The sequence below is a fragment of the Mustela lutreola genome, chromosome 2, assembly GCF_030435805.1.
Source record: "Mustela lutreola isolate mMusLut2 chromosome 2, mMusLut2.pri, whole genome shotgun sequence".
Classification (NCBI taxonomy): domain Eukaryota; kingdom Metazoa; phylum Chordata; class Mammalia; order Carnivora; family Mustelidae; genus Mustela; species Mustela lutreola.
Window position 1 is genome coordinate 168,844,187 of NC_081291.1, and position 65,780 is coordinate 168,909,966.

Sequence of the window (65,780 nt, forward strand, 5' to 3'; positions counted from 1 at the left end):
AATTGCATTAAATGTGTAGATTGCTTTAAGTAGCATAGACATTTTCACAATATTTATTCTTCCAATCCAGGAGCATGGAACATTTTTCCATTTCTTTGTGTCTTCCTCAATTTCTTTCATGAGTACTTTATAGTTTTCTGAGTATAGATTCTGTGCCTCTTTGGTTAGGTTTATTCCTAGGTATCTTATGGTTTTGGGTGCAATTGTAAATGGGATTGACTCCTTAATTTCTCTTTCTTCTGTCTTGCTGTTGGTGTAGAGAAATGCAACTGATTTCCGTGCATTGATTTTATATCCTGACACTTTACTGAATTCCTGTACAAGTTCTAGCAGTTTTGGAGTGGAGTCTTTTGGGTTTTCCACATATAGTATCATATCATCTGCGAAGAGTGATAATTTGACTTCTTCTTTGCCGATTTGGATGCCTTTAATTTCCTTTTGTTGTCTAATTGCTGAGGCTAGGACCTCTAGTACTATGTTGAATAGCAGTGGTGATAATGGACATCCCTGCCGTGTTCCTGACCTTAGCAGAAAAGCTCTCAGTTTTTCTCCATTGAGAATGATATTTGCGGTGGGTTTTTCATAGATGGCTTTGATGATATTGAGGTATGTGCCCTCTATCCCTATACTTTGAAGAGTTTTGATCAGGAAGGGATGCTGTACTTTGTCAAATGCTTTTTGAGCATCTATTGAGAGTATCATATGGTTCTTGTTCTTTCTTTTATTGATGTGTTGTATCACATTGACTGATTTGTGGATGTTGAACCAACCTTGCAGCCCTGGAATAAATCCCACTTGGTTGCGGTGAATAATCCTTTTAATGTACTGTTGAATCCTATTGGCTAGTATTTTGTTGAGTATTTTCGCATCTGTGTTCATCAAGGATATTGGTCTATAGCTCTCTTTTTTGATGGGATCCTTGTCTGGTTTTGTGATCAAGGTGATGCTGGCCTCATAAAATGAGTTTGGAAGTTTTCCTTCCATTTCTATTTTTTGGAACAGTTTCAGGAGAATAGGAATTAGTTCTTTAAATGTTTGGTAGAATTCCCCCGGGAAGCCGTCTGGCCCTGGGCTTTTGTTTGTTTGGAGATTTTTAATGACTGTTTCAATCTGCTTACTGGTTATGGGTCTGTTCAGGCTTTCTATTTCTTCTGGTTCAGTTGTGGTAGTTTATATGTTTCTAGGAATGCATCCATTTCTTCCAGATTGTCAAATTTGTTGGCGTAGAGTTGCTCATAGTATGTTCTTATAATAGTTTGTATTTCTTTGGTGTTAGTTGTGATCTCTCCTCTTTCATTCATGATTTTATTTATTTGGGTCCTTTCTTTTTTCTTTTTGATATGTCGGGCCAGGGGTTTATCAATTTTATTAATTCTTTCAAAGAACCAGCTCCTAGTTTCGTTGATTTGCTCTATTGTCTTTTTGGTTTCTATTTCATTGATTTCTGCTCTGATCTTTATGATTTCTCTTCTCCTCCTTGGCTTAGGGTTTCTTTCTTGTTCTTTCTCCAGCTCCTTTAGGTGTAGGGTTAAGTTGTGTACCTGAGACCTTTCTTGTTTCTTGAGAAAGGCTTGTACCGCTATATATTTTCCTCTCAGGACTGCCTTTGTTGTGTCCCACAGATTTTGAACCGTTGTATTTTCATTATCATTTGTTTCCATGATTTTTTTCAATTCTTCTTTAATTTACCGGTTGACCCATTCATTCTTTAGAAGGATGCTGTTTAGTCTCCATGTATTTGGGTTCTTTTCAAACTTCCTTTTGTGGTTGAGTTCTAGCTTTAGAGCATTGTGGTCTGAAAATATGCAGGGAATGATCCCAATCTTTTGATACCGGTTGAGTCCTGAGTTAGGACCGAGGATGTGATCTATTCTGGAGAATGTTCCATGTGCATTAGAGAAGAATGTGTATTCTGTTGCTTTGGGATGAAATGTTCTGTATATATCTGTGATGTCCATCTGGTCCAGTGTGTCATTTAAGGCCTTTATTTCCTTGCTGATCTTTTGCTTGGATGATCTGTCCATTTCAGTGAGGGGAGTGTTAAAGTCCCCTACTATTATTGTATTATTGTTGATGTGTTTCTTTGATTTTGTTATTAATTGGTTTATATAGTTGGCTGCTCCCACGTTGGGGGCATAGATATTTAAAATTTTAAATCTTCTTGTTGGACAGACCCTTTGAGTATGATATAGTGTCCTTCCTCACTCTTATTATAGTCTTTGGCTTAAAATCTAATTGATCTGATATAAGGATTGCCACTCCTGCTTGCTTCTGATGTCCATTAGCATGGTAAATTCTTTTCCACCTCATCACTTTAAATCTGGAGGTGTCTTCGGGCTTAAAATGAGTTTCTTGGAGGCAACATATAGATGGGTTTTGTTTTTTTATCCATTCTGATACCCTGTGTCTTTTGACAGAGGCATTTAGCCCATTAACATTCAGGGTAACTATTGAGAGATATGGATTTAGTGCCATTGTATTGCCTGTAAGGTGACTGTTACTGTATATGGTCTCTGTTCCTTTCTGATCTACCACTTGTAGGCTCTCTCTTTGCTTAGAGGACCCCTTTCAATATTTCCTATAGAGCTGGTTTGGTGTTTGCAAATTCTTTCAGTTTTTGTTTGTCCTGGAAGCTTTTAATCTCTCCTTCTATTTTCAATGATAGCCTAGCTGGATATAGTATTCTTGGCTGCATGTTTTTCTCGTTTAGTGCTCTGAAAATATCATGCCAGCTTTTTCTGGCCTGCCAGGTGTCTGTGGATAAGTCAGCTGCCAATCTAATATTTTTGCCATTGTTTGTTACAGACTTCTTTTCCCGGGCTGCTTTCAGGATTTTCTCTTTGTCACTGAGACTTGTAAATTTTACTATAGGTGACGGGGTGTGGGCCTATTCTTATTGATTTTGAGGGGCGTTCTCTGAACCTCCTGAATTTTGATGCTCGTTCCCTTTGCCATATTGGGGAAATTCTCCCCAATAATTCTCTCTAGTATACCTTCTGCTCCCCTCTCTCTTTCTTCTTCTTCTGGAATCCCAATTATTCTAATGTTGTTTCATCTTATGGTGTCACTTATCTCTCGAATTCTCCCCTCGTGGTCCAGTAGCTGTTTGTCCCTCTTTTGCTCAGCTTCTTTATTCTCTGTCATTTGGTCTTCTATATCACTAATTCTTTCTTCTGCCTCATTTATCCTAGCAGTGAGAGCCTCCATTTTTGATTACACCTCATTAATAGCTTTTTTGATTTCAACTTGGTTAGATTTTAGTTCTTTTATTTCTCCAGAAAGGGCTTTTATATCTCTCGAGAGGGTTTCTCTAATATCTTCCATGCCTTTTTCCAGCCCGGCTAGAACCTTGAGAATTGTCATTCTGAACTCTAGATCTGACATTATACCAATGTCTGTATTGATTAGGTCCTTAGCCTTCGGTACTGCCTCTTGTTCTTTTTTTTGTGGTGAATTTTTCCGTCTTGTCATTTTGTCCAGATAAGGGTATATGAAGGAGCAAGTAAAATACTAAAAAGGGTGGCAACAACCCCAGGAAAATATGCTTTAACCAAATTAGAAGAGATCCTAAATCGTGAGGGGGGAAAAAGGGGATAAAAAGAGGTTCAAAAAGGAAGAAAGGGAAAAAAAAAGAAAAAAGAAAAGAATTTAAAAAAAGAAAACAAATAAGAAAAATATTAAAAAGAAAATATATATATATTGGATAAACTAGTTAAAAAATGTTAAAAAAGAAAAAGGTAAAAGTTAAAAAAAAATTTACCAGAAGGCGAGAAAAAAAACAAAAAATGAAAAAGAAAAAAATTCAATTAACTGCAAGACTAAAAAAAATCACAGGGAAAAAGCCATGAGGTCCGTGCTTTGCTTTCTCCTCCTCTGGAATTCTGCTGCTCTCCTTGGTATTGAAACCGCACTCCTTGGTAGGTGAACTTGGTCTTGGCTGGATTTCTTGTTGATCTTCTGGGGGAGGGGCCTGTTGTAGTGATTCTCAAGTGTCTTTGCCCCAGGTGGAATTGCACCGTCCTTAGCAGGGGCCGGGCTGAGTAATCCGCTCGGGTTTGCTTTCAGGAGCTTTTGTTCCCTGAGCGCTTTTCTTAGAGTTCCGGAGGATGGGAATACAAATGGTGGCCTCCTGGTCTCCGGCCTGGAGGAGCCGAGAGCCCAGGGCTCCACTCCTCAGTGCACCCTCAGAGAACAGCGCCCAGTTACTCCCGTCTGCCTGACCTCCGGCCGCGCTCCGAGCTCACTGAGCCTGCAACCGGTTCAAGGTCACCCCGAGCTGTGAGCTTACTGTCGGCTCTGTCTCTGCAGCCGGCTTTCCCGTTCCAATACCCGCAAGCTCTGCAACACTCAGACACCCCTGATCCTTCTGTGACCCTGCGGGACCTGAGGTCACGCTGACCCCGCGTGGGCTTCGCCCCGGTTTACCTCTGGAGCGATGTCCCTCAGCGGAACAGACTTTTTAAAGTCCTGATTTTGTGCGCCATTGCTACGCTGCTTGCCGGTAGCCGGCCCCTCCCCCCGGAGTCTATCTTCCCATCGCTTTGGATTCACTTCTCCGCCGGTCCTACCTTTCAGAAAGTGGTTGTTTTTCTGTTTCCAGAATTGCTGTTCTTCTTCTCTTCGATCTGCCGATGGATTTTCAGGTGTTTGCAATCTTTAGATAAGCTATCTAGCTGATCTCCGGCTAGCTGAAGTAGTCTCAGCCTGCTACTTCTCCGCCATCTTGACTCCTCCCTAAAGGTGTTTTTCATAGGGGTGCCTGGTGTGGCTCAGTCAGTTTAGACTCTGCCTTTGGTTCATGATCCCAGAGTCCTCGGATGGAGCACCATGTGGGTCTCCCTCTCCAATGAGGAGCCTACTTTTCCTTCTCCTCCCTGCTCTCTCTTGCTATCTCTTTCTCTCTCCATAATGAAATAAAATCTTTTTGAAAAAGATGTTTATTATAAACCCCAAGCAATCAGTAAAATGACACAACAAACTTCTAACTAATAATCTATCAATGGAGATAAAATAGAGTCATAAAAATATACCAATGTATAGTTGGCCCTTGAACTGCATGGGTTTGGTTATATGACTTTTTTTTTTTTTTTATAAAGTATAGTATTGTAACTATATTTTCTCTTTCTTGCAATTTTCTTAATATTTTCTTGGGTTTATTTTATTGTAAGAATCTAGTATGTAATACACACAACATACAAAATACATGTTAATAGACTGTTTAAATTTATTGGTAAAGCTTTCAGTCAATAGGAGGCTATTAGTGGTTAAGTTTTGGGGGCGTCAAAAGTTTTATGTTGGTTTTTCACTGTGTTGGGGGTTGTGCCTCTAACTTTTGTATTGTTCATGTATCAATATATAGATATATAGAGAAGATATAGAAGAAGTCATAAAAAGATAGAAAGGATGAATGAAAAATAGAAGACAAATAGAAAAGAGAGATCAAGAGTATTGCTTTGAACCCAACCGTATCAATAACTGAATTAAAGGAGAGTGGTCTAAACAGTCCAATTAAATGTCATAGATTATCAGATTGGATTAAAAAAATCAAAATAAACTATATGCTGCCTATAAAAATGCCTTTTAAATAGCATATAGAAGACTTGAAAAGCTTTATCAACCAAGTTAACCTAATTGACATTTATAGAATATTCTATCTAATAAAAATAGACTATGCATTCTTTTCAAGTGCGTATCATCATTCACCAAGATAGACTGTATTCTGGGTATTAAAGGAAGGCTCAATAAATTTAGGATTCAAATCATATGCTTTCTTATCACAATGGAATTAAATTCAAAATCAATAACAAAAAAGATCTGGAAACTCTTCAAATACTTGGAAATTAAATAACACACTTCTAAACAACCAATAGGCCAAAGAAGGAACCAAAGGGAAATTACAAATACTTGAAATTAAAATAACAACACAATATATCAAAATTTGTGGAAGATTTGTGAAACCAGATGTCCATTTTAGACAAGAAGAAAAGTCTCATTACCGACCTCAGCTTCTACCTTGAGAAGCTAAAAAAGAACAGATGAAAACACAATAAACAGAAGAAATAATATAGATCAGAGGGCAAATTGGTGAAACAGAAAATATAAAAACAATAGATTATATGAATGGTGACTGGTTCTTTGAGTAAGGAAAAAAGTTGATAAATCTCTAACTAGACAGATGGGTGGCGGGGAGAAGCAAATCCCCAGTATCAAAGAGAAGTTAAATCACCAGATTCTATAGATATTAAAAGGACAGTATGGGAATATTTTTAACAATTTCATGCTAATAAATTAAACAACTTAGATGAGAGGGACACACTCCCCCAAAGATACAAACTAACACATTCACTCAACAGGAAATAGATGACTTGAATAGTCTTTTATTTATTAAGGAATATAGATTTCCCATTAGAAACCTTCCAAATTATCAGTCGTCAAGTACATTTGAAACATAAAACTCAAAATATTGAGTGGAATTCAAATGATATAAACCAGAGGCAAAAATTCAAATATCTTTAGGTGCTAGGTAAATAATGCAAGTGAAGGATGAGATTAGTTATGGGAAAAAGTAACTGCCAAATATAGTCAAACTTTATTTTTACTAAATCATGGTATGTATAAAAATGTAACACAAATGTATAATAGCAAATATTTTGAAAATTTAAAGTTGATATATACTTATTATTTCTTATGTTTTTATGCTTTTCTAAAATTGGAAACCCAATTCTTTTCTTGTGCTCTTAGACATTAAGAGTTTTTAGATTTTTTTTTCATGGCATTGTGGAAAACTTCAGAGATTTTACTTTAGCACTGGCATTTAATTTTATGTCAGTTCATAACGGAAAACAATTACTGACAGAAGTTGGTACTTCCAAGTATGGACAGAGTTCTTCCACAACATGCTCTTCCTTCCTCTCTCTCTTTCCATGGGTGGCTCCTCATTGTTCAGTTCTCAGAATTAGAATTTTCTCTTTAGAGAGGCCCTTCTCTCCATCATTATTTCTCATTCTTGTATTTTCTTAGTTATATATTTTTTTACTAGTACTGATACTTTATTAACCTGATACTCATCTTTTCTACCCATTTATAACTCCATCGGAGCAAGGCCTACCTTGTTTTACTTCTGTTTCCCTCACTGTACATGACTTCTAACTTAGTGCCTCTGCTACACTAGGAACTCAACAAAGAACTGAAGAAAGAATGAATAAAATCCACTAGGCTGTGGTTAGAGGGCAGGACAGCTCACATGTGTACTTCCCTTGGTCAGTGATGACTTGAGACCCAATTAAACTCCTATTCCAAATAGAAAAATAACAGAGAGGTGTTTTTTTTTTTTTTTTAATTTTGGGGGGCAGTTTAGGAATTTAAATTGGACACATAACTTGACCAAACTCTTGGCCTTTTAGAAATATATTCAATGGAGACTCACTATGTACACCTTTTAAAGCAACAGTTCTTTTTCTAGGCATTTAGCCTTGAGAAGTCAGGTAAGTGTGTAAGCACCGGTGGGGATGCATTCTCACTGCAATATTATTTGTAAAAGTGAAAAACAACTTGGAAATGAGCTAAATGTACTTTCAAATTATTTGAATAAATTCTAATGTAGTCATCAATGAGATGCTATGCAGGCATTAAAATGATAATGTATAACTGTATTTAGTTATAGTAAAAAAAAAAACAAAATAAATCTCCAATATATTAAGTGGAAAAAGTTTAAATAATATGTATAAAATAATCACTCCCTTTTCTTGGTAAAAAAGAAAAAAAGAAAGAAAACTGATGTATGCATGTATATATGGATAGTTGCTCATTGTAATTATCTCTGGCTAGTGTGATATCCAACTTCTTTTGTATATTTGTTTATTGTTATAGGGAGCATGCACTAACTTTATAATAATTTTTAAAAGCAATAAAGATACTTCCATTTTGGAACAATTCTTCTTAAGAAGATTCTTGCACTTCTTGTAGGAATGTATTTAATGTCCCAGGTCTTTGAATCAGAAATTTCTTTCAATTAAGTGATGTTACATGGATGAAAATGGATGAAATATTTTTTTAAAAGGTGGCTTTTATTTTTCTTTCAATGTGTTCTAGAATATACTTGTGCTTAAAACATTTGTTTTTGTTTGTTTTATTTCTCTGAGTATTCAGTGTTGTTGGTGAAGTTATAACTCCATAATTGGGCTCCATGTGCAGACTTGACTTTTACATTATACGACTTAGGCATTCGTTAAGCAAATTCAAATAACTGATTTTCATGGCATTACATTTGGTGTGTAAGAACATAAACTCTGGATAAGAGGTCATCCACCATCTCACTAACAAATGATGTAGATCGACACCCTTCCAAATCATGTCGTGTCGTATACGGATTTTGTTGGCTTTCACATCTCCAGTGAGAGCTGGATTATTGAGCTCGATCACAGTCCATCTAGTTTATAGATTCTTTCTTCGCACGGATCAATCCAAACAATCGGATGGGATCATCATGAACATTTTCCTCTATTTCCTGGCTCTCAAGTGGGAAATTGTCTACCGAAGTGATCTTGGAAAGGCTGGCATCCCCTGCGTGTAACTGCCCATCTTCATCTCTGTCTAACAAATTCCTGTTCTCCTTCTTGGGCATCCCGCTCTTCCCCCCACAGCTGTGATCCAGTGAGGCATAGAGCATCTGTCCTTCCTCGGTTGCCTAAAAAGAAAGTCATGTTCATTTTTTAATGTTATCTTGTTCTTGGACGACTGCTGGGAATTTCTAAGATCTGTGAAAAACAAGCAGCTGTGTTCTGGGCTTTGACTACCTTGTTTTGCCAAATTGGTCAGGTAGGATGACAACAAAAAACAATAGTCCACCAAGACTTTTGAGTATAAAAATGCTTAGATTAAACTTTTGTTGTGTATTTTTATTTGTTTCTTATACACAAAATATACATGAATATTTGATTTTTTAAACAATTTTATTTATGTATTTACTTATTTGTCAGAGAGAGTGTGCACACACAGCAGATTCCCTCCTTGTGCATCAGGCAGGAGCCCGACGTAGGACTTGATCCCAGGGCCCCGGGATCATGACCTGAGCTAAAGGTAGACACTTAACCAACTGAGCCACCCAGGCTTCCCATGCACAAGCATTTAGATGGACTCTCACAAGACTCTCCCCCTGCCTTCACCTTAGGTACCTCTTGCCCTGTGTTGCTTTCATCAAGTGACAATACTAAATTTGTTAAACCAGAACAAGCATAATAGGAAGGAATTAAATGAATCTCAAAATCTACTTTGCATATGTTTAATAACTGGTAATTTGATGATACCCACAAGAGTCCCCACTTTTTCTACATTTCTTGAGATTTAGAAGTATAAAGTACAAAGATTCAGAAGTATCAAGATGACAATATCCATCTCTGTGACTGGCATCTGGCAAGAATTATAGTTTTCCATCTTCCCCCATTATTTTCTTCTTGCCTGCCAGACTACAGGTTCCCTTTGAGGTCATTTTAGGCTGGACTTAGAGATCTTTATTTCTGTACTTATAACTAAAAGCATTTCCAATAATGTATGTTTGGTCAACAGTTGGTCAACTTTATCAAGTGCTGCAGAATTCAAAGAATGTGAGTCCTGGGAAAGGATCACAGATTGTACACAAGTCACTTGTGACTTCCAGAGTGTGGTTTCAGCTGAGTGTATGGGTGGAAAAAATATAGCCAGGAGTAAAAGAATGTGTATCTATGAAAACAGTTAAGGAAAGTAAGAATCAGCTTAAGAATCAGAGAGAAACACAGGTAGAAGTCAAATTTTGTTGTTTTTGTTTTTGTTTTTGTTTTTAAGTATTGGGATGATTTGTGCAGATTGGTAGGTAAATAGTAATGATTCTTTAAAGAAAAGATTGAAAATGGAGACAATTAATTGAAGGTGCAAGATCTTGAAAGCAGTAGAGGAAATGATCAAAAGCATAAGTTGTTATTGGCTTGGAAAAGGAGAGTGGGTACTTCTGACATAGGAGGGAAAGGTTAAGATTGGTGGGAGAGGGGCGCCTGGGTGGCTCAGTGGGTGAAGCCTCTGCCTTCAGCTCAGGTCATGATCTCAGGGTCCTGGGATTGAGTCCTGTATGGGGCTCTCTGCTGAGCGGGGAGTCTGCTTCCCGCCCCCCTCCGCCTGCCTCTCTGCCTACTTGTGATCTCTCTCTCTCACTGTCAAATAAATAAATAAAATCTTAAAAAAAAAAAAAAAGATTGGTGGGAGACTGGGACATGAAGAGGAGAGGAATAAGCTCACAATTGTGCCCCTCACTTTGTCTTATGATACAGGAACTCTATGGACTCATTTTCTTAATCAGGTTTCCTGATGAACTCTTCCTAGTTGATGGTAGACGTAGATATTGAAATTACAGCTTCTGAACTGTGCCTATCATTTTTAAAGGGCAAGGAGCTGATTTCTTTTTCCAACAAACAGACATTTTACCCACAAAGTTCTCTGCATAATATAGAGCGCTCTTGTAATTGACCAAAGTAAGTCTTGTAGTAGCAAACTGGGTAGTGATTTTGAAGATCATGATCATTCTAATAAAATGGAATTGAACAAATATAAAGAAATTATGTTTAATTTGTGAAACTAAATTTGTGAGAAGGATGTAATAGAATAAAAAGTAATATCCTTAGAAGTATCTTTAAATACATAATTTATAAAATAGCAGACTTTTAAGACATTTTAAGCTTTGCAAATTTCCACTTGAGTAAAAACCAGATGCACCACAATTCATATGTAATAAGTAGCAACTTTTATTATGAATTTTCAGCTCTTTTAAAATTAAGGTGCTGTGAATCTCTACATTTCAGATGGTGTGGTTATATTTTAGCTTTCTCTAAGAGGTTTTCTCTTTATTATATTGGATTTAGCACGTTGTATTAGAAGGCTTTTATACGTTTTATCTAAAATTTTTTTTGCCATTAATGGGCCATCAGATGACAGATTTGTGCATCAGAAAGTGACTTCATAGTCTGTTTAAACCTTACCACATCTTGGTTTCTTAAAAACTTCAAGAATTCTGATTTCTTGGTGGATTCATATAGAGGAAAAGAGACAAATTCTATCTTAGTGGGAAGTTTTCAAGATGTGGCCCATCTTATGGAGGAGAATTTTTTCTGTTAGGCAGGACTAAGTTTAGATTCTCTATCTACTTAGTACCTGAGTTCTTTAGGGTAAGTTTTTCACCCTTCTCAAGCCTCTGTCAAATGGGAGAAATAATGCTGTTTCCCTTATAAAACTCAAGGCGATAATACATGTAAAACACATATGACAAGGCCTGACACATAATGACCATGTAGGAAATGCTGGCGGGCCCTCTGACTATTTCTAGGGAGTAGCAAGAGAACACATAACTGAGGGGACAAGCTCCAGAAGGGAAAGAAAAAAGAACTCTTTTAACAGAAATTTGTAACATGTCAACAGCATGCATATGAAAAATTATGAATGGTTTCTGGTAAAATCAGTGCTCTGTCTAAGGAAGTTGAACTGATTGTGGTAGGAAAAGGAAAAACTATCCATTTCTTCTAGAGTATTCATATATTTCTGCTTACATGTATGTCCTCCCTAACCCTACATAAGATATGTGAAAATCTCTTGCCATTAGCCCATAGCCATGGAGCTTGTGTTAAAGTTTATACTCAGTTGCCTTATAAAATAGGAATATGGTCTTTTATATCTAGTTAATTTATCTTTTAACTAAAGCACTGTCTCTGTCTCTGCCTCCCTCTTCCTCACTCCCTCCCATTCCCTCTCTCTTTTTTTCTCTCTCCCTCCCTCTCCCCTTCTTCCCCTGCCCCCATAAATTCCAATACCTAGGTCTTATGAGCATTATATAAGTGTAAAATTTCATGTTTATCTTTGTGATATACCCAATTTTTTTTTTCAATCTGAAAGAAAACGCTTAGTTGATTAAGAAGAAAATCTACTTTTTCCCTTTAACCTATTGCCTTTGTGATGGTATACACTTTGGACTTTTTGAGTGTGGTTCTGAGTACTCTTTATTTGCCTTTGAGGTTCCCTTTAGAGCTTGGGTCCCAGAACTTGACACTGAATTGGTCTGTAAAATCACAGACAGCTTCAGATACAAATCACAATGTGCTGCTCTTAGATTCTTGAAATATGCAGCCACACTGTGATCTAGGCTGAGCTTGACCCTTAATACAGAAAACAAAACTCACCTGTGCAGGCGGGGTCACTTCTTGCAGTTTATTTGTACATCTCTCTGGTCGAGCCTTCATTTGTTCATAACAATTTTCATCCACTGGTTCTTGGGGGTTTAAAAGATCATGATTTACAATGGAAAAATAAAAAAATGCTGGCACAAATAAAAATACATGACCCAAACCATACTTAGCTGTACATGTGAAACCCCCAAGAATCATTCGACTTGTCTTTTTTTGTGGAGATGCAAAAAAGTGAAGAAGCACAAACCATTTTCTGCAGATCAGAATGTGAAGAAGTCTTTTACCCCAGAGAGTTAATAATAAGACAAAAGAAGGTCACTAGGGATAAAGACTATTATCATATTAATTTATGCCATTGTAGGACATGATGGGCTCAACTTTAGTTTCCATTTGAATGATATAGAGATCCCATGTGTTTGCTTATATTTGTGTGTGATTGCAAAAGGTCATGGCGGCCGAGTGCAGTGCACATGCACAGATGATTGCAATTTGGTTATTTTCCCCATGAGCAAGAGGTTTTACTCAGAGACATTTAAACATCTCTCTTTTTTAAAAAGAATGTTTAGATCCTGTTTTTTTGTTTCATAAATCAGTGACAGCACAGACAGGCTGTTTTGGGGGGTCTGGAGCTCTGTAATGCTGGTCCTAAGTATTTATGGTTTTTGTGCAGTGTCCAATAGCCAGCAGACCTGAAGTCATTTCATCCTGTGGGAACATGCTTATTAAACCATCCATCCCTTTCTTCCTCCACATATGTGTGTTTGAAAGGGAGAAGATAGAGAGAAAGTGACTTGTAGGATGGCCATGGATTGGCCATTCTGCCAGTGACCTGGCAGAAATGTGGATTGCACTGATTTGATCCTATAGGAAAAAAGATATATTCACTATAGTGCAAGTTATCTTATAATCAATCATTCAACCCCTTCTGAAAATTAATGCAGAGTGATGTTTCTCAAAGTATGGTCCATGGAAAATGTGCATTACACTTGCCTGGAAGTTTGTCAACTAGTAAATTCCTAAACCCTATTCCTAAACATTACTGAATCAGAATGTGTGGGGTGGCACCAATACCCCTTTAGATACTGAAATTGTAGATATGGTGGGCTTTGCACCACCAGAGTAGAGAAGAATTGAAATCTCAGATATTACAGGTGGGGACAATGATTCTGCAGGGTGAAGCGGGAGGGCAAAATATTTTTAACAAGATAGTCCTAAAAAATAGTTCTGATTTCTCAGAGCACAGAGATTAGAAGATACTTTAAAAGAAAGGGGAAGGGCGCCTGGGTGGCTCAGTGGGTTAAGCCACTGCCTTCGGCTCAGGTCATGATCTCAGGGTCCTGGGATCGAGTCCCGCATTGGGCTCTCTGCTCAGCAGGGAGCCTGCTTCCTCTTCTCTCTCTTTCTCTCTGCCTGCCTCTCTGCCTACTTGTAATCTCTGTCAAATAAAATAAATAAAATCTTTAAAAAAAATAAATAAAAGGAAGGGGAAGACAAAGATTAAATACATTTTTAAAAATTAAATAAAATTTTGAATCCTTTAGTTATTCCTAACTTTAGGAGAATTGCATATTCAGAGATTTATATAGCTTGGATTTGCTATACAGAGTTTCAGATAGTTTAGTCCGTTTCTGGAAATCTCGGTTAACCCCCAATTCATGAATGAATTGAAGGGCTTGAGAGTGCAAGGCTGAATGGGGTTAAATGTTAGCATTTAGCCTCATGGCTTCTCTCATCAGAGCTCTGGGATCAGATCATGATTGTCTGCCTTAAGGAATTGAGTGGCATTTTGTTTGGGGTGGTTGGGATGTTTCAAGTAATCAGGGATGCTGGGAATTGAAAAGTACTTGTTACCTAAGAATAAAAAAATGTATAACCTAGTCAGTGGTGATTTAGCTCTTCTCTTTACCCACTTGCCATCAATGTAGCCCTAGGTTCTTTGCTTAACAGGAGCAGTTAAAACAAGGGGAACCAGAGAACATGCTCCTTGTTCCAGATTATTCATTATAGATTTGCTTTTGTAGACAGCGCACAGGACTCTGTTTCCCTGAGCCATTTTCTATTCTAGAAATAGCTTTATTTCATAGAATTGTGTGTGTCAAAATTCATGGTGATAGTCTTCTGTATTCACATTTCTACTACAGTAAAATCAGGAGACTATAGAAAGACAGGATGTTGCAATACAATTTATAATATGCAGTTTTGGAAGTGTATACTAAATAATATACTAAACATTATTGAATCTATGATTGCCATTGGGATATTTAAATGTGATTACAACCAGAAATAAGCTATCTCAAATGATGTGGAATTAAGGGGAGGGATATTAATTTATAGATAAATATAATTTCGGGAAAAATAAAACTTACCTGGGACTATGTCATCTAAGTTACCATAAATTGGTGTGTCTTCAATATAATATTCATCCTCCCTATAACAATGAAAGATAATTTATCTTATTATAATCCTCTTTACACATAGTTCTTAACTAATTTCTCAGCTAAATTCAATATATGATTGCATGTTCTTGTTTATCCTCAGCCAACCAAGGTAGATATGTTCATGTACAAGTGAATGGATGAAAAAGTGCATGAATTCCTACGTGCATGTGTGTGTGTGCATACATTTGAACAGGTGTTTTTGGATTTTTCAGGAAATAACAATAGCAAATACTTATTTAGCATTTATGTTTGTCAGATGCTACTTGACCTTCATTTTCTATATTCATTTATACCATTCTAGCAACAATCTGACCAGACAGGCACTATCACATTCTCATTATATACATATAAATTTGAGGCACAGAGAAGTCATATAATTTGAAGGTCGGAAGGCTAGTAAGCCGCAGAAGTGGGACTAGAACTGAGGTTATCTGTACTCTCAACCGTACATTGTGCTGTGCTGCCAGTTTACTTGCCCAGAGTATCGTTCCAAATAATCCCCTAAAACTATGTTTCCTATCTAAATACTAACTGACAATGATGCTTAAAAAATACAAGGCCAGAGAGATACTATAGACTCAGCTTGGCAGACGTCCAGATGTTGTAAAATGATTGATCACCTATTACACCCAGATACTATGCTAAATGTTTCATATACATTATACCAAAGTCCTAGGGAAATTCCGCAAAAATATTATTTCCCACTTCATAGGTGGGAAGTCTGAGAGTCAGATAGATTAACATATTTTCCCCGGCATTATGTGTAACGCCAGCAATAAGTAACAATTCTGAAAGCTCTACTTTATGCCAGTGCTCATTCAGCACACAGAACAACTCTGAGATACTTTGTTTTTAAATTCCCACTGTGCCTGTAAAGAATCTGCAGCTCCTAGAGTTAAACTGTCCAAAGACAAAGACAGTGACTATCAGAGCTAGGATTATAATGCAAGTCTAGTCCAAAAGCCCTGAATACTATTTGCTCTTGATGTTTGATTAAATTTCCTTACACCTTCATCTGAGAAATTCATTTAGGATTAGAGTGGACATCCTATCATAGCCACCACACAATGGCAATGGCCCTGGTGACCAGCCTTCACAATGGCAGGCTGGGAACAGAGGAACATATGAGGCAGTGAGAGTAGCATTTCATAAAATAGTAGCAACTGCTTTAACTTTGAGATTACAGATCATCAAGAGCTGGAGGGAATTGCATGAAAAGAAAAAAGAACACTGATCTCAAGGCATAACACCTATCGTACTCCCTATGCTTCTGAAAGAGGACAAAGTATATGTAAATAGTAAGTAGGTGTCCTTAAAAAAACAGATCAAATGATACTTGTATGAAATGGCTTGAAAAGTCCAGATGCTGGCATGTATTTCTCTTATCTGATAACAAAGGAACTCATCTGTAACCTTTCCTTTCATCAGTAATTCAGTACAGCTTAATATTGGAATATGGAATGGTCCCTGTTCATGGTTTTTCTCTGGCTATGCTGAGAATATAAGAGCAAAATGTGAAGAATTTTTAATAAGACAATCCATCCATTTTCCTAGCTCACATAGATAGCAGATACAACCTGCAAATGATAAATCATGTCCAAAAAATGAATATCACTTCATTCCCTATGAATGAAAATAAGATGTGATTTATAATGCAGTGCCCTGTGTCTACAGACAGGTCTCAAAAATGATTAATCATCCCAAATAAAGTATTATAAAAGAACAGTTGCCTAACCAACAAATTAAAAAATATATTTTTACTTAGCAATGCCAAATAGCTCCAGCCTATTGCAAATATCTAATAAACTTTAAGCACAATGTTTGGTAGTGTTTTATGTAGAAGATTAGTTACTATCAAAAATAGATTAATAAATAAGCCCACATCCCAGAGGTGAGTGCATTGCTCTGAACATGTCTGAAATGGCCCTCTGACCAATAAGCACAATTGCTGACACTCCAAAACTTAAAATAATATTAACTGTATCTTTTACTATTTTCTACTTTTATGTATATTTTCCTTAGTCCCTATTTTTAAAGTTTTTAATTCATCATTATTTTATTGTGAACTCTTAAATACTTCATTATCTAAGTAGATTAAATAGGTTTAAATAGGTAAATTCATTTTTTAAAAAAATCATTACTTCTATCTGATTGACTTTGGACATAAATTGTGAGTTTCAATTTCCTTATTTATAAAACAATTTTATTAAACTATTTAATCACTTTTGTTCCTTTCAATTCTGAAATTCTATATTATAAATGTAGGGTTCCAATATTCAAAGAAAAATGAAAGACATTTCTATAAAATAAAACTATTTTAAGGGGCTGGAAAGCTGTAAGATTGAAGAAAAATCAAGCTGAGGGGTCTGTTAAAAATTGATTTTGATGTTACCTTGATTTTCTTAATAGGTATTTCTTTAAATTGGCAGATATATGTGTTTGGGCTCCATTGGCATATAAGTGCTAGTTAAAGCCATAGGGAAAGACAAAACTACATTCTGGAATGAGTATATATAGAGAAGAGGTTCTTTAGGTGAGCCCTGGGCACTCTGATGTCAAAGGTTCAGAAATCAGCAAAGGGCAAGGAACCACTGTTGAGGAGGAAAACTAGAGATGAGAGGACCCAGAGCCTGGAGAAGTGTTTCAAGAAGAGAGTGTCGATGTGTCAAATGCTACAGATGGACTGCATAGGAAAACACTAAGATTTGGCCATGTGGATTTCACTGGTGACCTTGACAAGAGCTGAGCTGGCAGATTAATGAAGGCACAAAATTTTATAGAGTAGGTTCAAGAAAAAAGAGAAGAGAAGAAGCCAGCAAATATGGACAGAATGTAGATGGAACTTTCATGTTTTACTATAAAGGGTACAGAGCAAAGGAGAGGTAGGTGTAGGAAATCTAATATCAAGAAAGCTTTCTTTTTTCCTTTCTTTCCTCTCCTTTTCCTTCTCTCCTTCTTTCTTTAAGGTGTGAAACGACACTCTTACATATTGATGAGAATAATAAAAAAGGGACAATAGCAATAATGCAGGAGAGAAAAGGGAAGGTTGCTGGTGGGACGTGTCACTGAGTACATGCTCACTGAATTTTTGCTTTCTTTGGCAGGGACCATACCATGGGTATAGGTGTCTTGAACCTGGGGTGAGAGGGCCAAATACAGACCTCTGGTCCTGGGAAAGAGTATAAACCTCAGCACTGGCTTTGTATGGTTGGAAACTAAGAAGTGAACCCAGTGGTGTTCCCTGTGAGGGATGCTTAATGGACTCTCAGAGCCATGATACCAAATACTACTTAATACTAAATCTTTATTCTCTTTATCAGTGTTCCAGTTTTCTTCTAGTATATCCACTTCTTTATAAAGTCTATAAAACACAAGGCACTTATATTGCCAGTGCTTTGGAGTACTTAAAAAGAAGAGTTTTTTCCAAGGTTTTGTGGAAAGGAGACTAGCAATATCTCCCAGCACGAAGAATTCTAAAGACAAAGGCAAAGACGCTGAGAGCAGTGAAACAGAACTAGGAGCAACAAAAAGACAACTGAAACCTATCAGTTTGGAACAATTGGGCAATTTGGACAATTTAGAACCTATCTGTACTTCTCAAGGTTTCTTAAGAAACAATACTTAAGAAGGGACTGGACATCTTGCAGTCACACGGGGATGGAGCTTGTACATTAAAAAAAAGAGAAGGCTGGAAAACTTGGAGCTATTTTGATCATAAGCATGGCAGTGACAACAGTGAGGGCTTCATCCGTGCACCCACTTGGAAGTCTCAGAAGTCTGGGAAGGCTACACAGTAGTTCTTTCGTTGGGACGCCTGGGTGGCTCAGTTGGTTAAGCGTCTGCATTCTGCTCAGGTCATGATCCCAGGGGCCTGGGATTAAGCTCCGAGTAGGGCTTCCTGCTCAGTAGGGAGTCTGCTTCTCCTTTTCCCTCTGTCCATCCCCTTGCTTGTGCTCTCTCTCTCTCAAATAAAGAAATAAAATCTTTTTTTTTTTTCCTTCAAAAAAGTTCTCTTGTCATAAACAACCTCAGGTGAGGAGGACAATTGAGACCCTGGCAATCTGGGCCAGGGCACTAGCGTAGGATATTAGTAAAGAGGGGAAGTGAAAGGAGCTTGCAGAGCTGCGGAAATCCAAGAAATCATCTTAAGGTAGAAGAATGGCTGAGCTATGCCTTGCCATGAAAGCACCTTTCAGTGCCACCCAGGAACAGAGCAAGTAAAGACTGCTGGGAATCTGTCCTAAGGTTTTTGAGAGCAACTCTGAGGAATCGTGATAAATTCAAAGTAGTCGTAAACCTGAACTGATTTCCTAAATATACAACAAATGGGCAGGAATTTTCTTAGACTTTAATTTTCATCTGATAAAGCAGTATCTTTTTTTTTTTTTTAAATCAATTATGCTTTGTAAGGGAAGTATTACATTATAATCTGTATTTTTCAGATGATACAACTTAAATTCAGCAATGCTCATTTAGCTATGATTACAAGCCTAGTAATTACAAGAGTTTAATTAAAACCTAGAATTGTCTAGATCTCAAATCCATGATATTCCCATTGTATTATCCTCCTAACACAGATCAAAAGACCAGCATTGTGCACACTTATCTTTTAAAAAATTTAAATAATTTTTTAAAAGATTTTATTTATTTGACAGAGAGAGCACAAGCAGGGGCAGAGGGAGGGGGAGAAGCAGGCTCCCCGCTGAGCAGGGAGCCCTACTTGGAGCTTGATCCCAGGACCCTGGGATCATGATCTGAGAAGGCAGACGCTTAACCACCTGAGCTACCCAGGCACCCCTAGAATTTTCTTTTAAAGGAAAAATAAAGTGGTCCAGGGGTAAATCCCAGGGAATATGTATCTGATTTTCTGTTACATATAGATGCTACATTGTCCTTCAAGTGATCACATTTTTTGACCTACAGCACAGGAAGGGCAGGGTTTTGGGAAAACAGGAAGATAAGGTCAGAGAAGCATGGGTTCCTACCTAAACCAATGTTGAGTAGGGGCAGAGAGATGGTTCAGTGGGGAGCCATAGCCTCAAACCACCTAAGAACTGAGGGGCATCACTAATTTTACTTCTACTTCTACCTTCTACTTAAGAAATAGCCTTTATTTCCACTTGCTGTTTTAATGTTGAAGTTTTAATAGCTGGAAATAGTTTCACCTTTGTTATCTCCTAGAGTCTCCATGTCCTTCCTACAAAGGTGATTTTAGATCTCTAAATACATAATCAGAAATAGACAAGCTGTGAAGTACATACATAATTAACATGCCAGCCTCTTGTTAAAGATAAAATCTGCATTTTATATTCAAATTATGCCTAAATTGAGGTTACAATAGATAACAGATCGCTAAATCCACGATTTAGTAATCTGCATCTTTCCATCTTTGCATCTCTTGTCTAGCACAACTCCTATTTGTTGAACAAATACTTATTGAATGAATGAATGTTATAGAAGAACCAATTTCTTTTTCATACTTGCCCTATAGGTAAGAGCCTGCTTACTATGAGATGGGTATTTTACCAATTTTCCCTCCTGACTCTTGCCATTCCAACCCAAGAGTACCAACCCAATCTTTAGCAGATTGATCAAATCACTAGACTTTCTATCACATTGCATCTTAATTGCCTTTCAAATAACAAGTATCAAATCAATTGTCCAAGAGATTAACTTCTACATGGAAAATCCATAGAGGATTTTCTTTGTCATGTTGTTTGTTTTAACCAAATCAGCAAATCTCTCTTGATATGAGATAATGCATTGAAGATTATCTTGTTATAGAATGCAATGATACATCGCAAAAATAAAGATTTTCTTTTTTGTGTGAATCTGCCTGAAGCCTACATCCTGAATCTGTCAGAGATATTTCCACATGGAGAAAAATTTTAAAAAGACCTTTTAGAGGCTAACAGAAAGCTTATAATCTTATCCTACCCAGTGAGAAAGCTCTGTGTTTGTGAAAGACCTTTCTGCCTTTTAGCCTACCATTTCAGAAAGGTCTTGAAGAGTCCTCTAGGAAATTCTCTATATTTAGATGTGTTTTCATCCTAAAGGAGAAATCTCAAATCTAATAACACATTTGGGTCAGAATATACTGTGAAATAAAATGAAAATTCTTTGCTATGATTTATGCCATAAACCTTCTTTTGTTAAAAAAAAAAGTCATATAAATTTCTCTGTAATTCAGTTAACAGGTATTAAAGAGAATACACTATATCTGTATCCATATATTATTTTAGGGTTGATTAATTACATTTCCCCATTGGTTGACATTAATCTTAACAGCAGCATAGCACAAAGCATCCTTATCTAAGTATGTATGTATATATATATCTTAAATTTCATTAGGTTTTGCCACACTTCTTTTCTAATCTGGCTTCTTAAGGGCCCCACAATTCCATGTATAATTAGACTACATTCTTACAATTTGATCTGATTCATAATCTAGGATATATCCATCTGGTATTGACAAGAATTCTGTAGATACTAGGTTAGAGTCTCATTTTGTCCCTTAACCAGCTCTCTTACTGACTCAGGATTAGTAAGTCACTAAGGAAGATAATAACATTATAGCTTTTGATCTTCAGAGAGAAATAACAGAAATTAAAGCTCACTTTTAATTTTATTTTTACCCAAACGTGACATCCCTGAGCCAAACTTATAAGTAATATAACATTTGTTATGCCCCCTTATTACTTGGGAATCATAATACATAACTTATTTCTACATACCTGGGAATGTAGTCTTCAGGGTACCTGTACATGTTATCTGAAAGATATTGAAAATAGTCAAGTTAAAAGAAATATTGCCATACATTTAAATCTTTTAGAGAATGTTGTGAGGAGAGCTTAGCTTCAGAGTCAGCTGATATCTCAAATCAAGGCACTTAGCCACCACCACCAGACATAAATATCTTCTTTGATTTGGCCCGATCATATATATTCTCTCTTGGTAATTTGAGATGGAAACACAAACGCAGCTTAGAGGTGACGTAGGGCCTGGATGTGTGGCCATTTTGTGGGAGGAAAAAACCAAGCTATAAACATGGGGAACTCTACTAGTGCCTTTTCTGTGGGACGGTCCATCATGAGTGGGGCATACTGTCCTTTCTGCCTTCACACTTCATGGAACACCTCTGTTTCCTTCAGTCAGATTTCCCTCTCTGCTCTTGCTGATTTGAATAAGCTTTTCTTCCTTACCCAAAACAAACAGATGAATGAAAACAAAAACACAAAATGAAACAAATCCTAAAAGGCTTACTTATTTATATTTGAAGTGTCTGTTAACACTTCTTGTCATGTGAACAACAACATGAAAATTATGTTCGGGATGTTTCTCTGGTTGTGATTTTATCTCATCTACATGGCAAATAGAGGTAAGAAGAGTTGACCCCAAAGATACAGATGTCGTGAAAAGAAGGGCCATCTGTACCCCAATGTTTATAGCAGCAATGGCCACGGTCGCCAAACTGTGGAAAGAATGAAGATGCCCTTCAACAGACGAATGGATAAGGAAGATGTGGTCCATATACACTATGGAGTATTATGCCTCCATCAGAAAGGATGAATACCCAACTTTTGTAGCAACATGGACGGGACTGGAAGAGATTATGCTGAGTGAAATAAGTCAAGCAGAGAGAGTCAATTATCATATGGTTTCACTTATTTGTGGAGCATAACAAATAGCATGGAGGACATGGGGAGTTAGAGAGGAGAAAGGAGTTGGAGGAAATTGGAAGGGGAGGTGAACCATGAGAGACTATGGACTCTGGAAAACAATCTGAGGGGTTTGAAGTGGCAGGGGGGTGGGAGGTTGGGGTACCAGGTGGTGGGTATTATAGAGGGCACAGATTGCATGGAGCACTGGGTGTGGTGAAAAAATAATGAATACTGTTATGCTGAAAATAAATAAAAATTAAAAAATAAAAAATAAAAATAAATAAATTAAAAAAGAAGAGATGACAATTCTAGGGAGAAGAGATCTGGAAAAAGTTGGGAACACAGTCTAAAAATAATCAAAACATTGAGTGGCTTTTAAAAGAAACTGTATGCTGGGGCGCCTGGGTGGCTCAGTGGGTTAAGCTGCTGCCTTCGGTTCAGGTCGTGATCTCAGGGTCCTGGGATTGGGCCCTACATCGGGCTTTCTGCTAAGCCAGTAGCCTGCTTCCCTTCCTCTCTCTGCCCGCCTCTCTGCCTACTTGTGATCTCTCACTGTCAAATAAATAAATAAAATATTTTAAAAAAAAGAAAGAAACTGTATGCTGATATGAAGTAACCATACTGACCAGAGATCTGATGTAGGATCATAAAACCATAAAAAAATTCTGTACCAAGTCTCAGAAAGTAACCCACTGCTGAACCTTGAAACTGGTGGTTCAAAGGCAAGTAAAAGAAAGTATTCTGGGGCACCTGGGTGGCTCAGTGGGTTAAGCCTCTGCCTTTGGCTCAGGTCATGATCTCAGGGTCCTGGGATCGAGCCCCACATGGGGCTCTCTGCTCAGCAGGGAGCCTGCTTCCCCCCTCTCTCTGCCTGGCTCTCTACTTGTGATCTCTCTCTCTCTGTCAAATTAAAAAAAAAAAAAAGAAAGAAAGTATTCTTCCTTCAAATTAAATATTTTTATTCATTTTTGATGTTATTATCTGCTTTGTGCATGTTGAGTTGGAGGAGTTCTTTATAGATCTTGGATATCAGCCCTTTGTCTGTACTGTCATTTGCAAATATTTTCTCCCATTCCATGGGTTGCCTCTTTGTTTTGTTGACTGTTTCCTTTGCTGTGCAAAAACTTTTGATCTTGATGAAGTCCCAAAAGTTCATTTTCGCTTTTGTTTCCTTTGCCTTTGGAGACATGTCTTAAAGTGGCCGATGTTGAAGAGGTTACTGCCTATGTTCTCCTCTAGGATTTTGATAGATTCCTGCCTCACATTGAGGTCTTTTATCCATTTTGAGTTTATCTTTGTGTATGGTGTAAGAGAATGGCTGAGTTTCATTCTTCTACACATAGCTGTCCAATTTTCCCAGCAGCATTTATCAAAGAGACTGTCTTCTTTCCACTGGATAGTTTTTCCTGCTTTGTCAAAGATTATTTGACCATAGAGTTGAGGGTCCATATCTTGGCTGTCTACTCTGTTCCACTGATCTATGTGTCTGTTTCTCTGCCAGTACCATGTTGTCTTGGTGATCATAGTTTTGTAGTAAGGCTTGAAATCAGGCAACGTGATGCCCCCAGCTTTGTTTTTCTTTTGCAACATTCCCTTAGCAATTCATGGTCTCTTCTGGTTCCACAAAAATTTTAGGATTGTTTGTTTCAGGACTTTGAAAAATGCCAGTGGAATTTTGATTGGGATGGCATTGAAAGTATAGGTGGCTCTAGTCAGTATAGTCATTTTAACAATGTTTATTCTTTTGATCCATGAGCATGGAATGTTTTCCATCTTTTTGTATCTTCTTCAATTTCTTTCATGAGTGTTCTATAGTTCCTCCAGTACAGATCCTTTACCTCTTTGGTTAGGTGTATTCCCAGGTATCTTCTCAGGTATCTTATGGTTTTTGGTGCTATAGTAAATGGAATCTATTTTCTAACTTCCCTTTCTATATTTTCATCGTTGGTGTGTAAGAAAGCAACTGATTTCTGTACATTGATTTTTGTATCCTGCCACATTACTGAATTACTGTATGAGTTCTAGTAGTTTGGGGGTGGGGTCTTCTGGGTTTTCCATATAAAGTATCATGTCATCTGCGAAGAGAGAGAGTTTGACTTCTTCTTTGCCAATTAGAATACCTTTTCTTTTCTTTTTGTTGTCTGATTCCTGTTGCTAGGATTCTAATACATGTCAAATAACAGTGGTGAGAGTGGACATCCCTGTTGTATTCCTGATCTCAAAGGGAAGGCTGTCTGTTTTTCTCCATTAAGGATGATATTTGCTGTAGGTTTCTCATAGATAGATTTTATGGATGAATGGATAAAGAAGATACGGTCCATATATATAATGGAGTATTATGCCTCCATCAGAAAGGATGAATACCCAAATTTTATATCAACATGGACGGGACTGGAAGAGATTATGCTGAATGAAATAAGTCAAGCAAAGAGAATCAATTATCATATGGTTTTACTTACTTGTGGAGCATAAGGAATAACACAGAGGACACTGGGAGAGGGAGAGAAGTGAGGTGGGGGAAATCGGAGAGGGAGACAAACAATGAGAGACTGTGGACTGAGAAACAGGGTTTTGGAGGAGAGAGGTGTTGGGGGTTGGGTGAGCCTGGTGGTGGTATTAAGGAGGGCACATATTACATGGAGCACTGGGTGAGGTGCATAAACAGTGAATTTTGGAACACTGAAAAAAAATAAAATTAAATTTAAAAAAATTAAATATTTACATTCAAACTTGAAAAAAATAGTTTTAAGAATCTTTTTAATGAAAAGCAATAGATTCCTAATGAATTATTGAGAGAAAATAGGGGGAATTTAGAGCACAATTTTAATAATTAAGATCAATATTATGAAGAAGTCTGTATCTGTTCATTAATAAATTTTCTTAGATATTGAAATCAATGGATGTGTATATTATGATAATTATTATATTTTGACTGTGTATTATTCAACGTGACATTGAATAGCAAAATCTTGCAAAAGATATTTCTGTAAAAATGGAGCCCATTATTATCTAAGTCTCTGGCAATAACACAGAGAAAATAGTAACCAAAGGGTGACCTTTCAGTTTTCACATATAAAAAATATTGTGTTGGTAAGGAATTAGCAAAAATATCTCAAATGACTGAATTAGTCACCAAACAACTAGAAAGTTATTTTTAGTGAAATTTATATGTGACCAAGTTGAAGTATTCTCCAGAAGGGTCACTAGCAGAGAAATATTATTGGAACAAATTATTAAAATCATTATGTTGGAGGATAAAATAGACATGTCATATGTCAGTGTATTCAGAAGAATTAAAATATATATACAAGAATTTAGTCAAACTGTAACCTAATGTATTATGGAAAAGATTCCAGTTGAGATACTGCAAGATTTTGATTTGGGTAGCAGATCTTCAATGCATTTTACATGTGACAATATGCAAATCATTTTTAAAACTCTGATTCTCGCTTTACCTATAAAGTAGAGATAATAATGCCTATAGCATGTGAGTAGATACGGAAGATGAATGAAATAATTTTTGTTAAAAACACTTTGGAAAATGACAAAGCTGGTTTTCAATATTATACATTCTAAATTAAATCACATTTTCAGCCACAATTTAATTGTGCTGATTGGAATAGAATCTCTTCATTAAATGGAGTAGCTGAAAACAAGCTGATATAATTAAAATGCTATTTACAAGATTTATAAGTAAAGCTGGATTTTTAGTGCAATGACCAAATCTCATTTCTGGCAAGAGGATTGTCACCAAGTGAGTATTAAATGAAAAGATAAAAAATAAAGAATTTGAAAACAAAAATAATGATATTACTTATAGAGAATAAGAAAAAAAAATAGGCATAGGGTCAAATGTTTCCATATACAGACTAATATTTTCTAAAGACAATGTGGATTTTCCAGCTGGAAGTGCTTGGAGTGTGAATGTTGGTGTCTGGAAGGTACACAAATGTGATACGTAAAAGGATAGTTTTTATTTTTTTTTAAGATTTTATTTATTTATTTGACAGAGAGGGATCACAAGTAGATAGAGAGGCAGGCAGGGGGTGGGGGTGTAGGAAGCAGGCTCCCTGCTGAGCAGAGAGCCCGATGCGGGGCTCAATCCCAGGACTCTGAGATCAGGACCTAAGCCGAAGGCAGAGGCTTTAACTCAATGAGCCCCCCAGGCACCTCTAAAAAGATAGCTTTATGGAAAGAAAGTTTTGTTGGATGTGTTATCAGTAGAGAGAAGGAAAACAAGGCTTGGACCAAAAAGCTTTGTGGGGGAAAAACGAAGAAGAAGCAACTCTATGAAGGATATGATTTAATGATGTGATGCTTACATGGAAGAAAAAAAACTAAAACAGTGTGAGGAAGAAAATAAGTATTGGGAAAAGGACATTATGCATCAAGACCAATCAACATTCTTAAAACTGTAGCCTGAAAGTGTTCTTAAAATGTTCAAGGTCACCACCTTCTGTACTCCTCTTAGAATTTAAATGTATAATCTGAAGCTGGACAGTCTGTACTCATATGGTTTCAGTAAGTTCCTTCTTATGGTAAGAAGTGTGGTAGCATATGATTTCTTTAAAAAGGAGTGGTAATCAAAAGTTTAGAGGTTTGGACCAAGGAGAAAGGGCAGCAGGCTCAGTCTCCTGAAGAGCATTGGCTCGTTCATGAAGGCTTATAAGTTTATTTAAAAATAAATGGCATAATTTAGAAGCTATCTAATCAACTCAATGATATTTTTAAATATTTTTTATTAACATATAATGTCTTATTAGCCCCAGGGGTACAGGTCTGTGAATCGCCAGGTTTACACACTTCATAGCACTCACCATAGCACATACCTTCCCCAATGTCCATAACCTCAATGATATTTAGTAAAACTAAAAGCAGTTTTTACGTTGCTATGAAGCAGTTACATTTGCAAGATTCTGTCTGAGAAGAGGTGGGTGAGTTTTCACAATCCTCTCTGTGATTCAGATACAGACAACTTGCGGTCAGGTTCATGGTTGAGAGCAGGTAAACAAACATTTGCTTTTATGTTTTCTCCTTTATAGTGTTTACTCTTCCATGTGCAATACATAACAAGAAAAACAGCACATGGTCCAAACTCCATAATAACATTTTTTGATACATTCTTAATGTGAAAATGTGAAAAATGTGCCATAATTTTCTAGTGAATAGGAGATGTACTGATAAGACTTTGATGTATGAGCAAACCATACACTTACTTATCCTTCTTCTCAAAACAGAGAAGAAAGGTTGGATAAAGAAAATTTTTTGGATTTAAAGGAGGACAAAGCTAATACCTTCCTAGCAGGAAAAGAAATAAATATAATCTTCCTAAAGAACAGACAAAGAATCACCTAAAAATGTAAGGTTTATTTTGGGGGAAGGGAGAACTTCATTACAAAGCTTTTACCTAGCTAGCACTGCTGCAGAAAACATCAAGGAGAGGCTTATCATGTCTATCTGATTGAATGTGGAGATACTGCGTTGTTGCTGGGATGGAGATTTTCTTTCGTAAGCCATTTAATACACCAGCACAACTTATTCACTCACTGTTGGCCAAAGGTGGAGTCCTATCTTTCAAGTTTCTTAGCCACAAATAATAGCACAGAGATGCAAAAATAAAAAGTTCCATCAGGTCAGATAACGGGGGGCATTGTGTTTGCAGACAGAGTGGCAGAAAAGCTGACTAATGTCATCGAATCTCCTCTGCCTATGACAAACAAAGCCGGGAGGAGGCTTTAGCAGGACGGGACAGAAGTCAGTTTGCAGAGCTAATCCCAGAGCCACCTGTAGCCTTCGAGAAAGACAGACAGTGCAATACTTGCTCATGTGGTCTAGCCAAGGGTGACATTTATTACTGATGCTAGCGGAAAGACGTCAGGAAAACCTGGGGCAGTTAGGAGAAGGTTGCAGTGAGAAAATGGTGAGGTGGGATGAGAATGAAGGGTATTTTGGCATCCATGAGCTCTGCTGCAAGGCTAATCTGAGGTTTGCACCTTAATAAAATGCAAGACCCAGGCATGTTATTGCTTAAAAAAAATAATTTGCAGTAGACTAATGGTTAGAACCGTTTATGAAAGCCTATGGAAAACGCTCTAAAAGGCATCTGTGCAGGACTTCAATGGACACAACATCATTGCTAAAGCTCAGGTTATTACATAGACATGTTAAATGATATAGACATGGGGCAGGAAGTGACATAGGGCCTGGAGAGGACCTAGAGGATACAGAGGTGTATCCTCTAGGTCCTCTAGGGAGATCACTCCTCTCTCTAAGAGTGAGGAGTCAGAGGAACTAACGTTCCCTGAACCTGACACTAAAATTAAATGGGGAAAGATGTAGTTAGGGCAAGCCCTTCACAAATGCCAGTGGATGAAGGGAAGGAGGCACTGGGGCCACCGAGAGTGGTGTTGTGGGCTGTGCCCTGAGCAAGACTGACCTCCTCTGTCCCCAGCACGATGCTGAGGGATCTCTAGAAGTCTCATAACCCTTGGTCTGAACAGTGTTTTCCACATTTTGTAGGCAAGGAAACTATGAGAAACTATGTTTCTGGTACAAGAGGTCTCCCAGGTAAATATTGAAAGCAGCATTCTAATTAATGGCAGTTGACTTCAAAAGCCATGATGTTAAGAACAAATTGAAAGAATCGAAATTAATTTTTAAAAATAGAACAATGAATATAATTGACTATTTCCTGTTTTTTTAAAATGGTATTTCCCACCATACTGTTTTTAGACGAAGTAATTTGTGACACACCTGAGACATGGTTTGTACAATTGAAATGAAAAAAAAAAAATTATTTATTTTTTTTAAGAAAAAGCCTTTCTCTTTCCCTTCCTCCCTTCCTCCTTTCCTTTTGTCCTTGTTTTCTATCTTAAAAAGTCTACTGTCTTTTGGTAGTGGTCAACTAACCATTATAAGAGAACAACTTCCAAAAGGAGCCCATATGGTGGCAAATGGTATGAATATGTATAAATAAATTCCAAAGCACAAACTACCAAAAAATGAGAACTGAGGAGGACACTTGTTCCTTGGTCCCACAAAGGGACTGGAGACTCCAGAGACCTGCACCGAAATCAACAGAGCGTGAAGTATTAGTTCACATGGTTATTCTTGTCCTGGCTTCCGTCCTAAATTATTTCAACTCTATAGCTCTCAATTCACCTTTTTCTTTTTTAAAGGGTTTTATTTATTTATTTGAGAGAGAGAGAACACAAGCAAGGGGAGGGACACAGGGGGAGGGAAAAAGGAGGTTCCCCACTAAGCAGGGAGCCTGAGGTGGGACTTGATCCCAGGACCCTGGGATCATGTCCTGAGCTGAAGTCAGATGTTTAACTGATGGAGCCATCCAGCCATCCAGGTCCCCCTCAATTCACCTTTTTTTTTTTTTTTTTTTTTAAAAGATTTTATTTACTTATTTGACAGACAGAGTTCACAAGTACACAAGTAGGCAGAGAGGCAGGCAGAGAGAGGAGGAAGCAGGCTCCCTGCTGAGCAGAGAGCCCAATGCGGGACTTCATCCCAGGACCCTGAGATCATGACCTGAGCCAAAGGCAGAGGCTTAACTCACTGAGCCACCCAGGTGCCCCTCATCTTTTTCTAATACAAGTGACAGTATTATCTGCATTCATAAAATATCTTAGTGGAGAAATTAAAATATAGTCATTTTAAGCGAAAAGTGTTGCTCTTAGCTCATTTTTTTCTATGACGGAAGCCTTTTTCAAAAATGTTAGAGGATGGGTCATTCATGCATCTGATTTATGAAATTTGTTTCAAAAAACATTTGATTTAAAAAAGAATTATTAATTGGGTTATGGACATTGGTAAATGTATGTGCTATGGTGAATGCTGTGAAGTGTGTAAACCTGGCAATTCATAGACCTGTACCCCTGGGGCTAGTAATACATTATATGTTAATAAAAAATAAAAAATTTTAAAAAAAGAATTATTGAAATCATTGCTAATGAAAAAGCATTGCCTGCCTGGCATTTTAGGCTTAGAAATGATGTAATAGAGATCCTAAAGGAGTGTTGGGTTTCTGGCCAAGGATAGTTGGTACACAATGTAAAAGCAACGTGTGCTGGTGGGAACCACTTTGAACAGAGAATTAGACAGGACCCTTATCCTTGACTTTGTTATTGAGTAGACGTGTGACCTCAGCTATACCGCTTGACTTTCTAGTGCCTTTTGTCTTTTTTTGAGAGGCGTGACAGTAACATGTCTTCATATTTTATATTTGTGTTATCCCAAGAGGATCAAGGACTCTCCCAGATTCTAACCATTGTCTAAATTAGCTTCATGCAGTTTTTCTTGGTCATGTGTCTAATGCAATTTTATTAACTTTGTTTTACTTCTTCTCTGTTAAATGTACTGTTAAAATGTACTGACATTTTTTTTCTATTCATTATAACCACTGAAATGTCCTGCTCCCAGAAATAGCTGGATTTTCGTATTCATCCATCCATCCATCCATCCATCTACCCAACACACTTGTATTGAATGCCATTGGTGTGCAAAGATTGTGCCATCGCTGGGCGTTGAGCTATTTCAGTCATGTTCATGAGGGTGAGTCACATGGCTAAAACTTCTGACCAGCTTGTTTAAAGGAACAGCTAGCTAACCCCAGGAGTGTTAGAAAATAAGCTTGTGGATCAGCCTGTTGTTTTGCCATTTTTCTTCTGATCCCAGGCCAGCTACCTGTATTTCAGAGGTTCTGACTGATGCTGAGGGGTTTGAGTAGGCTTGAGTGGAAGCTTGAGGATTTGGGTAGCCACTCTTTCCATCAGCTATCAGTGAGAACTTTTATAGCTGCTGCAGAAGAGGCTACAATTTCACGAGCTGTTGAGTTGGAAAAGGAAAACTACATTTTACCAGGACAATTCCTTCCTACTCTGTATTTGTTAAGGCAGAGATAAAGCCAAGATTGGGAGTCTGTTTATATTCTAATATGATGGCATTTTTAAATTAAGAGAAACCTAAGGGTAGAAAAAAAGTATCATATAGGAGTCCTACAGATGAAAATACCCTACTTCATGACATTTCATAAAATTGTCTTCTTCTGTAGGTTTTCCAGGGACTTGTTTCTATTCAAGTTGGTACTATCTGGCTATTTTTCAAAATGTCTTACCTTGTCGCTGCTTTTCCACATAGTGGGAAATATTGAAGATCAGTGATACAACCAGAGCTAACCCCAAAAAGGCTACAATTATCCAGGCATAAAACTGGCATTCAGAGTTTCCTGGAAAAAAACAAACAAACAAAAAATACCTATATCAACATCATAGGTGCTCACCAATTTGTTTTGAATTGAATATTCCCACAATTAAAACCATAGTTTTTATTCATAATGAAGAACAAATCCTCTGCCAAGAAATTAATTACCATTGACAGACAAAGCTGCCTTACAGATTTCAAATGGGTATTGCTATTATGTCCCTGTATTCAGCATGGACAAAAGGAAGCAAGTTTCCCTCATTCTCAGTGTTGATTAAATGAAAGATGTTTTTAGTCTAGCTGCTAATATTTGACAACTGGTGACAGATTATTAAGACTTTGATTCAAAATGAAAATCATCCAGATTATCCAGAATGATAATTTGCCCTACTTTTTCCCTTTCTTTAATCTTCAGATATAGTCATATATACTTTTATTTATGGAAAACCACTTATCCCCTTCTATAAATAGTTATGCTTCTCTTTACCCTTGTGTAGAGATTCTTTTTTCATTCCTGAGCCATAGGGGGCTTGTGGGCTATTGCCTATCAGTTGTCCTTGGTTATTTATGGTAATCTTTACATGTATATGAGTGTTTTATAAGATAATTACCCTGATTTTATGTATTTAGATATATGTATTATGTGTATATTTATGTATAATGCGTATATAAAATACATTATATTTACATATAAATATATTGATTTTATATGTAATACATATATAATATGCATATGTGTATACATATAGTCTATACCATATATCATATACTATATAAACATTATATATTAATTATAAATGTATATTTATTACATAATTTATATTTTATTAATATGTATTATATATATTTTTATATATGTATATATTATAATTTTATATATTTATATATATACATATATGTGTATAAAAATTAGACAATTATCTTAGTAGCCAAATAGTCATGTGAATACTGACCCCAGAAAAGTAGCTTATGATTCTCTAACACTGTATATTTATGTGTTCAACCGACATCAGACATCTCTTCTGTGTCAGGACCTGTGCCTTATATTTGGGAATCAAAGGTAAAGAAAACAGAATCTTGGACCTCAAGGCACTGTTTAGCTGGTGACACAGATGTGTAAAGACAAGCAGAAATGGCATGTGACAGTAGCTACAACAGAGCTTATGTTCCTTCCCAGCCTCGGCTCCCTCTATGACTTCCCCGAATCAGACACCATGCTCGGCCCTTTCAAAGAACTCTAAATAGCATGATGTTAGATGCAGAACAGGCAAACCCCTCACAGGCGGGAAATCAGTCTTGCTTCCCTCTCCTGTCTTTAAACCAGCAAATAATCCTTAGACCAAAATGTCCTTTGTGCTGCTCTCTTATACTTATTTTCTATATCTCAAATTTGATGTTTGAATTGTTCTTTGTTTTTTGTTTTTTGAGTACATATTGACATTGCAGTGTGGTTGTTGAGTCGCTGTCAGTGGACCTGTTTGAGAGGTCGTCTGGTTTCCTTCCTTCCTGCCTGCCTTCAGCCCGCCCTCCCTTACTTCCCTTCCTCCTTCCATTCCCCCATCCCTGCCTTCTTTCTTTCCTTCGCATCATTTATTTTTAAATGAACATTTGTGATATAGATGTACATCTACATATTTGCATATAATTTGCATATTGCTTATTTATATATACTTTGCTTTTGTTTGAAATAGTCTGTGGCTCTTTAAACATAAATCTGTCTACTAATGTCTGCAACCTCCTTTTTAATTTCATACTATGTTATTTAGGTGTTCGAAATACCATGAAGTCCACAAAGGATAGAACCATCTCTGCCTTCTGCTCTGCAGTGCGAGGCATAATATACATGATTTATAAAGATTTTTTAAAGAATTTGTTAATAAATGGGAAAAGGTCGCTGATAATGATAGTGAAATGTGTGGTTTTGTTTTCTTTCTTTTTTTAAGATTTTATTTCTTTATCTGACAGAGAGAGAGACAGCAAGAGAGGGAACACAAGCAGGGGGAGTAGGAGAGGGAGAACAAGCTTCCCACTGCACAGGGAGCCTGAAGCAGGGCTCAATCCCTAGACTCTGGGATCATGACCTAAGCTGAAGGCAGATGCTTAATGACGAGCCACCCAGGAGCCCCTGGTTTTATTTTCTTTAAGGGACTTTTTATGTTTCATAAAATTAAAGAAAAATGAGAAGACTTGAATAGTTTTTAATTCTCCAATAGACCTATCAATTCATTTGGTTAAAAACACTAAGGTTTAAAAAGGCCTTATTTATTCATCATGAACATCATCCCATAAATATTTATGAGAATTCTACAACATAGTAATCATTAACTACTTAAAATATACCAGAAATTCTAGGTTTTGCATGGTACCGTCTATATTCCTAGAAATATTTCTTTGACTTTTATGTTTATGAAAAGAACACATGTGCCTGCTGAGTATATATTTAAAAAATCCTAGCAATATAAAAAATCTAAGCAATTCCTAGAATAACATGTAAGATTCTCTATTAGAGCATAAATGGGTCACAAATTTTATACTAATTAGCCTTTTTTAAAAAAGTTACCAATGTGTCTGGGGGATGTTTGCCATGTTATTATGTTATTTTTAGTGGCTACATGGAATTATACAGTATTGCTGTACTATAATTCACCTACCCACTTCTCTAAGATGGACATTCTGATTTTTTAAAATGGTTTCTCTTATAAACAATAATGCAGTGAACTTCACTGTACAGGCCTTTTGTACAGGCCTCTGTAGAAAGAGGCTCCTGAGAATATAATTGCTGGGTCTCAGGGAATTTTTAAGACATGCTTTCAAAGAGAGCTTGTTCCCCATTGCGCATTGATAATAGTCCTTCTCAGGTGGTTAATGGGACTATAATTGTGAACAAATGGGACCAGCAAGCTGTCTCAATGGCCAGATGGGTCTCAGTTTCTCTCTCTGCTATCACAATACAAAGGTATTAGTTTATGTTTTCTATTATCAAACTAATGGTTAAATCAATGAATTATGTTATTAAGGACTTCTTGTATTTGTCACTTACTGACCCACAGTCTAGATGCAGTTCTAGGTTCTTTCACATCTTAAATCTTAAGGCAATTTGAGGGCACATACTATATTTTCTATCGAGATAGATCACAATTATCAATTCAGGATATTCGGTCTGTCAAGTAGACTCAAATCACTCACCCTCTACAGTCACTGTATTTGGTAACAAATAAATGAACTTCAGTTGCTACACAGAGGCCAGATTTGCTGTATGTATCATTCTTGTTCACAATTAAAAACAATTAGTAAACTGAGACAAGCAAAAACAGAAAGCTAAGAATCAACCACAATCCTGTTTTCAAGAGATGACCCCTGTGAACACCTTGGTTCATATACTTTCAGTTATTTTTCTCCGTATAGAAATTGTTATAGACAAAGACATATGATTCATTTATACTGACTATACAATTATCTACTTTCATTCCAATAATCTATAGTGTGTTTCTTTTCCTATAAATAAAATATATGTTCATTTCTTTTAGCTGCCCTATATTCCATTGAGCGAATTTTCCATAATTTAAACAATCCCTTATCATTAGATATTTAAGTTGCTCGTGATTTTTAGTTATATAAGCAATGTGATGAATATCTGTAGCTATAACTATATATCCAATCTTAATTTTTTCCCATGTTAGAAATTCTTGATTTTCTAGATCAAAGGATATACACATCTTATAGGATTTTAATATTAATGATGGCTCAGGTTTTAGAACACAATATTAAGCAGACCCTTTCCAGGTTGATCTGGCCTCTGTTCCTATTATTGCAATTAGTCCGGATTTTAGGTTTACGGCTCTTTTGGTTCATTGAACACCATTCCTGGTAGCTACTATCTTTCCACACACTGTCTCATATGGTCCCCTCCTTTGTGGTTTTTGGAGGAAATTGTTCACTTGTCTTTTCTCCCAGGAGAAGGAACTTGCTCCTCTCTCTGCCCTAAGCATAGAGAACATCACACTTTTCTTTCCTCACCATGAACTATTTCCACAAAATATTACTTTAGGTTTCTTATCTTTTAGGACTTATTTGCTATGCCTGCCCAATAATACACCATGCTCCAGTCATTCTGAGACACTTAAGATTCTCAGTAGATACCATACTTACCATTTCATGTCCTTATGTCTCTGTATATTTGCCCCTTTGCCCGAAATGCCTTCCCTCTTAACTATTTAACAAGTTCCTAGTCATCCTTCAAGACTGCATTTTCTTTGAAGCGTTCACTCTACGCTGCCTGTCCCCCACCAAGTGATATCTTTTATATCCCTGTAATTCAACAAATATTGAGGTAATATTTGTTGAGGTAATCATTTTGTGTAAAATTCTCTCCCTACTTAACTGAACTTCTTGAAGGACTGAAAGGTCATATTCATTGTGGTCTTCATGCTTCAATTTCCTCATTGTACCTATTTTTGTGGAGATTGAGATTTATAGAAGAGTGTTCCTCATTAATAAGATGCTCAATAAATGTTAGTTATTATTCTTTAAAAAAATTTTATTTGAGTATGGCTGACACACAATGTTACATTCGTTTCAGAGGTACAACATTTCTATATGTTATGCTAGGCTCATCGCAAGTGTAGTTAGCTTCTGCTGTCATACAACACTATTACAATACCATTGACTGTGTTCTCTTTGCTATACCTTTTATTCTCATGATTTCTTCAATATATAACTGAGAATTATTGTTATTCTCATCTTAATACCAGTAAGATTCCAATTTTTATTTCTGCAACCTACTTCTGCAACCTATTCAGAGAGCAAAGTAGGTTCTCACTAAGCATGTATCAACTAACTAAATAGAAAATGAGTGGCATGAAGATGGATAATGTAATGACTAGGGCCAACAGAAACATTCTGATCAAGTATGAGGTCTAAACACACCCACAACTTTGGGAAGACAAGCTGAAGATTCTATTACATTTTTCTCTAGTACTGTTGAGAAAGTACCTACCTTCCAGCAGCTAGGGACCAGATCCTTGTGAGAAGGAGAATAGCACATTAGGCCACTGTAATCTTGGTGTAAGTGCTCATCTACAACAGTCTAATTCTCTCTGCCCTGAATATGTATTTACTGAAAAACCTACAGATTATTTTTTTTCCAGGAAGTTTAGAACAAGTGGTTTGCATTAACAGCTACTGATATGATTAAATTTATGGGGTGTCCACCACTCTAAACATAAAATTTTCTTTTCTTGTTTAAAAATAAGTCTTTGCGGCACCTGATAGTTCAGTGGGCTGAGCCTCTGCCTTTGGCTCAGGTCATGATCTCAGGGTCCTAGTTTCGAGCCCCGCATTGGGCTGTCCGCTCAGTGTCCCCTGTCACTCTCTGCCTGCCTCTCTGTCTACTTGTGATCTCTGTCTGTAAAATAAGTAAATAAAAGCTTTTTTAAAAGTTTAAAAAGTAAAAATAAGTCTTTAAGGAGTTTGGTTGGGGGTCAGTGAAATCTCTGGGGAAAGGAATTTAGAAAAGACCACTAGTTGAGGTAAGCCGTATGAGCTAGATGCAACCTTAGGAAATTTACACCTGCATAATGCTGGGATGGTAATGGCCCAAGAGTCAGAGTGAGGAGAAGTAATCTGCTCAGAGAATACACAATAACTTCCAGAGACATGAAACGAGATGTGCTTTCACTCTCTTCAACCTTTACCTTAAAGATCAATGTCTTTATGTTCACTTATTAAATGCATACTCTTCCAGTATGAGAATAGAAAAATAAGTGTTTTTCTAGGTACTGATAACATGGTTATCATAAATCAAGAGTGGCCTCATGAAATAGTTGTTCTGTCTGGTTATTGTTAGAGAAAGAATGGACAATCTTTAATCTTTAAGTAACTACTTAAAGATCAAATTATTGTTTTAGGCAAATACCCATTTTTTTCAGCCTAGTAATTATATATACCACAATATAGTATAGGTTACTTAAGAACACTTATAACAGCTAATATTTTATAGAGTTGGCCAGAAAGTTCCTTTGTTTCTAATGAAGCATTTGATAGATTTATTAATGATTTACTGGTAAGCAAATTGGGTAATTTATAATCTTATGTTAGAAGTAGTCAAATCTAATTTTTACAGATGGCTAACAGACATGAAAAGATTCTCAACATCATTCATCATCAGGGAAATACAAATCAATACCACAATGAGATACCACTTCACACCTGTCAGAATAGCTAAAATTAACAACACAGGAAAAACCACAGATGTTGGTGAGGATGTGGAGAAAAGGGAACCCTTTCACACTGTTGGTAGGAATGCAAATTTGTGGAGCCACTCTGGAAAATAGTATGGAGGTTCCTCAAAAAGTTAAAAATGGAACTACCCTATGACCCAGCAATCACACTCCTGGGTATTTACTCACAAGATACAAAAATATTAATTCAAAGGGTAGGTGTACCCCAGTATTTATAGCAGCAGCATCAACAGTAGCCAAATTATGGAAAGAGCCCAAATGTCCATCAACTGATGAATGAATAAAGAAGAAGTGGTGTATATATATATATACAAAGGAATATTACTCAGCCATCAAAAAGAATGAAATCTTGCCATTCTCAACAATGTAGATGGAGCCAGCAAGTATTATGCTAAGTGAACTAAGTCAGAGAAAGAAAATACCATATGATTTCACTCATATGTGGAATTTGAGAACATAAGGGCAAAAAAGAGAGAGGCAAGCTGAAGAAAACAAACTGCTGGCAGGGAGGTGGGTAGGGGATGGGCTAGATAGTTGATGGGTGTTAAGTAGGGCACTTGTGCTGAGCACTGGATATTGTATGTAAGTGAGGAATCACTAAATTCTACTCCTGAAACTAATATTCCACTGTATGTTAACTAACTGGAATTTAAATAAAAACTTGGGAAAAAAAGAAAAAAACGTATGTTTACTTTAGAAAATTTGTAATTAAAAAAAAAAGTTCAGTCTAGAATTATTGCTTCAAATCCTATAACATATACTTTGGGACCTTGATCATTCACTCATGCACATGCTGAAAGGATGCAAAACTGTTTTGGGAAGGAAATTTTCACCTTGTCTTAAGTTCTCCCTGGATCTGCCTCTGAATGGATGTAGAATGGGCTTCGATGGCTTTCTAAACTGGGACATATACCAGTTATGTTCCTAAAATGCTTTAAGAGAATATCAAAGCTGTTTCCATTTCAGCTGACAATCTGCCTTCAAATGGCAACAGAATCCTGAACTGCAGGTTACAATCAGAAAATAAAAATTAAGAGCGCTTTGTCGCTCTTTTTGTTTTCTTCCATTTTATACAATTTCTGCCTATGTTATCAGGGCAAAATGAATCTCGTTTTAGAGAAAAGAACCAGCTGGATGAAATGTGCTATTGAATTCATTAATTATAAGGAGTCTATGGACTAGAAGACATCGTTGAATATATCACTTGGCATCTCTGGTAGAAGAAGCTGGGATCTCCCCAAGAACTGGCACGTTTTCACCCTTATGGTTCATGTGACTATTACCGTCAGCCATCTGGCTGCAATTATGTATCATTTGATAAACAATCTATCTTAAGCAAATCTCTGTGATTATATGATACTCATTTTTGTGACCTAATTGTACCCACTTCTCCTTAATTTTCCTTTGTCTTGATCTATTTGGTTAACCCTTATACAGGACTATATGCTTTATGTACTTCAAATACCTCTCTTTCTGAGGTAAGAGTAGAAAAGCAAAGAAAGAAAGAAAGAAGGAATAATAGATGGCTAGAACTTATCCTTGAGAGAACTAACGATTTACTTCGTACTTAGTTTTTTCTTTTTCTTTCAGTTCTCATAGTATCTAGTATTTAGTCTATATTTAATAAATAGTTGTAGTTTGGGCAAATAGAATGAAGTGCTGTATAAAAAAGCATACTTCAAGGCAAAGCCCCTCATCTTATTTTTATAATTACACTGATTCTAGCTATAAAATATCCTATCCTTTGCACAAAATTATATTTCAATTAGAAGTTCCCCTTTAGCTTCTTTAACTAAAAAGAACACAAAAAAGTTGTATCAGTCCATTAATTGGGACAAGAAAATAATTTGCTCTCAACTACAAAGAAACAACCAGGTCATGGTCATGAGCCTACTTATTTTATGTAAAGGCTTTAATAAAAATCCTAGTAATTTTCAGGAAATACGTTAGCAACAGTAAGACAAGAACTTAGACCACACCATACATTCTTCTAGGGCTCAGTTTTGTCATTTACTGTAACAATTAATTTGTTTCACATAACCAACTGGAGGCCTTTGAAAACTTAGGCCAAATTCTAAAGCATGGGGTTGGTTTAGCATGGTCTCTGTTTTTTTCTGATTTCGGGAGTTTCCAGCTCCTACTTAACCTTCTGTTTTCCAAGATTTTTTCCTTGTGTAATGTGATATGAGTTTTAAACAGGCAGATTTTAATTTAGAAACTTTGTATTTTGTGACATTCTTGATAGCCTTCATAATTTTTTTTTTAAAAAGATGTGAAGTAATCTCTACACCCAACGTGGGGTTCAGAGTCACAAGTCTGAGATCAAGACTGAGCCAGTCAGGTGCCTCAGCTTTCTTAATTTTTTGATTGCCAACAATAAATGCCCCCATTTTGAAAACAAAGAAAACTTACACAGATGAGAAAAACAAAACAAAACAAAATACACATTTAGCTATTGAGTAGCTAAATGGTGGGGATTTTCAACCTGAATGACAGATTTATGTAAGAGTTCGCACATACTTTCATACCTCCCTTGACCCAGTTATTTCCCAAGTGCAATATGAGTATCTCCAAACCCATGTGGGTGTCTATTCAGTACAGATAATGTTGCTTATACTATTAGATGCACAAAGTGCTCAAAAGTTCTTGCCCAACAAATGCAATCTTCAGTATCATTATTCCATAATTGTAATTACTTTCGTTTAAAAAGCTTTTATCAATTTAAAAAGAACTCCCACACAATTTGAATTTAGCTCTTCACACTGTTAAAAAGCCAAAGGCCTCAAGAAGTTATTAGTGAGGCAATGACAGCTAGGAAAAGCATGATTTAAGTTTCTATCTAGCTTTCAACTGCCAGGGGCTAATCGTAGTCTCTCTAATTATAAGACCTCTGACTCCTTTAATGCCAACAGTACTTGGCAGGAACTGTAGCTGGAATTCACATTTGCTTGTGCTCTGGAGGGAAACCCAGCAAATGTATCATTTTTCTGCTGGCAGGTTTGATTCATACAGAAGACTTCACTTAACTAACAATAGAAAAGCAATACATATGATGCCTTAATTGTTTTCCTTCAGGGAGTCTGTAACTGACACAATTGCATGAGTTTATAGTTTATAGGATATGGCTTTTCAACATGGTTTCTTTCCCTTGGCTTGCAGATTCTGTCAGAGCAGTGACCATCTCCTTGTTGCATTCCATGAGTAGGTGTATCTGCTTTAGGCACCCCAGAAAGTTCAAAGAAAAAGTTCTGATATATCATATCTGACATATCATATCATATCATGGATCCTATGCATAAAAAGAGTTTTTTCTTACTAACAGTTAATGATAGTTTGCTGGGGAACTAGGTGCATTCCTGAGGCCTCTTTGCAGCACGTTGTCAGTATCCACACAGCCCCCTATCCCACCACCATCCATCCCCATCACCCCATCAATAAAAGGCATTAAGGGTCATTGATAGAAGCACTGGAAGGTATTCTGAAATCAACTCTCAGGCTTTCGAGTAAATATGATATTGTTTTTAATGCAAAATTTGGTATCTGTCCACCTTAAGTAAGGATCTGGTATGAACAGAGGGTTATTTGAGAAATGGATGGTGTCTGTTGGGGGAAGGACAGTGATGGGGAGAGGGACGATAGCAGTACAGGGCATTGGAATGCCTGCTTCAAAGTGCAGAGGGAGACTGAGTGAAGACACTTCCTAGCTGTGTGACTTTTTGCATCTCACTGAACCTCACTAGGCCAATTATAACTCTAGAGTTCAGATCCTCAGCTGTGTGACATATTTCTAGCACATCATAGTTGCTCTTAGCCAAGACTTAACTGAATTTGTTAAAGGGAACATACCTGTGGAGGGAGGTGTGGGGGAGATTTTAAGACTCTCCAATGGAGAGGAGAAGTGAGTTGAGGGAAATCAGAGGGGGAGACAAACCATGAGAGACTGTGGACTCTGAGAAAGAAACTGAGGGTTTTGGACGGGAGGGGGATGAGGGGTTGGGTAAGCCTTGTGGTGGGTATTAAGGACGGCACATACTGCATGGACCACTGGGTGTAGTGCATAAGCAATGAATTATGGATCATGGAAAAAAATTAAATTAAATTAAATTAAATTAAAAAAATAAAAAATAAAATGTACAACCTCCAAAAAAAAAAAAGACACTATGTTATAATTTCCCCAGGACTGGACTACTTGTCAATTTTATAATTAAACTTTAATTGGGATTGGTCAACTTGAGAAACCCTGTTGGGATTAAAGTGCTGGCCAAATTCATTGTTTGCGTATAACACCCAATGCTCCATGCAATCCGTGCCCTCCTTAATACCCACCACTGGGCTCCATTTTATGTATGTACTTAATGGTTTTCTGTTGGAGAAACACCTTGGCGAGATCCTCTTAGGATATCATGGGTGTATGGGAAAACTTCAGCCAACAAAATTTTAACTATCATGTTTCTTTATTGTTGTAAGAAACCTGTTAATTTTTTTTCTTTCCTCTTTCTAGTTCTAGAATAATGAGAGAATTAAATAAAATTCAAAATGCCTGGAAATGTGACCAATAATGATGTTGATGATTTTTCCTGGATTGAAATCCTTAATCCTTCCTTAAAATCTCATCTCTAAAGGAAAGGCTCATTGTTCTCAGAAAGGCGATTGAGGCTCAAGGAAAGAGAAAACCATGTGAAGACAATGAAAAAAAAAATTTTTTTTTTTGGAAAAGCAACAATCTGTACCTAAGTTGTGGATCACTTTGTAAACTAAATTAATGGTAGCCCTCAGGAATTGTTCTCACCAGTTGATTCAGCTAATATTGATTTTATGTGTATGCAGAAACATGGGGGAATTATGATATTGGCCGATTTATGAATGCAGTAAGTGCAAGGCATTTAGGCAGGAGAAACCCAATGATACTTGGGGGTTAATTTCTTAGGTTGCTTTACTTAACTAGGAATAATTTTGCTTTTTCACACTAATTTTCTTTTTAACTTCACCTATCTAAAAGTAAAAAATACTGTTGTCTGACTCTTCTCTCACATTAAAGTCTTTTCCCCTCCTTTTAAGTTCTATGAGTTTTTGACAGCAAACCCTTGATATTTTTTATCTCTTCTGTGGCATTGTGGAAGGTCTCAACTGTCAATGGGGAACTCCTGTATTACCTATAAAGGGAACATCTAAACTACAAAATTGTAGGGAAGAAATTGTATCATATCCCTCATAAAATTAGCATTAATGAATCCTGGAAATAGTTGAATGTTATACTCAACGCCTTTGGCCTTCCCAAGCTTCCTGAGTTCCCCCAACACCATCAGCTCATGAGAACTGTTTGTAATATTGCCATGTCTATTTTTTGCAGGGCACTGGCAAAACTGGAACAGTTGTTTTGTTCTTTGCTAACCTATGAACCTAGAAAAAATCAAGATAGGTATGTAAATCACATGTCAGGCTTATGCTCCCTGTGTGATTAATCCAATCAACTGATTTTAAAATCAGCAAACAAAATACTGGGAAGAAAATTCACAGAATTTATATATAATATCTTTACCCTATCAATGGCTCACACAAATTGATATTAGAAGTACTGTAAGCACTATAATGAAGCAAAAGATATAATTAGACAATGCACAGATTGTTTGATGCTAAACAGTTTAAAAGCCCATTTAAATTGTGCAGCTTCATTATAATCAATGATTATCAACAATGGGTTGGTATATTACGCTTTTATCAGTAAAGATTTTTTTTAGGGGATACCAGCCTATTCAGGAGAAACACACTAGAATGAGAGTGGATTGGCATCACTCTTGAAAAAGCAACTATATAATAATGAGATTTACAGTGTTTGTAACCTCTTACTCAATAATGCCAAGTCTAGAAATTTTTCCCAAGAAAATGACTCTTAATATAGGAAAAGTATAGAGATGTTCATCTTTCTGTCATTTGAAATATAACACAACTGTTTACAACACAAATGTCCAACAATAAAGAAATAGCTAAGGAAACTATAATTAGCCTAATGGATGTCATTGTCTACATTCTTCTAAAATGATTAGGCAGAAATCATCATGAAAAGGGAAAGACTTATACCCTAATGTTAGCAAAAAAATTCTTAGTATATGATTTTATATTCACTATTATTTCAGGTATGAAAAGCAAAACATGTAGAATGTGTTGAAATAAGAGTGGGAAGGAAATACAACATAATACCTTGTGTTTTTTTTGAGGTGGCAGGAACTATGTAAATATTTTTCTTTTTCATATATATTTCAGTCCTCTTACTTGGTATAGTGTGTATCTTTTCTTTTACAACAAAAAGATACTTACTAAAGACATAAAAAGTACACAAAACATTAAAAGGGGTATGAACCATCAATGTGGAACAGACACTCAGCTAATCAATGGGGATTCAAGCCTTGTGATCCATGTCACGAAGATCAAATTTTCACTGGCCATTGCAGAATGGTCACCTCTCTGGTATCAGCAATTGGGTTAATTTCTGGGAAGATATTACAAGTCTTAAACTCAAAGGAATTAGAAATGTGGTTACTACCGACCTGTTTTATAACTAAAGAGGAATATGCATGATCAACAAAAGTTTAAAAATAACAGATACTGTAATTGGCATAATTATCAATGAACACCAACTGAACAGTTACAACTAGCTTTATCTTATGCAACTTCCCATTTTTTTTCTTCTAAGAGAAAATAATCAACTTATATTTACTATAGTCTTTCCAAGTATGTTCTAAATTATACTAAATGTTATCTCACATTTTAAAAATAATGTATAAACTAATTTAATCCTCAAATCTTAAGTGTTTTTTTGGTTGGAGTGGTGGAAATTATTTCGTGAATTTTTAGGCACAGGAATAGAATGAAAGAATTAAAAATGCCACTTACCTGACATGCTTCCTTTGTCAGAGAAATCCTTATGTAGCCATAAGGGAAATGTCTGGATTAAAAAGGCTCCCACAAACTCCTTTTTTTCTTGGTAAAGGTGCGCTGGTATTTTAGAAGCAGTGTGCCAGTAAAACGTGTCTGTAACCGTACCTCGGGTTTCTCTCTTCTGTGTTTTAAAATCTTTTGTGTGTACTTTGTTCAGTTACAAACAGGAAATGTGGTGATGGAGGCTTCTAGAGGTTTGATCTGAAACCAGTATGCTCTTAAATTTTTGTGTTACGTGAGAAAAAAAAAAATCCCACAAGCTTCTGTATTCTGGTATTTGGATTTTTATCAATACCTAAATCTAATTTTAAAATGATAATGAAAGCAAAGTATGAATTAGCCCAGGAGGGAGTCCCCCATGCCTTTGCAGAGAATCCAGGGATCTCCTCACAAGTGAGTTCACATGGAAACAAACTCAAATACGGTAAACAGGGGAGGAAACAGTGAGAAGCCCCCAGGTGTGTTCAGCTTTTGGGTGTGTTTTCTTTGAGGCCCAATGGAGGGAAGGGGATTGAGGCTTTTTGAACGTTACTATGTATCAGGTGCCTTGTGTACCTGGTCCCGCTAGAAGACCGGGTGTCTGCCTTCTTTCCCGCCAGCTCTCACTCCAGCGGACGGGAGTCTGTGCAGTCTAGGGCCACTTGGCAATGAGTTCCAGCTCTAAATGCACACTCCAGTATCTCAGTAATCAGAGGTTCCTAAATGTTAGTATGCATAAGTATGCTATGCAGGTCTGGTTTAACACTCATATTCCTAAGCCTTACTAAACCCAAATATCTGGAGCAGGGTCCAGGAATCTGCATTTTCACAAGTGCCCCATGGTTATTTTAAAATATAAAGGTTCTCGATAATGCTCTGAAAAACGCATGTATATGCCAATGGTAGAGTTCATTTTTAGCATTAGTCAAAGATGATCTGGGCAGTGTCTGAATATATGATTTGTATGTGTTTGGGGGTACATATACCTGCTGCATATTATGTGTCTATGGATGTTTGATTATGGATTCCACCAGTTTTCTTTAGCTATAGAAATATGACAAACCTGAATCCAGTTTACTGTGAAAGGGGATGCACTTAAACTTTAAGAAGTTAAACTTTACGGGAAATTTAAAAATGAGACTTTTGATGCACAGACTCCGAATAAAAATATTAAATGGCTAGCAGAATATCTTACTCTTGCTGATTTCTATAAGATTCTTGGGGCAGGGAGAGTCTTGATTTTATTCACCATGAAAACCCCAGCATTTACAATGTTTGGCACACTGTAGTTCTCAATAAATATTCTCACAATGATTGAATAAATAAAAGAATGTTAATCTTCTGCTTTCTCTTTGCTCCATTATAGAAAACAACTTTCTAGTAACCAAAATACAGTGCTGCTTTATTCTTTGAATGAATAAAGACTTAACACTAACAGATTTTTCCAATTCAATTGCTTTCCCCCAAATATTTCTTGTGAATCATTGAATCAGAATCTATAAAACAGAAAGAGATCATGGAGATTCCCTACTCTTCTAAAAAAGCATTTTTAAAATACATTTCATAGAACACTAGGCCTTAAAGGAAACTTGGAGATAAATGCTCCTGCAACAGATATATTTAGAAAAACTATTATTTCATCTTCATGGATACCTATGAGTATATTAAAATCAAAGGTAAGTTCTATAAAAAGTAAACCTGAATAACCACTTTTTTTTTTAAAGATTTTATTTATTTATTTGACAGACAGAGATCACAAGTAGGCAGAGAGGCAGGCAGAGAGAGAAGGGAAGAAGCAGGCTCTCTGCCAAGCAGAGAGCCCTATGTAGGGCTCGATCCCAGAACCCTGAGATCATGACCTGAGCCGAAGGCAGAGGCTTCAACCCACTGAGCCACCCAGGCGCCCCCTGAATAACCACTTTAACAGAGCTTTTTCTAAACCTACTTGGCCAGAGAACATTTTATTCAGCACCATCCATTAACAGGGTAACAGGTTGGGATGAAGGAGGCCTGGATGCCCAGAGACCAAGAGCTCAAGGGAATAGAAGTCTCAGGTTCATGTAGGGACCAGAGGACAACAAAGAATTAGAAGGATCCATCCAATAATTAGGTAGGACATAGGAACGGAGATCTGCTCAGGAGGAGGGAGCCCAGCTGCGGGGCAGTTGTGAGGGGTTGTGAGGGACTGAATTTTGGACCTTTCACCATCCATGAAGGTGAAATATTAGTTTTTCTAAATATATCTGTTGCAGGAGAAATTATCTCCAAGTTTCCTTTAAGGCCTTCTTTTTTTCTAAAAATAGAAGCCTCAGGCTCAAAAGGAAATTGCAGGGGCACCGGGGTGGCTCAGTGGGTTAAGCCTCTGCCTTCAGCTCAGGTCATGATCTCAGGGTCCTGGGATGGAGCCCTGCCGAGCAGAGAGCCTGCTTCCCTCTCTCTCTCTGCCCGCCTCTCTGCCTACTTGTGATCTATCTGTCAAATAAATAAATAAAATCTTAAAAAAAAAAAAAAAAAAAAAAAGGAAACTGCATAGATGGCCTAAGTAGGAGCATGACAACCTCAAAATCTTGAAACATGGGTAAAGTAGAAACCCATTTATATCAGCAGGGGCTGAGAGAAGATATGGGAGACCAAAGGGGTCTCAAGACTGGAGATTTCTGTGCAGGACTCTCCTGTTCAAGCAAGAATAGAGTAGAGGATGGGGAAAGAAGGAGCAGGGATACCCTGGTTGATCCACAGAACTCAAGTCTATCAGTGGTTGGCTTCGATTACAGAGAAGGTCAGCTTTAGGGAGAATAATTCAGGTGAAAATACAGGAATCCTGCAGTTACCCCAGAGATGTACATCTCAGGACAGCCCAACAGGGACATAATCTCAAACCAAGTGAGCCAGTTGGGCCAGCACCCACAGCTACCTGAGGGCTTCCCTGCCTCAAGTCTATGTGACATCTACCAGTCTGCAGAAATCTGGGGAAGGCAAGAGCAGAGGAGACAATGGGGTGATCAAGAAAGGGTATACCCTATTCCCTCAGGTCAGCAAGGCAGCCTGTGGTACATGTTGAATGGTTACTTAATGGTTTTACCCAGTTAATGAACATAACCCACGACTAACATTTCTAAAATGATAAAACATCTGCTGATAGACCTGAACTACTTCACAATTTCTAATTATTATAATACTTTTGAAAAGTGATCTGCATGACAATGTTCCCCATTCTGTAGATTTGTAAAATCAGGAGATAGAGCAAGATTGTCCAAGGTCACACAAAAAGTCTGTGCCTGTGCATTAGATGGCTTCACATATGTTTGAAATTTGTCAGTCGAGAAAAAAAGATAGCTTTTCATTAAATATAGGTGTCTGAACACATGGAGACATTATCAGAATATAAAAAAGCCTATGGATTTATATTTGTTATGAAATACACTAGCAAGTGCAATTGGAGATTTGAATGATGGCTTTATGAGTCCTATTCAAATAATAAATAAACATGAGGCTTCTGTAGTACTTTTTAATGAGTTGGGTTATTGAAATGAAGTTTAGCAGATAGTGGGACTAAGCAGATTTGTCCTGACAAGCTTGGAGCAGTTAAAAATATACGGAATTTTGGGGGAAGGTATGTGGCTCTGATGGGCACCTGTCAAGAAATGAGAATTTTAAGGCCAACAAGATTGAAGTTTTGTCGCCCCCCACCAAGAAAAAGAAAAAGAAAAACATATCAGAATGGCAGCTGCCATTCAGAGCTCCCGCACTCAGAAAAATGGGTCGTAGTTTATAGAAAGAAGCCCAATTTCCAAGTCTCTTTTTTGATGGTCACCTATTATCTTTATTTTAATCTTTATCACCATAATATTTTTATTTATACTTGTATATATCATATAAGTATATATACTACACATACATATATATGAATATGCATTTTAAAGTTTACAGGGTTTCAAACCATTAACAGTAGTTACTAATAGGGGATTACCTGGAACTCTGGCTTTACACTTTACAAATCTGTCCATTGTTTAAATGATTTCCAATAACATGCACTAAATAAAATGGTTGGAATAGAAGATGCCTCTTTATTTTTTAAAATTGTATTTATTTATTCCAGAGAGAGAGAGAGAGAGAGGAGGAGCAGACTCCACATTGAGCATGGAGCCTGATGCAGGGCTTGATCTCAGGACCCTGAGCAAGAGTCTGGCACTTAACTGATTGAGCCACCCAGGCACTAAAGATGACTCCTTATTTTTTTTTTTTTTAAGATCATTTATTTATTTATTTGACATGGAGAGAGAGATTACAAGTAGGCAGAGAGACAGGCAGAGAGAGAGGGGGAAGCGGGCTCCCTGCTGAGTGGAGAGCCCTATGTGGGGCTCAATCCCAGGACCCTGGGATCATGACCTGAGCCGAAGGCAGCGGCTTAACCCACTGAGCCACCCAGGCACCCTGATGACTCCTTATTTTAAAGGATCTTTGGAATACTTTTTTTTTTTTTTAATAGAAACAGAACTAATCTCTGTGTGATTTTTCTTTATTCTGGTAAATCATTCTTTAGTAAGACTGACTCTGGTATGGAAACAACTTTATGAAAGACAGGAGGGGAGGGGCCCTGTGCTTCCAATTATCCAATTTTAAAATATGAAATTATTCAAAATTAATTATGGTGCTACAGTTACATCTGATTAGACTATATTGATGATTCGTATTTTCATTGAGTTTATACTCTAAGTTCCTCTAGAAGACATAATCATTCAGGTAGAAAAGAAAAAAACAAGTTAAAAGTAATAGAACAATGCATGGATTTGGCATAAGAGTCTAAGCTTTTTTATTATAATTATTATACTTTTGTTATATTTATTATAACTTAATAGGACCAGAATTCCTAGAAAATCAATTATGTAAAATTCAGAAACAAGGGAGAGTAATGGCTGTTAGTAGCTACAGTCATCTTCCTACACATGAAAGGCTTAAATATTCAAATTTTCTAGGAGAAAGCAATTTGCTTCCTAATTTCTACACAATGCCCCAGAGAGAATGCTATTCGTAAAGTCAAAGCATTCTGAAAAATTTTGTTCTTATTTGAAATACAACTGGCTCAAAGGAAATCCAGTTTATTTACCATGGAACCCCGAGCTTTAGTAAGCTAATATAAAATTTCTCTTTTCAAGAGGAAGCGATACTCAGTATTCCCAAAAATTATTTCACAAGAGAAACATTCTATTACTTTATTATTTTTTCAAAGCCTTTTGCAGGACTACCACTCTGATGTGTGTGCTTCACAAAACACTGGATCAAGCAATATTTGTTCCTGTTGAACTGGGTTTTCTGACTTTCACCCATATTCGGCACCTGGCTTACCTGAGGGACACCACAGATATTACAACTTTACTGCCTACATATGAATTTCCATCTCTAGAAACATTGTGCCTGAGATTATAAGGGATAAGCCCTTAAAACTCAGATGTCCCAGGACAGGTAATACCACCAGTATCCTCAGAATAGCCTTCCCAGTGAGACTAGTCTAGTGGATTTTCTACCCAATAAAACATATGGTAAACTAAATTTTCATCTGAAGAAGAGATTTGGGACTAGGACATTTCTAGAATATAAGCTCTAGTTGGAGGGCCCTACGGACTAGAAACAGGATGTGAAAAGGGACACCAAGAGGAGATGCACCAGTTGGGGTCCTGGCTGGAAACAGATGCAGCAGTCAGAAGGATCAGTTGAATGAGTTTAAAGTAGGGACTATACAGAGGTGCAGTCTGGGCCAAAGGGAAGAACAAGGGATGGTGAACTTCCAGGTTAACCACAGAGGGAGCCATGACAACTCCTAGGCTTGAAAGTACTAGAAGAATGTCCACCACTGGAACCTAGTGAGATAAATAGCTATGAGAAAGGGTTGCTTGACAAGAACTTTGGCTTTCAGTTAAAAAACAAAAGAGAACAAAAAGCACAGCCATCATGTTTTGCAACCAGGCAAAAAGGGAGATGTGGGAAAACACGCCAATTTTGTTCTCCTCTGGCCTCCAATCTCCCACACATTTTCCTCATTAGTCACATCCAATGAAGTCAGAAGGAAGTCATGATTCTGTCCATAGCAGTCAGCCTCCCATGGGTCAAAGAGGGATACAGAACAAAGACTAGATCTGAGTGATAAATATGCAAGTAAGAGGTGCTGAGAGTGAACTTAGTTTTAAAGATTTTATTAATTTATTTGACAGACAGAGTTCACAAGTAGGCAGAGAGGCAGGCAGAGAGAGAGGAGGAAGCAGGCTCCCTGCTGAGCAGAGAGCCTGATGTGGGGCTTGATCCCAGGACCCTGGGATCATGTCCTGAGTCGAAGGCAGAGGCTTTAACCCACTGAGCCACCCAGGTGCCCCAAGAATGAACTTAATTTTAGATAGGTACTCTCTGTCCTGCCAGACATGGCTTTTTAAAAAATTAACATATAGTGTAATATTTATTTCAGGGGTACAAGTCTGTGATTCATCAGTCTTACACAATTCACAGTACTCACCACAGCACCTACCCTCCCCAGGATCCATCACCCTCCACCACCCTCAGCAACCCTCAGTTTTTTTCCTGAGATTAAGAGTCTCTTATGGTTTGTCTCCCTCTCTCGTTTCATCTTGTTTCATTTTTTCCCTCTCTTTCCCTATGATCCTCTATTTTGTTTCTCAAATTCCTCATATCAGTGAGATCATATGATAATTGTCTTTCTCTAAATGACTTATTTCACTTAGCCTAATACCCTCTACTTCCATCCATATCATTGCAAATGGCAAGATTTTGTTTCTTTTGATGGCTGCCTTGTATACCATTGTGTATGTGAATATACATATATATATATATATATATATAATGAAGAGGTGGTATGTATGTATGTATATATATACATACAATGGCATGATTTTGTTTCTTTTGATGGCTGTCTTGTATACCATTGTGTATGTGAATATATATATGAAGAGGTGGTATATATGTATGTATATATGTACATGTATGTACACCTCTTCTTTATCCATTCTTCTGTTGATGGACATCTAACCTCTTTCCATAATTTGGCTATCGTGGACATTACTGCTATAAACATTCGGGTGCATGTGCCCCTTCGGATCACTACATTTGTATCTTTAGGATAAATATCCAGTAATGCAATTGCTGGGTCTTCTTTCAACTTTTTGAGGAATCTCCACACTGTTTTCCAAAGTGGCTGCACCAATTTGCATTCCCACCTACAGTGTAAGAGGCTTCCCCTTTTTCCACATCCTCTCCAACATTTGTTGTTTCTTGCCTTGTTAATTTTTGCTATTCTAACTGGTGTAAGGTGGTATCTCAATGTGGTTTTGATTTGAATTTCCCTGATGGCTAATGATGATGAGCATTTTTTCATGTGTCTCTTAGCCATTTGTATGTCTTCATTGGAGAAGTGTCTATTCATGTCTCCTGCCCATTTTTTGACTTATCTGTTCTTGGTTGTTGAGTTTGAGAAGTTCTTTATAGATCTTGGATATCGAGCCCTTGTCTTTAGTGTCAATTTGCAAGTATCTTCTCTCATTCTGTTGGTGTCTTTTGGTTTTGTTGACTGTTTCCTCTGCTGTGCAGAAGCTTTTGATCTTGATGAAGTCCCAAAAGTTCATTTTTGCTTTTGTTTCCTTTGCCTTTGGAGATGTGTCTTGAAAGAAGTTGTTGTGGCTGATGTCGAAGAGGTTACTGCCTATGTTGTCCTTTAGGATTTTGATGGATTCCTGTCTCACACTGAGGTCTTTCATCCATTTTAAGTTTATCTTCATGTATGGTGTAAGAGAATGGTCAAGTTTCATTCTTCTGTACATAGCTGTCCAATTTCCCCAGCACCATTTATCGAAGAGACTGTCTTTTTTCCACTGTATATTTTTTCCTGTTTTGTCAAAGATTATTTGACCATAGAGTTGAGGGTCCATGTATGGGCTCTCTACTCTGTTCCATTGGTCTATGTGTCAGTTTTTGTGCCAGTACCATGCTGCTTGGTGATCCAGCTTTGTAATAAAGCTTGAAATCAGGCAACGTGATGCCCCCAGCTTTGTTTTTCTTTTCAACATTACCTTGGTGATTCAGGGTCTTTTCTGGTTCCATACAAATTTTAGGATTGTTTGTTCCAGAACTTTGAAAAATGTCAATGATATTTTGATCAGGATGGCATTGAAAGTACTGATTGCTCTGAACAGTATAGACATTTTAACAATATTTATTCTTCCAACTCATGAGCATGGAATGTTTTTCTATCTTCTAGTGTCTTCTTCAATTTCTTTCATGAGTGTTCTGTAGTTCCCTGAGTATAGATTCTTTACCTCTTTGGTTAGGTTTATTCCAAGGTATCTTATGGTTTTTGGTGCTATTGTAAATGGAATTGATTCTCTAATTTCCCTTTCTACAGTTTCATTGTTAGTGTATAAGAAAGCAACTGATTTCTGTACATTGATTTTGTATTCTGCCACATTAGTGAATTGCTGTATGAGTTCTAAGTAATTTGTGGGTGGAGTCTTTTGGGTTTTCCACATAAAGTATCATGTCATCTGTGAAGAGAGTTTGGCTTCTTTAAAGAAGAATATTTTAACCCCTAGAAGCAATTAAAAGGAAAAAAAAACCTCAAACAATGCATCTAAAGTATTAGGGAATTAAAATGGTATCCAAAGAGTTTTGTTTAATACAAAAGACAAAACCAAAACAAAACAAAAACCAGAAGCAAGATCTTCCCTTTTGTCCACAAAAGAAATACCTGAAATTCAAGGATACAAATAAGTGAGGGTCAAAGTATGGGAAAAAATGCCTGCCTACAGTAATAGTAACAGAGAGTGCTTATACTTACCTGAGATGAAATAGACCTCCACACAAAGACTATTACTAGAGATGGTTTTCTTTATAACATTTCATAATGATATATGGGTCAATACATCAGAAACAGATACTAACTATATATGTTAATAACAACAATGTCTGAAAACAAATGAAGGAAAACCTGACAGAGTTAAGGAGAACTAGAAAATACAACAACCAAAGTTGAGATTTAGCTTGTCCTCCCTCAGTAATTGATAAAATCAGAGAGAAAATGAATAAGGATATAGAAACGTTGAACAACAGTATTAACCAAAAGGATCCTAATTGACATTTAAAGAATACACTCCACGTGGCAACAGCAAAATACACATTTTCAAACATACACAGAATAATCTTCAGGATAGACTATATGCTATCCCATAAAGCAAGTCTTAAAAAAATTAAAAGGACTGAAATAATACAAAGTACTTTTTATCATAACAGATTTATTAAATTAGAAATATTATGTAGAAAGGTAATTGAAAATCCCCCGATATTTGGAAAATAAATCACAGACTTCCAAAAAAAACCTGACAGTTAAAGAAGAACTTACAAGGGAAATTGTACAATACTTTAAACCAAATAAAAATAAAAATACAATATATCAAAATGTATGAGATGTGGCAAAAGCAATGCTTAGGAGGAAATATAGGTCATAAAATGCTTACACAGTTAAAGATGAAAAATCTAAATCAAAACTTATCTTCTTCCCTGACAAGCAAGAAGGAAATCAAACTCAAAGTAAAAAGAAGGAAATAATGAAGACCAGAGCAGAAACCAATGGAATAGGAACAGGAAAACATGAGAAAATGTCAGTGGAACCCCAAACTGTTTCTTTGTAAAGATCCATAAAATTGGGGCGCCTGGGTGGCTCAGTGGATTAAGCCGCTGCCTTCGGCTCAGGTCATGATCTCAGTGTCCTGGGATCGAGCCCCGCATCGGGCTCTTTGCTCAGCGGGAGCCTGCTTCTCTCTCTCTCTCTCTCTCTGCCTGACTCTCCGCCGACTTGTGATCTCTCTCTCTGTCAAATAAATAAATAAAATCTTTAAAAAAAAAAAAAACTGTTAAGATCCATAAAATTGATACATGTGAATATACACCTTACAGGAATTACAAGAATTCTAAGGAAATATAAACAACTTTATATGCCTACAAATTTAACACTTTGAAGAAATAAATTCTTAGAATGATACAAATTACCAAAACTGACTTGAGAAGTAATGGAAAGTCTGAATAGACTTCTGCAAAGGAAAGAAGACAAATTAGTGATTAAAAGCAAGAGAGGAGGGAAATTGCAGTGGAGAATTTACTTTGTAAAATGCTATACATTATTTGAAGCTTTTACAATGAGAATATAGTCCTCAATTGTTTGTGTGATAACAGAATGTCTGTTTCTGCTGGCTATAGTTTTACATTTCAGCTTAGCACACATTAGGCTTGACCCAGCACCAAATTTATTTCCTTTTAAAAAAGCAAACAGGATACAGTGTAGCCCACAGAACAACCTAGCCATGGAATTGTACCTCCCAGGCACGGCTTGCAATGTTCCTGCCACACTGCTTACAGAACATGCATGATCATAAGAAACGAAGCTGAAAATGTGCATGCAGCCACAGCTCAGGGAATCGTTAGCTCTGGGAGCCTTTAAATTTTTATTCCTGGTAAATCAGCTAGCTCTCTCAGGTGTGTGCAACCACCCCCAATTCTCTAGGACAGCTCTGCCTCATAAATACCAATGATTCATTACTTGGTCGCAAGAAGGAGGTGTGATTTGGTCCTATACCTAGTCCTTGGCCAGATTCTTTTTAATACAGATTTTTTCAGTTAATAATGCAAGGAGGATCAAACATGGGTCAGATCATCAGACTGCTCTTAAGACTGAAGGAAATGTCAAAGAAACAGCTGTTAACTCCCTTTTTTAATGAACTGTTTTTCTCCTTATTTTTAAAAAATTTTTAAGTTCAATAATTAACATGTATCATTAGTTTCAGAGGTAGAGGTCAGCGGTTTATCAGTCTTACATAATACCCAGGGCTCATTACATCATGGGCTCTCCTTAATGTCCATCACACAGTTGCTGTTAACTCCTTTTAAAAGTCTGGACAGATGTCACTCAAAGATTAATAACAGATAGGTGGTAAGGTTATAGGTGATTTATTTTCTTTTCTACTTATATTTTTACTTGTTTTTATATCTTAATTTTTTTTTACAATGAGCAGTAATTCATTTAATATTCAGAAAAATAAACTTTTCAAAAATACATTGTTTTTACCAAGAAAATCACATATCTGTTCAACTGGGGAAATGAACAATCGAGGCAGATGGCAAATATCTTCATATTTGCATTCACTGTCGAAATAACAGAATGTCATTGGCACGTGGTCGTCTTACAAATTACATTTTCACTTTAAGAACTCTGATTTTTAAAATTACATCTTTTAAAAATGCCATATAAGCATCAAAAGTAAAATAGAGAAAGGAACATGTTTTGACTACATGTAATTTCCTATTTTATTTTTTTGCAGCAGGTTGGGCTCTCCAGGAAGGAGACTCGGAGACAGACCTTGGCAGGCAGGACGTTTCCTGGAGGGGCACACGGCATTGAGCACACCTGTGGAAGAGAGGCGCGGAAAGCAGGATCAGGCAGACGGGAGGGTTAAGCTGCGATGCAGTCTCCACCCAACCTTCAGCAGACCACCAGCTCCGAAGAGGAGATGCCCTTCCAGTGCTGTTGGGAGTGTGGGAAGAACAGTGGGAGAGGAAAGAGGTAGGAGAAGTCGTGGGGCGGGTGTGGGAGGTGGGGGCGGGGTTGAAGGGGCAGAGTTTCTGGTCGAGCCTCTGCAGGTTCATGTCCATGAAGATGGCGCTGGGAAGCGGGTGAGTCCTTGGTGAGGCGACTGTCTCAGTTGGGACAATACTTGCAGGGATCTGATCGTTTGAGGCCTGCCTGCCTTCGAGCAACTCTCCCAGCCGCGGGGTGATCAGTGCTCTGTGCCCGAGGGGCAATCTGGGCAATATTTTACAGTGTGCCTTACAGTTTGAAAATGACAAATGACTTGCATGAAGTGTGTCTTATAACACAGTCTGTTGAGAAGACACTGTTAATTACCCAGCTGAGATTCAGCTTCTTCTCCTTGTGGTCTAATTTGTTTGAAACAACAATGTGCCAAGGCCAGGGGAAATGACACCGGTGTCTAAACCAATTCTAAGAATCCTGTTTTCTGCTTTCCTAGAGCTTCCACCTGTCCCACACACTCTGCGGTGGTTAGATGTGGTCAAATAGCCTGACGATAATAAGATAATGAAACTCAAGGAAATGTCTGCTATAGGAATTCTGAAAAATGGTTGTTTTCCTTGTTAAAAGGAAGACATGAAGCTGATGTCCTCTCACGACCTCCCAGTTCCCTCTTCCTTGGCTCATACACAGCTGTGGTACTTGTGGCTGTTGAAATTATTTTGCACCTGAGATGGAAAGGTCAAGAGAATTTTTATGAGTTTGTTCTGACATTTATGAACCACTGAATAAAACCACAAACCTACCTCTGGCTTTCTTGCTCTTTAATGAAAATAACTCCTAATTGTTTAAGTAGCTAAAATTGGATATTCTGTCACTGATAGTAAAGCATAATCTAAAATGAGTTGAGTTATAAGATGGGATCACGACTCTATTGAAAATGTAGAACTGGGGCACCTGGGTGGCTCGGTGAGTAAAAGCCTCTGCCTTCAGCTCTGGTCATGATCCCAGAGTCCTGGGATGGAGCTACACATCAGGCTCTCTGCTCAGCAGGGAGCCTGCTTCCTCCTCTCTCTCTGCCTGCTTCTCTGCCTACTTGTGATCGCTGTCTGTCAAATAAATAAATAAAATCTTTAAAAAAAATGTAGAATTGGCACATCTAATGTATGTGTGTGCTACCAAATTGTGGTGTATTTTCAGTAAGTTTGAAAATATCAAGTACAGTACTTCCCTTCTGGGGTTGCATACCGCATATTAACATGAATGATATTATTAGCGTTAAACGGCTCTGCGATAAATCTATTTCACTTTTTTAAAAAGATTTTATTTATTTATTTGACAGAGAGAGAGAGCTCGAGCGCACAAGCAAGGGGAGGGGCAGGCAGAAGGAGAAGCAGGCTCCTGAGGGGCTGGATACCAGGACCCTGGGATCATGACCTGAGCCTAAGGCAGATGCTTAACAACTGAGCTACCCAGGTGTCCCTACCATAAATCTGTTTTAAAGTTTATCCTTCTTATATGTATTTGACCAAAAAGTACTTCTTAAAATCCCTTCACCTACTTCCTGTGAAATAGATTAAGAAACAGGTAGCATGTGCTCTGACCCATGGTTCACTCCCTGTTTCTGTGATTATTTTCTGCAGCAGTATTCTTAGGAGCATCCAGGTCAAGTTGGATTAAGCAAAAGCAGTCAAACATGGTGACTCTTTTTTTTCCCCCCTCGTGACTATGACTGGATTACCCAAACAGACTAGCTGGGAAATATTGGTATGTCTGTGTTTTAGGATGTGGTCAAAGCTTAGCAGAGAAACACGTGGAGCAGCACATTTGCAGGTCACAGCCAACCTGCAAACTGTTTGCTGGTCACAATTAACATCCTGTGTCTCGATGCTAATTCTTTTTTTTTCCTTTTAAATTGATGGGGGTTTTTCCTATTTATTTATTTATTTATTTATTTTCAGCGTAACAGTATTCATTGTTTTTTGCACCACACCCAGTGCTCCATGCAATCGATGCCCTCTCTAATACCCACTACCTGGTTGCCCCATATCCCACCCCCCTGCCCCTTCAAAACCCTCAGATTGTTTTTCAGAGTCCATAGTCTTTCATGGTTCACCTCCCCTTCCAATTTCCCTCAACTCCCTTCTCCTCTCCATCTCCCCTTGTCCTCCATCTGCCTGCAATTAGCCCCCTTTCACTCCTGGGTAGGCTTGCTTAATGCAAAAACAGACATAATGTGGAGACGCCCGGCTTCTTATGCTGAAGAAGGAGGGCGTTATTTTGACACAGGAAGTAAGGGTTGTGGTCACTTCAACAAATGTCCTGAGTTGCACTTGCTCATATCATTTCTCACCCCAGCCCCTATAGAGAGGGGGTTGAGGGACATTCGCCACAAAGTCAGTCTAGCGTAAATGACTGGAAACTGGCCTTGCTTCTCTTTGACCTGCTTCAGAATGGTCTGTCTTGCAGTTACTCAATTATTCCTCTTCTGAAGGATGACTTGATGTCTCACAGACATGTCAAGCTAAAATGTTCTAAAACTGAACTTTTGATTCCTTCTCCATCTGCCACATTTTGATAACAGCACTATCATCAGCCAGAAACCTAGAATTCCTTCTTGCTGCCTTGGCCTTCCCTTCCACCCCCACCCAACATCCAATCTGTTTTCATGTCCTGACTTGAGAAGACGTATTCATTCATTCACACCATCTTTCTGCTGTCCCCTGTAGGCCAAGCATCATGATCTCTTGCCTCCAGCACTGCCTTCCTCCTTCTACTCTGATGACATTTATGATCTATTGCCCAGCCATCATCCAGGATAATATTTTAAAAACTGAATTAGACCGAGTCACTCCCTTGCTTCATGGGATCTCTCAATGACATTATATTGCACTAAGAATAAAATTCCAACTCCTTACTATGTATGCCCTCAGGCTCCACACTGGACTGTGCACGTTTTCTAACTTTAACATGTAACAACTTTCCTTTTGCTCTATAATCTAGAGCAGAGCAAATTAGGACCCATGGGGCAAATTCCCCCCATCACCTGTTTTTTGCAAATAAAGTTTTGTTAGAACACAGCCACACTCAATCCTGTAGGAGCATCTGTTGCTGCTTATGTGCTGCAAAGCAGAGCTGAGTAGTTTCCACAGAGACCACATGACCCAAAAAGCCTAAGATAGTCACCGCCAGACCTATTAGAGAAAAAATGTGCCAAGCCCTCCTCCAGAGCCTCACCAGCCTTTTTTTACCCTCTTGATCAAGATAAGCTCAATATTACCTCCAGCCTTTGCACTGCTTAGAGAGGGTAAAATGTTTCTTTATAAAGCTTCTTTTATCTCCTCCTCAGTGGCTCAGCTCAAATTTAAATATTCAGAACATCTTCCTTTCGAACTCTAACTGAAGTAGGCCACTCATCTCCCCAGGTGGGCTCTACTCTATGATATCCTATTTCCTGTGTGACACATTAGAATGGAAATTACTTGGCTTATGTTTTTGTTTATGGTCTACTTTCCTCCACATGACTCTGAGCTCCAGGAAGTCGGTCCCCATGTCCATCTTCTGCACTGACTCCCCCCTACTCCCACCAGTGCCTAGAAAGGGAATGCACATGGCAAGTGCTCAGAAAATATTTGTGGATTTTAAAAAAGTAACTACCATTAACCAACTTTCCTGAATGACAGTCCTCATTTAGTTTGACATCCAGTGTAAATTCCCCACGGGAATACAAAACCGCCGGGAATGCCTGAGAGGATAACAGCAGTTATTATGACTGCTGCTCCTAGAAGCAGTTCAGTTCATCTTGTACTAATTCATTCATGCATTTATTCACTCAACAAACAGTTATTGATTGCCATCTGTGGGAAGTGTGAGGCGACATGGATTTAATAGGCTTGGCCAATAGGCAGAAGTGTGATTATTGCTATCTAAATTCGACTAAGAGATTTTGAAAGTTAAAGAGACACCATTCTGCGGTTTCTCCAACCTGCTACCGTCCTCATCCAGAACGGTCACTTCAAAGACTCAGCGAGCTGTTAACCCCAGAGTGAGGGCAGTCAGCATAAGGTCTTATAAGACAGGGGAAACTGTCCTGTAGAACTCGGCCTGATGGATGAATGTGGCTGAAGCATTCTATAAGCTGGGCTAAAAAGTCACTGGTGTTCCTTGCAGTGATTAGGAATCTGGTTAACGACGGAGAGAGGAGCAGTTTGAGATGGAGGACTTTTCTGGAGTTCAGTGATAATGCACTTGGATGTGGCTCTGTAGTAGGGGGCTATGGGCACTGGATATTTATGGGACTAGACAAAATGTCATCTGATAGCTAAGGATCAGGGTGGAGAAAAAAGCAAAAGCATCATTTTTCTGCATTATGACAATTGCCCCATGTCCCTCTGCCGTCCTTTCTCTTTAGCCTTGGCCACAGCTTGCAGGTCTTGCCTTATTTGTCTTTGTACCTCTCAAAGTGCCCAACACAAAGATTTCACACCGTATTCTCTTAGATATTTGCTAAACTGAATAGTAAGTACAGTTCAAGAGAAGGGATTTTCCCTATGATTTCACCTACAATGAATGCACCGAAAGTACTTGCGTGGTTTGTGACTAGAGTAAGGCAGGTGTTCGTGCTACTAAACCCATTCAATTTCTGAAACTCTTTGTAAACTATATGTATGCATAGGTGAATTTGCAATGGCAGTCCTGAAAGATAGTCCTAAGGGCTTCTAGTGTCAAGAGATAAAGCTGCCTGATGTCAGCCATCCTGTTTGGAAACTGCAAAGGGATGGGTTTTAGGATGATTAGCAAATTGTAATCTCGTTAACCTGCCCCTTAAAATCATTTTTACTACAAACTGCAAGATGGATTTCCTGTGGGAAACCACCACTCTGCCCCTAAGCCTCCTCGTCCCACCACCAAGTCTTAACTGGCATCATTTCCAAGAAAGCTCAGTAGAGTTAGCAAACATCAACAACAATGATGATGATGATTTTTAAGTATCCACATTTCTAGACAGAAAAAAGGAGAGAAGAAGGGAGGAGCATAAAAGTGTTATGTATACAGCTGCTATTTGTTTAGTCTTACTGAAGTGCTTTGCATACATTGGTACAAACCCTTTCAACTTAAGCCTGTTCTCACTACAGAGAGGATTACAATTTTAAAAAGGCTCTTTTGCCCATTTTCACTTTCATGCTTGAGAGCCATTCCTTGCTAATTATTCTAGTAAATACTCATACACATTGTTCCTATTTGCCATCATTCTTCTGTCAGTGAAGAGGTTGTATTAAAAATAGCAAAACAAATTGCTAGCAATCGATGATGATTATACAAAAAGCTCAATATTGTCCTGTCATTAATAAAAGCAAAACTATTTGGGTGGAAGAGGTTACAGCATAAGGATATCACTTTGCTCAGAATCTATGTCCTCATTTGATACCGAAAAGCTGCCAGTTTGAAGCACGTAAAACCATCCAGACAAAATAAAAGCTAATAAATCATTTTGAGACTCGTGGCTGAGGGTAAATATTGGAATTTCACAGCTGTTTCAGAAACCTCCTTGTGTTTGAATAACACTGAATTAATTATGTCCACAAGAAAAATGAGAAAATAGTTTTAGTCAGGTAAGGAAATGCAAATAAATTCTTAAAAATCAAATAGTGCTACTGATAGCTCAATGTCAACTCAACTACCATGTAGCCGAGAAGAAATCAGTATTGTTTCTCACAGGTGAAGCACACAAACTCACTGTCCAGCAAAACCCCGTCAGGCCAATGTCCAACTTATTTAGTGGCTCTATTAGTATAAAAAGAATTTGGATTTTTAGGAAAGGGTAAATAGTATAGAAGTTGTATGTAAAGGCCTTTAAATTGTATTATGTAAACTTCTTAGGGCAGAAGCTGTTTCTTATGCATTTTTATGATTCTCCATAATAACTGAAATGGTTCCATACATGTCCGGTGTTCATTTCCTAACAGAATGGACTTAGTGCTAAATCAAACTAGTAAACCTAGACAGTCCTAAATCGTACGGGAACATATCCACATTTTATACTTAAGTATTGTGAAGGACTTCATATTGTTATAGACTTTTGTATTTTTATCTCTCCTAAAATTCAAATGTATATAAATGGGTAAATTAGTATCAGTTCTTGGTGAACAATAAGCAGACTGGTTTTTGAATTATATATTCTATCAGCTTGATCATTCATCATGGAGGGCGGTGTGGCAAGCTAAGAGATGCCATGATCTTTAAGATGCATATTTCAGAGCAGTTTCTTTTCTTTTCTAATTCAGAGGTATTTTATTTTTACTTTTAATTTTACATTTAACTGTCTTGCCTACATTTAACACTAAACTGTACATTTAACTGTTTCTTGTCCAAAGAATTTATTATAGGCCTATTTTTTAACAAAGTTTCAATTTTTGAGGGCTTTTAGATTTACTGACTATGACAAAGATATCATAGAGTTTTCATATGCCTCACATCAAGTTTCCCCTATAATCCTACCTTACATTGGTACATTTGTTACAATTACAAGGGCTAGCATGGTGTATCTTTCTCCATTTCTTTACTTCTGAACAATCAGTGTCTTTTTTTAAAAGCCAGTGTCTTGGGGCGCCTGGGTGGCTCAGTGGGTTAAGCCGCTGCCTTCGGCTCAGATCATGATCTCAGGGTCCTGGGATCGAGTCCCACATCGGGCTCTCTGCTCAGCGGGGAGCCTGCTTTCTCCTCTCCCTCTGCCTGCCTCTCTGCCTGCTTGTGATCTCTGTCTGTCAAATAAAAAAAAAAAAAAAAAAAAAAAAAAAAAGCCAGTGTCTTTATATTTAAACGATTTCTCCAAGATCACATATAGTTGAGTATTGTTTTTTATTTTTATTTTTTTTTTTAAGATTTTATTTATTTATTTGACAGAGAGAAATCACAAGTAGATGGAGAGGCAGGCAGAGAGAGAGAGAGAGAGAGGGAAGCAGGCTCCCTGCTGAGCAGGGAGCCCGATGTGGGACTCGATCCCAGGACTCTGAGATCATGACCTGAGCCGAAGGCAGCGGCTTAACCCACTGAGCCACCCAGGCACCCGAGTATTGTTTTTTAATCTGCCCTGACAGTCTCTGTCTTTTAGTTAGTGCATTTATTTTTTTTTTAAAGATTTTATTTATTTATTTGACAGAGAGAGATCACAAGTAGGCAGAGAGAGAGGAGGAAGCAGGCTCCCTGCTGAGCAGAGAGCCCGATGCGGGACTCGATCCCAGGACCCTGAGATCATGACCTGAGCCGAAGGCAGCGGCTTAACCCACTGAGCCACACAGGCGCCCTAGTTAGTGCATTTAAACCATTCACATTTAGGGGCACCTGAGTGGCTTAGTCAGTTAAGCATCAGACTCTTAATTTCAGCTCAGGTCATGACCTCAGTGTTGTGAGTTTGAGCCGTACATGCAGCTCCATGCTGAGCATGGAGCCTAGTTAGGATTCTCTGTCTCTGTCTCTCTCTCGCGCTCTGCCCCTTCCTGCCTTCTGTTTGTGTGCATGCTCTCTCTCTCTCTCTAAAACAGCACATTTAAAATGATTATTGAGATACATAGATTAATATCAAATTTTGGAACTTTTTTCTATTGATTGCCAGAGATTTCTGTTTTTGCCTTCTATGCTTCAAAACATGTATTTTACAATTATTTTCTGTTTCACTCCTCTCTTTAGCATGTCAATCATACTTTTTAAAAATAGAACATACTATTTGTCCTAGTTTGTAATATACATTTTTAACTAAATCTGCCTTCGATAAAACTATTCTACTTTATGTGTAGTGCAGGAACCTTCTGACAGAGTTTCCAGTTCCTCCCCTTCACCCCTTGTGACATTGCTGTCAACCATTTATTTATCTGTGATGTAATCATTACCCCATATGCTGTTACAATTGTTGCGCTAAATAGTTATGTCTTGGGTCAATTAAGAATAAAAATATTTAACCCACATTTATTCTTTCTTTAAAACTCTTCCTTTCTTGATGTAAATCCAAGTTTCTGATTTATATGGTTTTCCTTCTTCCTGGAAAAATTCTCTAAACATTTCTTGCACAGTAGGTGTGCTGTGGAGGAATTTATCCCATTTTAACTGGTCTGAGAAAGTCTTCATTTCTCCTTCACTTGTTAACTGTAATTTCACCACATATAGAATTCTAAATTGATGGATTTTTTTTTTTTCTTTCAACACCTTCAATATTTCATTATACTTTCCCCTGGTTTTCCTCTTTTCTCACAAGCCTGATGTCATTCTCATCCTTGTTCTTCCATAGGTAAGGTGTTCTTTTGTTTGCTTTTTTCCTCCTGGCTCCTTTGAAGATTTTCAAGTTGTCTTTGGTTCTCTGAAGTCTGACTGTGATATAGCGAGGTGTATTTTTTGATATTTATCCTGCTTTGTGTTCTCTGGGCTTCCTGAATTTGTGGCTTGATATCTGTCATGAATTTTGGAAAGTTCTCCATGACATTATTTCAAATAGTCGATTCCCTTTTCTTTCTTCTTGTTTTACAGTTCTTCAACATTCTGTTTCATTTTCTTCATCTTTTATTCTCTTTAAGTTTAAGCTTGGGGATTTTCTAGTAACCTGTCTTTAGACACACCAGTTCTTTATTCAGCCATCTCTAGTCTTTCTTGTATTTCCTGTTGACTCTTAGAATTTCTGTTTCTCTACTTGTATTATCCATGTGCTGTTGATGTTGCCTACATTTTTCATTAGAGCCTTTAACATAACCATATTTAGTTTATGATATTCTGATCATTCCAACATCTGTGTCATATTTGAGTCTGGTTCTGAAGACTTATCTTTTTAAGACTGCTTTTTCTTGGTTTTTGTCATGCCTTTTTGAAAGCCAGATATGTTGTATTGAGAAACCTACTAAATAGGCCTCCAGTGTGAGGATTTTTGTTAATTCAGCTGGGAGTTGGGCTTTGTCTAATATTTTCTGTAGCTGTCAGAGGCATCAAATTTTTCTACTGTCTTCATGTTCTGTATCCCACATTGACTCTGGGCTTGCCTAAGGACTCCATCTCAAATGGAATTTGTGACTCATAGGTCTTTCAGCTGTAATCCACTCTAGTTACACTGGAATCCATGTGGTGTGGTGGTAAGATGTTGGTGGAGAGGGCATTCTATAATCTCCCAATTTAGTCTCAGCCCTTCAGTGAACTGCATCTTTGGCTTATGGCTTTCACAAGTGAATCTTCTTGTGTAGCTCTCCCTAACCCTACCACCTTCCTTAGGTGAGGCAGGAGGGCTAGATGAGGCTGGAGTGAGAGGAATGTCTTCTGCCACAGTTTTGGAACAGGTTGAACAATTTTGTTTTGTTTTCCCATGAGAAGTAGGTCCTTATTAGGAGGAGGGCTCCAGGCAGGTGCATTCCACAGTAATTATTCTTCCACTGCTCTTGCCAAGGTCAAAATGGCTATCTTTTTAAGACCATTACCATAAGAACTTGTTGGGTTTCCATAAAAGTGTGGAATGCCTCCTGCAACTTTGATCCCCAGGAGTTACTCTCACATCAGTCCATAGTCAA

General features: G+C 37.5%; 1 protein-coding gene across 1 annotated transcript; it reads right to left on the reverse strand.

The window, feature by feature from the left end:
• Positions 1 to 6,361: 6,361 nt before the first annotated feature.
• LOC131825160 (T-cell receptor-associated transmembrane adapter 1) lies at positions 6,362 to 44,870 on the reverse strand. The gene is made up of 6 exons (XM_059164203.1): positions 44,640 to 44,870; positions 31,424 to 31,534; positions 21,373 to 21,409; positions 14,567 to 14,628; positions 12,195 to 12,283; positions 6,362 to 8,686 (listed from the first exon to the last, which is right to left on the reverse strand). The coding sequence occupies exons 1-6, from the start codon at positions 44,644 to 44,646 to the stop codon at positions 8,429 to 8,431; spliced, it is 564 nt and encodes a 187-aa protein (XP_059020186.1). The 5' UTR covers positions 44,647 to 44,870; the 3' UTR covers positions 6,362 to 8,428.
• Between the last annotated feature and the right edge of the window lie 20,910 nt (positions 44,871 to 65,780).

Excerpts from the sequence above, each read along its gene's own strand:
- LOC131825160 (XM_059164203.1), bottom strand. Across the intron at positions 14,629-21,372 it reads CCTGAAGACTACATTCCCAG|GGAGGATGAATATTATATTG; the intron begins GTATGTAGAAAT and ends TCATTGTTATAG. Across the intron at positions 8,687-12,194 it reads AAGTGACCCCGCCTGCACAG|GCAACCGAGGAAGGACAGAT; the intron begins GTGAGTTTTGTT and ends CTTTCTTTTTAG.